The following is a 72,089-nucleotide window of genomic DNA, read 5'->3' on the forward strand; positions in this document are numbered from 1 at the left end:
AATTTTTTCAAATGTCTCGAACCATCCACACTTTTGCATTGCATGTCCTTTTCTCACACTTGACCAAATACAGCTGACTTCAATAGTTGATCAAGATTTACGCCAATCAACATCCCAAACACTTTTGACTGCAACAAATTGTGACCTAGGCACATCAGCTGTAAAAAAAAAATGGTTCAGTTAGAGGGGGGATTAGAAGGCAACCCACCCTGACTGTATAGTTGGTCATCAAACTGCCAAGATGAGAAGAAAACAACAGCAAATCAAATGGCCATTTTCAGAGCAACTCTCAAACTATTAAGATTGAAACTCAATTTTTCACACCTTGGCTGTCTGATTCTGATTCCATCTCTCCTTTCCAGTTCCTGCTCCAACTTCTGTAGCCCCAGCTTAGTTCTGTCTCCTGCAGCTCCAATTCACTCTTACAGTTCCAGCTCCAGCTAACTCCTGCAACTTCCAGCTGCTCTGACTCCAGTGCCTTTCAGCAGTTCCTGCCCATAGCCTCTGGTTCCTTGTACCAATGCTTGTTTATGCCTAGCTGTCGGTTTCAGTACCCAGCAGCATCCGGCACCTTGTTCCAGTTCTCATCAACATCTGACTCTTTGTTTCAGGAATGTGGATGCTTGGCTTCAGGATCCAGCCTTTACTTGCAACCTTTGTTCCTGTCAGTCAAGCCTTTGGCCACATGCACATGGACTGGACCTACCTGAGGTCAACTTCCATGTCATCATTTCATACTGTCCAGGATCTAGCTTCCTCACTTCCATTCCTGCAAACTCTTTTCCTGTCAGTCCAGCTCTTGGCCACGTTCACCTGGTCTAGACCTACTTGAGACATCTCATCACACCTCAGGGACATCTACATCAATCTCCATGTGACATTACTTCATGCTGTCCAGAATTCAGTTTCCACATCTCCAAGCTTTCCAGTTAACCAGTATCCCACATTCTTGTCCACCAAAGTACATTTCCTGTTCTCCAACTTGCATTCAGAAGCTTCATCGATTGATTTGCTCCAGTTTCCTGTACATTTTCCTTATGCATCTATCACAAAATAAATGCAACATTTCTTTTATAATTGTTCATTTGCATTTGTCCTCTTCCTTTTGCCAATTGCCATATATTTCTTGTCTACTTATTTAGTCGTACAGCCGATCGGCATTAAACCGATTCAGCCCCCTGCAACTATATATATAGTTGCAAAGGGCCGATTCAGTTGAGTGTCAATTGGTTGTTGCAGAGGGCTGATTTGGTTGTGTGCCAATTGACTGTACCACTAAGTAAGTAGACACAGGCAATATCTTTTATTTGATCCAGTTTTTTGAGTTCATGTTGTGCCTCATTGTGAATAAGAAATTGCCATATTTGCATTTTCGAGTCTCATGAATTGTCATGGGGTTACAAAATTTAAATTGATAAATTTATTATGAAAGTCGATAAAGAACATTATGGTGGATTTTGTGCTCAAGTATATATATATATATATATATATATATATATATATATATATATATATATATATATATATATATATAAGGCTCTAATCTTTGCTAAAAGAAATTCTGACTTAACTCATTTGGAAATTAAATTAATTCTCCTAGCCAGAAAATCCCTTATACAATTTAACAATAAGTTTTGGACTAGTAAAGAACCCCCAATAATTTTGACATCTTAATGGGTGCTTCTGACTCTGCTAAGGTTACAGATTTAGTGGGACTCTTCTTACTGAAAGAACTTAAATACCACTTTAAGCATATCCAAGGAGGCCTTTATAGAGACGATGCTCGATTTACAACAACAGCCAGGCTAAGAGAGTACAATAATACAATTAAAAAATTATAGAACTTTTTTAATAATTTTGGCCTTTCTATAATTATTGAACCAAATAAAAAAACTTCAGATTTTCTAGACATTACACTTAATTTTAATACTGAAACTTACAGCCCCTATCATAAACCCAATCTTACGCTTTTATATGTCGATAAATCTTCTAACCACCCCAATTCAATTATAAAATCTATAGTACCATCCGTCTCTAGAAGAATTTCTACGCTCTCAGCCGATAAAAAAATCTTTAATCAAAATGCTACTTTCTTCAATAATGCCTTAAGAAATTCAGGATACAATGAAAAGATTCAATATAACCATTATGCTCCACCTGTATGCCGTCTTAAATCTGTAATCACACACAATATGACTCGCAAGAAACCAGTTCAAATAACAAGATCTGCTGCTATCAATAGCAATGGTCCACTCCACAAATATAATCCGAACCAACATGCTAATCGTAATACTTCTAACCCACCCTGTCGCACTTGGAGAAAGAAAAATATTTGGTTTAATCCTCCATTTAGCGTAAATGTTAAAATCAATATACCTAAAGAATTCTTCAAAATTGTAGAAAACTCTTTCAAATACCCACACAGATATAGTTCAATTTTTAATAAAAACTCAATAAGAATTTCTTACTCTACTATGCCTAATTTAGCACAAAGAATCTTAGCATCTAATAACAAAAAAATTAAATCAGTCCAAAAAATCCCTTTCCCAATCCAACTAAAAAGCAACTGCAATTGTATTAACAAACATCTTTGTCCACTCAATAATGATTGCATCCATAAAGATGTAATATATTCATGCACAATTACAGAGCTCCCACGCAATTCTCCCATAATAGACAATAACATTTTGCCACCAAATTATCCTTCCTCCGACCCTCCCTCTGATATAATTATTAATCCAACAAACGAATCAACCAGCCCCTCTATTTTCAATCATACAACCAGCTATAATAATAATAATATTTTTCATAGCAGCCATCCTAACACTGACAACACTAATTATACCCTCCAAACCAATCCTGCTACAATCATTGTCCTACCCTCTGTTCATCAAAATGAACAAACTTTAAATTCTCTTCCCAGTATAAATCAACAAATCAATATTAATTCTCGACCCCGAGCTATTAATAAAACATATACATATATTGGTGCTACTTCAACTTTAATAAAGAAAAGAATTTCAAACCACACTTCTTCTTTCAATAACCAAAATTGAAATAATAACCAGGGAACTTCTCTAACTACACTGGTTAAAAAGCTTAATTCTGCCAATACCCACTTTTCAATTAAATGGACCATCCTAAAAAAAGTTAAGTCTTATACTCCAGGATCTAAGTCTTGTCACCTCTTATACTCCAGGATCTAAGTCTTGTACATCTGAAGCTATAACTATTATCACCTCCCCTCAAAGTAGTAATATAATAAACTCTAAAAACGAACTGATCTCCTATTGCAAACATATGTCCAAATTTAAATATGGTAAATTTGAAATTGCATAGCTATTAAGTTAACCCTTCAAATATATATCTTTTCCCATATTTTTTTTATTTTTTTATCTTACCTTCTAAGCTTTTTATATTTTTAATTTTATTTGTTTTTCTTTATTTCTTTGGCCGGTTTCCCATCTGCTGTCTCCGTTTTATGGTATAAGTATACCTATTAATTAAATATATACATCAGCCTACTCATTTTTATTCTATGTATTTGTTTAGTTATATTTTACTATATGCATTTACATACACATTTATTTGCCTTATTCCGGAGTTTGTAGATACCGGCCATTCCCTCCCCTTAAATTGTATGTAAGTATGTATGTATGTATGTATGTATGTATGTGTGTATGTTTTTGTTTAAGTTGTATATGTTTTAGGATATGTGTATATATTTATGCATGCGTGTGTGTGTGTTTGTATATATATGTATATATATGTGTGGGTGTTATTGTATATGTATACATATATGTATATATATGTATATGCGTGTATGTATGTACATGTATGTGTGCATTTGTGTGTCTGTATGTATGTATATGTATGTGTGTATATATGTATATATATATATGTATATGTATGTGTGTATATATGTATATATAGGTTTTTTTAAAATATTTTTAACCTTTTTAATGTGTAATTTATTTATTTTCATTTTAAAAAAAAAAATTTTTTTAATATAAAAGACGCTCCATTTCATAAACTTAGCCATTTATTTGTTCCTCTGACTCATGTTTCTTAATTTCATTCTGGGACTTTCACATGCATATTTAAGTTGACCTAATTATTAACGCTAGCTTTCGCGCTTTTTGTCTGGGTCAGTTTGACCTTGCTTTTCAAATTTAAACTTTCATCGTTTTTCCGTTTTTTTTTTTTTTTTTTTTTTAAACCTTAATTTACTTGATTCCTCTGGCTTGGCAGACGTGTTTTAAATATTCTCTCCAGTGCTTTTTCTGTGCACATTTGAACTTTTCTTTTAATGATTTGGAACTCATTCCATTTGTGCTTTTTTTTCCAAGGAATTCTGCCTTTTGGATCATTTTTGACCATTTGGAACTTACCTGTTGGACTGGAAATTTTTAATTCGACCGTATTTGGATTTTACCATTCTTGGATTTTTTACCCTTCACCGGACTATCCATTCATGTGAAATCTTTTTATCATTTTTATTTTACCTCCTATTCCCCTTACCTCACCCTTTTTTTAACCAAGATCTGTGACTTATTTGTAGTTCCATTAAATACTTTTACATGCAAAATCCGATCCCGCATTTTGCTAATTCCTGCCCTCTGATGAGGAGAGTATTTCTTCGAAACTCCGCGGATTAAGGACTATCCACTTATCTTGTGCTTCCTTTTTAAAATTAAATATTTTTTTAACTCTATTTCAAGATGTCTTTTAACATGTTTTATTAATCATTTGTTCATATATATATATATATATATATATATATATATATATATATATATAATTATTTTTTTACTATAATAATTAAATACCTACAGACACTAGTGTTTCATCCTTTCGGGATTCTTCAGTGCAGGGTGTCACGATTACTACCAGTCGAACGATTCGAACCCCGCGACACGAGACATCTCTGGCTCGATTAGCGGAGGCCGTATCCATTCGGCTACCATTAATCATGTGAAATAGCGTTGAATTTTAAACATTTTAATTTAAATGTTCATTACGTCAGACAGACAGTGATCAAATCGTTATACGATGATCTACGCATAAGAGCTAAATTGACCGACTTTTTAATTCAACAGAAAGTGCTCAACGATAAGAAACATATTTCTTAAAGGGGCTGTCATAATTATTTTTTTACTATAATAATTAAATACCTACAGACACTAGTGTTTCATCCTTTCGGGATTCTTCAGTGCAGGGTGTCACGATTACTACCAGTCGAACGATTCGAACCCCGCGACACGAGACATCTCTGGCTCGATTAGCGGAGGCCGTATCCATTCGGCTACCATTAATCATGTGAAATAGCGTTGAATTTTAAACATTTTAATTTAAATGTTCATTACGTCAGACAGACAGTGATCAAATCGTTATACGATGATCTACGCATAAGAGCTAAATTGACCGACTTTTTAATTCAACAGAAAGTGCTCAACGATAAGAAACGTATTTCTTAAAGGGGCTGTCATAATTATTTTTTTACTATAATAATTAAATACCTACAGACACTAGTGTTTCATCCTTTCGGGATTCTTCAGTGCAGGGTGTCACGATTACTACCAGTCGAACGATTCGAACCCCGCGACACGAGACATCTCTGGCTCGATTAGCGGAGGCCGTATCCATTCGGCTACCATTAATCATGTGAAATAGCTTTGAATTTTAAACATTTTAATTTAAATGTTCATTACGTCAGACAGACAGTGATCAAATCGTTATACGATGATCTACGCATAAGAGCTAAATTGACCGACTTTTTAATTCAACAGAAAGTGCTCAACGATATGAAACGTATTTCTTAAAGGGGCTGTCATAATTATTTTTTTACTATAATAATTAAATACCTACAGACACTAGTGTTTCATCCTTTCGGGATTCTTCAGTGCAGGGTGTCACGATTACTACCAGTCGAACGATTCGAACCCCGCGACACGAGACATCTCTGGCTCGATTAGCGGAGGCCGTATCCATTCGGCTACCATTAATCATGTGAAATAGCGTTGAATTTTAAACATTTTAATTTAAATGTTCATTACGTCAGACAGACAGTGATCAAATCGTTATACGATGATCTACGCATAAGAGCTAAATTGACCGACTTTTTAATTCAACAGAAAGTGCTACACGATAAGAAACGTATTTCTTAAAGAGGCTGTCATAATTATTTTTTTACTATAATAATTAAATACCTACAGACACTAGTGTTTCATCCTTTCGGGATTCTTCAGTGCAGGGTGTCACGATTACTACCAGTCGAACGATTCGAACCCCGCGACACGAGACATCTCTGGCTCGATTAGCGGAGGCCGTATCCATTCGGCTACCATTAATCATGTGAAATAGCGTTGAATTTTAAACATTTTAATTTAAATGTTCATTACGTCAGACAGACAGTGATCAAATCGTTATACGATGATCTACGCATAAGAGCTAAATTGACCGACTTTTTAATTCAACAGAAAGTGCTCAACGATAAGAAACATATTTCTTAAAGGGGCTGTCATAATTATTTTTTTACTATAATAATTAAATACCTACAGACACTAGTGTTTCATCCTTTCGGGATTCTTCAGTGCAGGGTGTCACGATTACTACCAGTCGAACGATTCGAACCCCGCGACACGAGACATCTCTGGCTCGATTAGCGGAGGCCGTATCCATTCGGCTACCATTAATCATGTGAAATAGCGTTGAATTTTAAACATTTTAATTTAAATGTTCATTACGTCAGACAGACAGTGATCAAATCGTTATACGATGATCTACGCATAAGAGCTAAATTGACCGACTTTTTAATTCAACAGAAAGTGCTCAACGATAAGAAACGTATTTCTTAAAGGGGCTGTCATAATTATTTTTTTACTATAATAATTAAATACCTACAGACACTAGTGTTTCATCCTTTCGGGATTCTTCAGTGCAGGGTGTCACGATTACTACCAGTCGAACGATTCGAACCCCGCGACACGAGACATCTCTGGCTCGATTAGCGGAGGCCGTATCCATTCGGCTACCATTAATCATGTGCAATAGCTTTGAATTTTAAACATTTTAATTTAAATGTTCATTACGTCAGACAGACAGTGATCAAATCGTTATACGATGATCTACGCATTAGAGCTAAATTGACCGACTTTTTAATTCAACAGAAAGTGCTCAACGATATGAAACGTATTTCTTAAAGGGGCTGTCATAATTATTTTTTTACTATAATAATTAAATACCTACAGACACTAGTGTTTCATCCTTTCGGGATTCTTCAGTGCAGGGTGTCACGATTACTACCAGTCGAACGATTCGAACCCCGCGACACGAGACATCTCTGGCTCGATTAGCGGAGGCCGTATCCATTCGGCTACCATTAATCATGTGAAATAGCGTTGAATTTTAAACATTTTAATTTAAATGTTCATTACGTCAGACAGACAGTGATCAAATCGTTATACGATGATCTACGCATAAGAGCTAAATTGACCGACTTTTTAATTCAACAGAAAGTGCTACACGATAAGAAACGTATTTCTTAAAGAGGCTGTCATAATTATTTTTTTACTATAATAATTAAATACCTACAGACACTAGTGTTTCATCCTTTCGGGATTCTTCAGTGCAGGGTGTCACGATTACTACCAGTCGAACGATTCGAACCCCGCGACACGAGACATCTCTGGCTCGATTAGCGGAGGCCGTATCCATTCGGCTACCATTAATCATGTGAAATAGCGTTGAATTTTAAACATTTTAATTTAAATGTTCATTACGTCAGACAGACAGTGATCAAATCGTTATACGATGATCTACGCATAAGAGCTAAATTGACCGACTTTTTAATTCAACAGAAAGTGCTCAACGATAAGAAACGTATTTCTTAAAGGGGCTGTCATAATTATTTTTTTACTATAATAATTAAATACCTACAGACACTAGTGTTTCATCCTTTCGGGATTCTTCAGTGCAGGGTGTCACGATTACTACCAGTCGAACGATTCGAACCCCGCGACACGAGACATCTCTGGCTCGATTAGCGGAGGCCGTATCCATTCGGCTACCATTAATCATGTGAAATAGCGTTGAATTTTAAACATTTTAATTTAAATGTTCATTACGTCAGACAGACAGTGATCAAATCGTTATACGATGATCTACGCATAAGAGCTAAATTGACCGACTTTTTAATTCAACAGAAAGTGCTCAACGATAAGAAACGTATTTCTTAAAGGGGCTGTCATAATTATTTTTTTACTATAATAATTAAATACCTACAGACACTAGTGTTTCATCCTTTCGGGATTCTTCAGTGCAGGGTGTCACGATTACTACCAGTCGAACGATTCGAACCCCGTGACACGAGACATCTCTGGCTCGATTAGCGGAGGCCGTATCCATTCGGCTACCATTAATCATGTGAAATAGCGTTGAATTTTAAACATTTTAATTTAAATGTTCATTACGTCAGACAGACAGTGATCAAATCGTTATACGATGATCTACGCATAAGAGCTAAATTGACTGACTTTTTAATTCAACAGAAAGTGCTCAACGATAAGAAACGTATTTCTTAAAGGGGCTGTCATAATTATTTTTTTACTATAATAATTAAATACCTACAGACACTAGTGTTTCATCCTTTCGGGATTCTTCAGTGCAGGGTGTCACGATTACTACCAGTCGAACGATTCGAACCCCGCGACACGAGACATCTCTGGCTCGATTAGCGGAGGCCGTATCCATTCGGCTACCATTAATCATGTGAAATAGCGTTGAATTTTAAACATTTTAATTTAAATGTTCATTACGTCAGACAGACAGTGATCAAATCGTTATACGATGATCTACGCATAAGAGCTAAATTGACCAACTTTTTAATTCAACAGAAAGTGCTCAACGATAAGAAACGTATTTCTTAAAGGGGCTGTCATAATTATTTTTTTACTATAATAATTAAATACCTACAGACACTAGTGTTTCATCCTTTCGGGATTCTTCAGTGCAGGGTGTCACGATTACTACCAGTCGAACGATTCGAACCCCGCGACACGAGACATCTCTGGCTCGATTAGCGGAGGCCGTATCCATTCGGCTACCATTAATCATGTGAAATAGCGTTGAATTTTAAACATTTTAATTTAAATGTTCATTACGTCAGACAGACAGTGATCAAATCGTTATACGATGATCTACGCATAAGAGCTAAATTGACCGACTTTTTAATTCAACAGAAAGTGCTACACGATAAGAAACGTATTTCTTAAAGGGGCTGTATCTTCATAATGCTTGAAATTGTCCAACTGGTCTTGAAACAATTGTAACTTACAATGAAATACACTTTTTATTGCTGCACTTCCTTTTTTGAAGTCTTGGTTTTGTTAATACAGTATATCTGTAGAAATATATTTTCTTATTATATATATATATATATATATATATATATATATATATATATATATATAAAATCAAGCTGAATTACTACTTATGTGAATATTGCCTCTTATGACAATTTTATTTCTGGACCTACTTGATCGCTACATATCCTTTTACCCTCATTTTTTATTTCTCTTCTGCATTTCATAAACTCTTTCCACTAACTTTTATACATATATGGTTAGTTTCATATTGTTTAGATTCAGTTTATACTATATCAGCAGAATCATAGCTTCGCTGTGACAATTATTTTGCTGAAATCTTTCCTCAGATGAAAAGCGCATTCTTTGAAACTCGATGGATTAAAGAGTTTTTAATGTTTCTTTCTGAGTTTCCTGTCGAATAATACATTCTTGTAAATTATAATTTACAGTCTTTAACTTTGTTTTTATAAGTCACAGTATCATAAGATAAAAGTAATAGCATACTGTGACATTAGTTTTTGAAGCAGACAGAAAGCTAACATTAATAATCTACATAGTTTTCCATGTTTTGCTTTGGTTTTGAATGCCCTAATAAAACGCTAACCGTTTAGTATTTGAATTATCTGCCCTTGTTTTTTTTTCTTCTGATTTTGAAAATTTTACCCAATGGAAAACTCTTTTCGGTTCTGAATGCCCCAAAATGTAAGTTTTTTTTTTTTTTTTTTAATATTTCTTCTCAGTCCCGCACAACTTGAACCGCTTTTGACATGCAGGTGAATTTCTTTCTGAACACACGAACGTGAAAACTACAAATTTGTTTAAATAGAAAATTATCACTTAATTATGGCCGTCAAATCTAAAATCAGAAATATTCACCGGTGTTAAATCTCCACCCCTTAAAAAAAACACAAAAAAATCTCTCCAATATATTTTTGATCTCTTCAACAATTTCTTTAGCAATATTTTGTATCGTATATGTTTAATTTGTAAGACTATATAAAACATATACATTTATAATATTATTTAACATTTGTGAAAATTTTCATTTATAAAACACAGTTAGTATCTATTATTTGTCCATAATTGTCTGCTGCTTCGTTATATATTTAGTTAATAATTAAACTGTTTAAAATATTTTTAAATAAAAATTTAAATTATAAAAACAGTTTGAATTTATTATTTGCTAATAATTGTTTGTTAATTATATTGGGTTAATGTTTAAACTATGTAAAAAATATTTTTCAAAATAATAATTCTTTTAAATTGCGGAATACAAAATGTTTTATTTGGCAGGTTAACCCACGGTACTCTCCTGTCATGGAGACTTAAATGTCGAACAACAACACGGTGATTGAGTGAAAATCGTCACCATGCGTAAAAGTTCCGATTGATTTCTTCAATTTTTCCGTTTATTTACTTCAAAATAAAATACAGTTTTTTATTTTTTTTAATATTGCAAATAATTTAAAATAGATATTCTTTTTAAATTAGGTACGTGCAAAATGAATGCCGATGCTCAAAATGTATAAGCATTGCGACCCCTCATTTTGCTTAAAAATTCACCAAAAACCAGGAAATTAACCAATTTTAATGAATTCTTCAGTATTTATCAAATAATGATCACGAAATATAATAAATGCATTATTTTTATTTAAATATTAGTGAAAATGTATTATTTTGTTTAAACAAAAATACCTTTACTAAAGTTATGGTTTTCAGTAGTAAAAAAAAAAATGTATGAATTTATTTTTGCCTTTTTTTTATGAAAATAAAGCATCGTAAATTATAACAATTAAAAAAAATTTTTTACCCGAACATTACGACCCCCCCCCCAAAGTCCGTATTAATAAATTTGATATAACTCGAAGAAAAATGAATTTCTCGAGCTCCCGATATTATTGAATGAAACATTGTTTATTGTCACACAAAAAAATTATAATTGCAAAAAATATTTTTCCTTTTTTTTTTTTTTTTTTTTTTTTTTTTTAAATTACAGGTTTCACATAATTTTTATATATAAGATTTTAACATTTTCCTTGTTTGTATGAATGTGAAACTCTCGGCGTAACATAATTTTTTAATATAATTTTGAACAATAATTGATAAAAAATTTAATCTAAAAACAGGAACATAGAAAAATAATTAAATTAACAAATGGTAAAAATTATACAAACGCTCAAGATAGGAATATACAGACGCACGTTTGGGGGACGGGGAAAGAAAACTAGCACCCCCTCCCTCATTTGAATTACATTACGTCATTTTCAGAAAGCCTTTCGACTTGCTGAAATTTTGGGGTTCCGTATATCCGTGTTTACAAAACTGCCGTTTGTTACAATTTTGTGAAAGACAGAATCCCTCGCTTTTGGAGCTAATTAAGCTATTTTTTGTACAAACAAGGTGTTGTTGTTATTATTATTATTATTATTATTAATATTATAATTATTATTATTATTATTATAATTATTATTATTATTATTATAATTATTATTATTATTAATGTTATAATTATTATTATTATTATTATTATAATTATTATTATTATAATTATTATTATTATTAATATTATAATTATTATTATTATTATTAATATTATCATTATTATTGTTATAATTATTATTATTATAATTATTATTATTATTAATATAATAATAATAATTATTATTATTATAATTATTATTATTATTATTATTATAATTATTATTATTATTAATATAATAATTATTATTATTATTATTATTATTATTTGATTCAATATCTTAGGACTTTGCTTTACTAATTATCTTTTAAATAAACCCAGAAGACTAATATTTATCTTTCAAGGGATTTTTACAATGAATTTATTTAATTTCAAAATTGAGCTGGATTGGTTAGCTCACCGTGAAAATATTTTTCATAACTTTTTTTTTTTTTTTTTTTCACATGTACAAATATTTTGTCCTTTTGGAAATTAACTTTAGTCTTTAATCTTTCAAATACAATCAAAAAGTACTTGGAAACCTCAAAAAAAAAAAAAAAAAATGATAAATCGGCTTTCAAAACTAGGTCCCTCTATCTTTATTTGTCCATTTTTGGCCGTACCTACTTTAAATAATTAAGGTGTTTATTTAGATTGGCACTAATGGTGGCAATTAAAAGTAAAGAAAATACAGAAAAGTCTGTATGATATACGCAAGAGTCACGAAACAGAAGATGAAATATTTAAAAAAATCACGTAATTTGATCAAGTAGTTTTTTTTATTCAATAAAATCAAATTTTATTCCATGTTAATGTGGGGGGTGGAGGGGAGAAGGAGCGCCCATGAAAGAATCAAGGGCAGAAAACCTACTTTACTTTTATTTCAATCTTTTTTTTTTTGGGGGGGGGGGGATAATATCGCAAAGACAACCGAAGTGTAAGATTTAAAACCAAACAATAATTTATTAACGTCGAGGGTGTGAGTTCCATTATAGAAACGTTTATTCAATTTCAAGTGCACTTGAAAGCCAAATGACAACGTAATATTAGGAAAATAAACAAATATGTTACTTGTTTGAAATTTATTATTTAAATATATTTCGGAGCCGAACTCCATCCTCAGTATGTTGTTTTCTTTCTTTTTTTTTCCTCTTCTTTCTTGCTTGATGTTGGAGAAAGAAAAGTCTGTTTGTAAAGAGCCACGCGTTGTATCTCAGCAGTTGTATTTTGAAATGTGAGATTAATGTCAAGGGTGTGAGTTCCATTATAGAAATGTTGATTTAATTTAAATAAAATAAAATATGTATCAAGTGCACTTGAAAGCCAAATCAGAACGTAATATTAGAAAAATAAACAAATATTTTACTTGTTTGAGGGATGTCTGCTGAGGGGGAGGCTTGAGTGGGCTAAAACTTCTGTGTTTGAACCAACAGAATTTTGTCACTTGATTTTTGGCATTAATGACAAATAAGACAATTATCTAGGGGAGATTACTAGTAATGCTGAAGTAAAAATAAGCATATTAAGGATGCTAAATAATCTAACGAAAACTCATGACTTTTATCACCAATAACCAATGATAAAAGTCAGGAGTTTTCACACAAAATTTGCGTTGTTTCGTTGCCACTAATATTCAGGACTAGGCAGCTTTTGGAAGAATGGTGTCCTTACTAGACAATACAATATGATCATTTATCATTTCAATGGTCAGTGCAAGGCTGACTATATGGGGCGTACCATCCAGCGCTTGGAGGTGAGAATTTCCCAAAATATCCCCCCCCTTTGATATGCAGGCACAGAAAATGGCCAACATCTGGGCGTTCACTAGCATGAGTCGGTTCTTGGTGAACATTTATTGCGGTGCGAAGTCTGCACTGAGGTGTATAAGGATAAGGCATTCTCTATTTTGCATAAGTCATTTTCAAAGACACATTTTGAAATTTGCATAACAGTTGTTATCAATTTATGATAATTGCCTTTCTGCAAACAAAATACACACACAGCTTATGTGTGTACATTTAGAAATATATATAAAATCTAAATGAAAGGATATGCAGTGGTTAGGTTGTTCCTAAAGAAGAATTGTTCATAAAATTCAGTGTTCTCATAAGAAGTAGTCCGAGTAATCCGAATTGGTTGTTGCAAAATGAATGTAATTTAATTGACCTGTAGAAAAAGTCAGTTTGCAAACAATCGGAAAGAAAAATTTTTTACAAGCGTTTTTTTTTTTAATTAGATACAGAGTAACTGGTATAAAAAACTTCCATTACCAGCAAAAAAATTTGACGACTTACTTCTTGATTAGTTGAGCATATTGAGAAGTGATACACGAATTACCATTAATGTATAAGCGATGCTCTTTGTGTAAACAAATCGAGCAGAGGTCGTTTGGATGATGTCAAAACATCGTTAAACTCATGACTCACGCAGCAGCCACTAATAGCATAGTGGTTAGGAGCCTTGACTGTCATACAAATGGTCGGGTTTCAATCCTGGCTTGAGGTAGTTGCCTGTCTAGCCGCACTGATGAGCTGCAAAACAGTACTGTATGTGGATGACTATATATATATATATATATATATATATATTTTGTGTACAGAAAGTTGTTAGTTGAGACAGATCATTGGTACCGTCGGTTTCAAGCCCGATAATAAGGCCCGTTTAAGGTATACTTATCAAGCTCTCTTCAGCCAATATTCGTCTCTGAAGAGAGCTTGATAAGGATACCTTAAACGGGCCTTATTATCGGGCTTGAAACCGACGGTACCAATGATCTGTCTCAACTAACAACTTTCTGTACACAAAATATAAATACGCTCTTAAAATTTGGATTTTCCTTTTAATTGAGCACTCTGCTGGAATTCTTTTTCCAGTGGAGAATAAATCCAGTTACAAAATTTCGGAACTATTTTTTATGATAATATTAAAATACATTTACTATTTTATTGTCATTATATGATAATTTAATGTGATTACTTATTTTTCAGAAACCAAAGATACAAATTTTTAACAATGTCTTGAATTGAAGAAATGATTAATCATAGACCAACATGAAAAGGGCTTGTGTCCACCAGAAATATTCAAGTTTTGGAAAAGCCTAAAAATCAACAAAATGTTCATTACCTATCTTGTACTAAATTCCAAATTCCGATACAATTACTAATTCTGATTCTTTGTAAAGTTCTTAATATTTAACTATTTTTTCCTGATTACCTTAGAAGCACATGATAAATGTCCAGATATTTTCTCACACATATACTTGTGGAGAGGGGGGATAATCTATAAATTTTAGTTTTACTGGTAGTTCAAAATCAATAAATATCTATTATTTTATCTTAGCAGTGGAAATTTTTCTTTAAACAAAATCAAAGAATCGTTTCTAGCATCTGAAAATACGGACACATTTTTCCCATACAGATCTCGATATCCTCAATTTTTCCAGTTCCCGATTCTGATTAATCGACCCAACACTAATATATATATATATATATAAAACAGCTGACTTTGCTCGTGAGATATTCATATGGCAACTTGAATTTGTTCAAGTATATTTTGAATTTTTTGAGAAACTTTCATGAATTTTCTTTGCTCCAAAATCAATTTCAAATCGTATGTTCTAACATCTGTTATTTGTTCATAGCTTCATTGCACGTTTTTAAAATAACCATTTAATTGTTTGAATATTGAATTTCATATTGCTTTGGAAATTAATTATTATGAATTGATTACTAGAACCTATATAAAGATTGTTTTTGTTATTATCCTTGATCTTCATCTTGTGTTAAAAATGCCAAGATTGGAGTCCAGATCAGCATCTCGAAAGTTTCCGTCCCATGTCCAGTCACCTTTGGTTGTTTCTTGTGTTAAACATTTCACAAGTCGATTCAATAGTATGTAATTTGGTTAGTTGAAAATAACTGGAAATGAAACTTAAATTGAGGTCACCTAGGTCATCTCGAAAGTTAGTTTTATTCAGTCATGGGAATTAATAGAAACAGATGTGACCTCTTGTTGTTCAAAGAGAGAGTGAGTCAGAGAAATATCCAGTTCTTTGGAAAAGTGTTAGCATTAATTATATTAAGATATTCTAATAAAGATAGTGATTATCGATCACTCTGTCTAATCCACTTGACTAGTCAGTAATTTAGAATGAAGATTAAGCAGGATAACATCCTCTGCCTTCTAACTGTTGGATATCTAGGCCATGTGTATCAAGAAATCATTTTGACAAAAGCATGCACCTGCAAGAAAAATAAAATAATTATCAAATATACCAAAAGGTCATTTGAATAAAAATTATAAACCTGATACAGGCTCCTACATAAAGAACTAACAAACTGGATCAATTGTCAAAAGATAAGTTAAAAGTATGTTTGAAAGGTCATTTTCACCAAAAGCTTGCACAGGTGTAATTAAAATGAGGTCAGTTCAGTGAAATGACAATGGCTAAATAAAATTCCATTATAATGTGGCTACAGTGACAATATAATCCCAGAGGGAGCATTTCATGTGGTCAGAAATGCTTATCTAATAACATCTGAAAAGAATATTGTTGATACGAGTAGAAATCAACTGGAAATTCTTGGTCTTTCTTTCTCATCAAATCTTTCTTGGAGCTAATATATTAGATGTATTTTTTTTGTTTTGTTTTTTTTTTGCTTCTCATAAAACCGATCCTCTATATTGCTTTAAACATTTTCTTACACCTGAGGCTATCTCCTATCTTTACAAACAACCTACTAACAAATCATGTATAAAGTATTGTTGTCATATTTGGGCTGATGAACCTTCTATCTCATTTGAGGATCTTTGATAAAGTGCAGAAACCTATCTGTAATTTGATTGCCCCCCCTTTTCGTTTCTGCACTCTCTCTCTCTCTCTTTATTTCTTTTACAGAATGGTGCTAGTCTCAATTTTTTTTCTAAAAATACTATTACATCATGTCTTCTATTCCTTGTTTCTTTTGTTTCATCTTGTTTGACTCATTGGTCTAGTGATCACCATGGATTCACTATTTTAATACCTCATTATAATACAATTTTGATACCTCATTATAATACAATTTTGATACCTCATTATAATACAATTTTGATACCTCATTATAATACAATTTTGATACCTCATTATAATACAATTTTGATACCTCATTATAATACAATTTTGATACCTCATTATAATACAATAATTTCGATACCTCATTATAATACAATAATTTCGATACCTCATTATAATACAATTTCAATACCTCATTATAATACAATTTTGATACCTCATTATAATACAGCTTCCTATTCCAGAGAACTCTCTTCCTACTGACTGTTTTCCTCAGCCTTTGTTTTTTTCAAAACTAATGTAACATTCGGGGGAGGGGATTTATTGTCTGTTGTAATATATATATCTTATTATTATTAATACGCGTGTCTCTTATTACGTATATGTATGCGATTGTGATACATCTACTGTGTGTGTATATATATACATATGCGAATAAAGTTCACCATACTTTTTTTTCCTATTTTCTTAGTCTTCTCTTTGGGATGCAATTCTTCCCATTACTGGTCAATGAGTTGCAGGGAATATCTCAGATGAAAACACAACGCTGATTTTCTGGCACGGACCACTTTATTTCATCTATGAGTGAACTGAGAGGAAGCCATCGCATTGTTGATTCAAGCTTTCTTGCATTTCTTTCTTCAACACATTTTTGCATCTAACTTGACATGTCTGTTTCGTCCAAAATCAGAAGCCAGACTGCACTTACATGCAAGCAAAAATATATCTTCCTCTTTTTATTTCGTGCTCTTTCTTTTCCATGTTTTCTTTCACACAAACCAAATGACATTTCAGGTGCTACTAATATCCTCAACTACCATGTTTGACATATGTCAACAGCCTTAACCCCTTCAACTCTTTCTGCACTAACTAACCTGCACAGCAAACTCACAATTTTCACCATTACCCGGAGTAAATTACATATCACTTAGGCCAATAAGCATCTCATGTCTTTGTGATAATAATTCTTCATTCATGCTAGTTCCTGACATCATGTGGCTTCATGCTTTGTCTGAAGCAATTTCCATAAAACAAAAACACTTGGAAGATTTAACTCTAATATCTTTTTTGTTTTTTTATTTGAGTCACCACTCAAATATATGACATTTTTTTAGCAAGATAAGGAGACAGATGCCAAAAAATAAAAAGATTAGTATAGTTCCTCTTGGTCACTAGAAATGGACGCAGCAATAGACCTCAATATACGAGACTTCCTTACCAGCCTTGCTCTTTAATGAAATGTCACGCTAGAGACCATTGTGAACTTATTTGACTATGAGTGTTTCTTTATGTTAAAATGAATGTGCTCACTCACTACTGCACAATGTGCACTTACCTGTGGTGATCGTCTCCCACATATTGTTGCAGGTTAAGGCTATCTGTCACCCAGCCAGAATTACAATGAAGAGTCCTCAAACCTAGCAAACCTAGCAAAACCAATTTACAAACAAATGTTTATTATTATTTTTTAGTCTACAAATCGCATTCATTTACTTAAGTGAATAACAGACTTGAAACATTTTGCTCTACATTAGTCCCATTAACAAAGTCTCTTGGCTGAGACCCTAAAGGGATCTAACCTGCCTCGAAAGGTCCTGTGGCTGAATTGTTCACTAACTCCCCCCAAAATCAACAACCTGCTATCCAAAAATTAAACTCTCCCATCTTCTGCCTCCTTTTTGGGGCATGGTGGGTGGGGGGGGGGGCATATATACCGTCCCTATTCTCATGGGATCTCTCTATCCTTGATACTTTCTTGTCCTTTGTTAGTGGTCACTGTTCATTTTTCTCGAGGTTAGCTGCTCCAGACATCTACTTAAGATAACATCTAAGATTGTCTCCATTCCTGGGGCTTACATGCAAATAACCCCGGATATTGTTTTTTCTCACAAAAGCGATTCCAGTAGGACCTTTCCTGTTCACTGAAGTACTTATTTGCATAAAAAGGAATTTCTTTAAAATTAAGTTTTCCTACAATAAAATGAAGTGAAAGAACCATATTTATTGTATTAGGATGCATTTTTTGTGTCCCCACCTTCTCTTACAAACTTAAAACTTAGTTTAGGGTTAGGTTAGGGTAAAACTAAAACAACATAGGTCACTTTTTTCTTTTTTTGTGTGTGTGTGCGAAGTGGTTGCTGTTTACATAATTTCCTCACCACTATGAAATGTTTTGAAAAATGAAGATTTTATGAAAGTAATTCCACCTATTTCTATTTAAAACAGAAAAAAAAGTGTTTGGATCAGTAAAAATATTTTAATTTCTTTGTGACAAAATTAAGAAACCATCTATATATAAAAAAGTGAAAATGTGTGTATGTATGTATGTCTGTTCGTTTTTTGTGTATGTCTGCAAAAGGCCTTTTCCGGCGGGTTCCCAAGGCCGTCGCTCATTCTTAAAACTTTTTATATCACATTGAAATCATAATATCTACGAATTAACAACGGGGGTCGCCTGTCTATTTAATTTGCCCGACTTTGAAAAGCTAAATATTCCACATTTTTGGATCGCCGCATATCGATTCGGCTTTTTCGTATAATAAAAGCGAAACTAATTCGGAGCTGGCATCATTGTTCTGTTCGCGATCGCCAGGAACATCCAAAAGCAATCAGCTTTGATCAATGCGGAGTTTCTCCTTATATCAGACAATTGCTATTCAATTTGGAAAATCCCCTTTAAGTGGAGAGCTGGTCCCCCCCCCATCATCATTGGGAAACCAAAACTGCCCCGCAATGAAACAAAGTAAACAAACCCCAAAAGACTGCCCGCAGTAAATAAAAAACTGCCGCATCATCGTAACGCTCCGGTGATGACCTCATTAAGCGGCCACCTGTCAATCAAACCTCTTTGACTTGACTCACTTAACTTAACATGCTTATCAATTCCTCTCCCCCTCGTGGCTAAGATGGTAAGGTGGCTGGCTTTTTTTCCCTTTTGTTTCCACCTTCGCGTCAAGGCTTCGCACTACCTTACTACTAAAACTTTTTTTTCTTTTATACCTCCAAACACCCAGCCAACGTTTTTGTTTTTAACACACACACCTTGAAACACCCGGGCAACGTCGGATATCCCCTTCGCCCGCTAGTCTATAATATAAATCTCACCAGTCTGTTTAAATGTATGTATGTATGTATGTATGTCTGCCTAAAACTTTCGACTGAGGCAACAAATTTTCACAAGATTAGTATCGTTTTGATGCTCAACCCTTCAGATGACAAATATTGAAAAATTGGCAAAAAACATTAATTCCTTTACCCTCAACTGGACACTTTTCTACAGGAAAGGGTCGTTTTTTTTCGCCAATATTTTCGGAAGTCATCCCCTCTAGCCTTAATTTAAACCTTTGCCACTTTCAGTTTGGCTGTGGACTCAACAGCAAAGACATCATGTTTTTTTCATGTTGTTCTACTTCTTCATGATACAGGGTTGAGCCTGCCTGCCTACTACCACTTTTTTTTTTTTTTTGCTAAACACACATCAAACACCTGGGCAATGCCGGGCATGCAGGCTAGTTTGCTTATATGTGTAGATTTACCATTAATTCAGCAGGAAGAGAGTTCTTATTACTTGTTAAGTATTTATAGAAAAGTAATCATCCACATTAAAATATAAAATATTCCATTGTATTTATGACTTTTTCTGTTTTTTTCCGGTTGTTTACATGAAACCTTCAAATTTTTTTAATAATCTAATTTATAAAACTCACTATGTCTGTCTGTCTGTTTGTCTCCATATTTTCAAACTCTATCTCTTCCAAAACTAAAAGTCGCAGAGCAGTGCTCAAATGATTGGATTTCTTTTATGGGTCTTTAGCTGGTTAAAATAGTTTTTAATGGGTCAAAATTGAAAAAAATTGTTATACATTTTGACATTCATCTTAGTTTATTTTTAATTGGTTCATATGCATGTCACGTTGGTACAGTGGTAACGTCACCAGCTTTGAATGCTACAGTTTTGCTTTTGGTTCCGATTCTAGCTGATGGCACCCAAATATACTTTTTTACTTTTGAAATTATAACTATAATAATATATATGAAATCTGGATAAATTAAAATATCATATTTAAGCATATTTTATGACCGGGCAAAGCCAGGTGCCCCCACTCGCACCCCCCATTAGTTTGGATTAATGTCATAATTGTTTGCCACATTTTTTTATGTAAACTCCTTGATTAATGGATAGATCTCATATAAATCAAACACTATCTTATACCTTTTGATAATTAATCTAAGCCATGCTTAGGTTCCTCTGTCTCTTCCTACAGTTTTCAAGAATGGTCTTATTAATAAACTGGTCCTTGCATTTCCACCTGCATCCTGCCTTTTCTTTTTTCAGACATACTCTGAAGAAGGTGTTCATAGATGCTGTCTGCAACCAGGCTAGTGAAGAGCTTGTAGGTCCTAGTGAGACAGCAGATGGGTCTTTACTTACTAGGGCATTGTGTTTCACTCGTTTTGGGTATGAGGGTTGAATCACCTTTTAACAGCCATGCTGGCATGGCCTCTTCACTCCTCAATAGTCTGGTGAAGCAACTACTATAATGATTATGAAGTGCTGTTAGTTGCTTAAGTTAGAAATTGGGTAGGTTGTTTATGTCAGGCTTTTTGTAATTTTGGAACCCGTTCTGTTTTATCATTCCAGCTGTTATCTCTGACTTTGGTATTCCTAGTTTGTTTTCCTTGCTTTTAGCAACATCTAGAATCCATTTGACCTCTTAATTTCATGTACTCTCATTCTTCAATTCTCCAGCTGTTGCTTTTCTGGCGGCTATTCTACTGTGATTAAATCCCTTATCAAATTTCAATAGAACACTCTTGCATTTTATTCAAACCGTTTATTTTCACTAGAATCGGAATGGTTTTTCTCCTATATGAGCCCTTGTGTTGGTAAGTTTATATCTTAAAACTTTTCCACAAACCTCTTTCTTTTTTAGATTTACTTCACTCAAAATTTTCCAAAATCAAAGAGCCCTTTACTGTGGCTAACACTTGATTTTTAGATGAGATGCATAGATATTTGTATATTCCATCACAGTTTTATCTCCTAAATGTTGAGTTAGTAAAAAAAATCAGAAATATTAATTTTCCTCTCATTTATTGACAAATTAACTATATTATAGTATAGTTCTCTTGGTCTCTTGATCTTATTGGATTCCAGGACAAGAATCCTTCTAGTCTGGTGGAGCATCCAGCTTCATGTTATTACCATTCATTTAGAGAAGGTGCATCGATCCTCACACAAGGAGATCTTAATTGGGATGCGAATACTATGTAATTTTTAAGAGGAGATTTTATTTGGGCTTCAAATACGATGTTTTGAATATTTAGTCAGGGTTTACTTGGAGGAAGTATTCTTATGCTAGGTTGTCCTGAAAAACCTATGTACAAAGAAACCTTGAACACTCGAAGACAGCGTATAGTAGGCATTCAATTTTTATTTTTATTTTTGCTTAATTTTACTTCAGTTGAAGTTATCAGATATTAAGGGCACCCCATTCTTGGAGTGAATACTTGATATCTATACGAGATACATAGATATTCAACTATTCGATTAAAGTTCTCCTTTTCATTTAAAACACTGAGTTATAAAGAAGTTGGAGCATAATTTTCCTCTCAGCAACTGATCATTTAATTATTTTATAGTCTACATCTTTTGCAGTCGGTTGGTCTTACTGGATTCCAGGACGAGAATTCCTCGTTTGGTAGAGTATCCAGTTTCATGCTGTTACTTGAAGTAACATCACTTGGAGAAGTGCATCACTCCTCATATAAGTTAGTGTTATTTGGGATGCGAATACGATGTAATTTTGAATATTTAGTCAGGGTTTACTTGTAGGGAAAAGTATCCTCATGCCAGGTTGTTGTGACAAACCCCTGTACAGAGAGATCTTAGACACTCGAGGATAGTGTCAAGTAGGCATTCAAGTTCTCTATGCATTCTCATGTGTCTACTCTAATCTACTCTTTTTGCAAGCTTCACATGTGAAAAGCAAATCTGTAATAGATTACTTGCATTTCAGATTTATTATAGAACAAATATTATTTGCAAGATTCTCTCCTTTGGTTTTGTGGTTTTCTAACTGATCAATAAATAGGGAGTAATCCAGAAAATCTGGTCATATTCATGGCTACAGTAATCCAGCTGCGTTGAATGAGAATCCAAAACTCCTTTTGTGGCAGACTTTAAGCAGAAAACAGATACCCAAGAAAAAAATCCCCAAACAGCAATCTGAAAATATAAAAATTAAAAGGACAAAAATATAATTTCTGTGTGCGTCAACCACGTACAAAATGACCACCCGTGATAACATATGGAATTACATGGTTTAATATTTGGAAAACTACTTGCTTTTTGTCTAATTTTTATTTTTTGCCAATACTACACTGTGACAAGGCAATTTGGTACGCGAGTGCACATTTAATAGCCTTTGTTTATGCTCGTGCATAGCATAAACGAAAGCTAGGCTGTAAAATGGAAAATAGTCCCAGAGTTCAGGGGTTAATATTATGCAAAAGAAATCAAACAAAAAACTTTTTAGCCAGTAAACACTCAAAAAAAATGCCCCCCCCCTCTCTCAGGTGGCCATAAAGTAGGTGCTCATTTTAAGTTAAATTTACATGGAAAAGTGATCACCCACTTTTCGAAAAAGTAATTTCTTCATATCATGAAAACTATTTTTTTGCGACGGAAACGATTTGCAGATTCGTTTTTAGCACATTGAAATCTACAATATATATATATATATATTGTTATATACGAACGTGAGACGGGCCTTAAAGTAAAATAATACCGGTAATCGTGAAGAAAGAGAGAGCCTGTTTCCTCCGTTTGACTATAGGTGGCGTTACTGTCTGTCCACCCAGTTACGGAAGCACAAAATGTATATAATGGCACCCTTGAAATAAAAATAAATGTTTTGTTATATTTTAATTTTAACATGTTTTTTGGGGTTTTTTTTGCAAACATATTTAAGTTTTATTTTTTTTTTGCAAACATATTTAAGTTTTATTTTTTTTTTTGCAAACATATTTAAGTTTTTTTGTTTTTTTTCAAACATATTTACGTTTTTTTTGTTTTTGCAAACATATTTAAGTTTTATTTTTCCAAACATTTACGTTTTGTTTGTTTATTTTCAAACATTTACGTTTTTTTTTTGTTTTTACGTTTTTTTTTTTTTTTTTTTTTTGTTTTGCTTTTTTGCAAGCATAAACTAAATGTTTTTGCTATATTTTTCTTTTAAACATATTTATGGGTACAACCGTTTTTCTGTGAGCATTTTTTACGCTCTTATAATAATAAAAAAAATCAACGTTTTTTTCTTTTATCTTTTTTTTATGGACCCCACCCCATGTTTCTTAATTTTTCTGCACTTATTTTACCTTTTCCTCGAGTATTTATATATATATTTGAAAAAGGATATTGTAAAACCTTAATCTTACTTGAAACTGCTATTAAAAAATAACGCAGTACAATAAGTGCATAAGCAAACTTTTCAAAAAGAAAAATATTTCTACAATATTTAGTTTATGCTTGCAAAAAAAAACAAAAAAAAACGTAAATGTTTGAAAATAAACAAGCAACATAACGTAAATGTTTGGAAAAATAAAACTTAAATATGTTTGCAAAAACAAAATAAAAACATGTTTAAAATTAAAATATAACAAAAACATTTATTTTTATTTCAAGTGTGCCATTATAAACATTCTGTGCTTCCGTAACTGGGTGGACAGACAGTAACGCCACCCACTGGCGTAGCTAGGGGGGGGGGCATTTTGAGAGGGTAAAAATAGAAAGTAGAAAAAATAAATAAAAATAAACAAAAGTTAACAAAAAATATGAAATTTTATACCAAAAAGGTTGTAAAAAAATCGGAATTTTGGGGGTATCGGAATCAGAAAAAATGTGTCCCTATTTTCTGAGTGTCAGGGGCGGGGGCGGCATTTTGAGATGGTAAAAGGGGAAAATCGAAAAAAATGCTAACAAAAAATCTGAAATTTTATATCGAAAAGGTTGTAAAAAATGGGAACTTTTGTAGTTATTGGAATCGCAAAAAGGTGTCCCTATTTTGCGAGCGGCATATGTCAGGGGGCGGCATTTTGAGAGAGTAAAAATAGAAAGTAGAATAAATAAATAAAAATAAACAAAAGCTAACAAAAAATATGAAATTTTATACCAAAAAGGTTGTAAAAAATCGGAATTTTGGGGATATCGGAATCAGAAAAAAATGTGTCCCTATTTTCTGAGCGTCGGGGGGCGGCATTTTGAGATGGTAAAAGGGGAAAATCGAAAAAAATGCTAACAAATTCATACTTAAAGGGGAACTTTCATATAAATTTTTATCGAATAGGTGCGAAAAGAAAGTTGGATATTTGGGTGTATATACACCGACATCAAAGAGGAAATAACATTAGATGCGAAAGTTTGAATTCATTAATTTTATTACGGTCCAATTCATGAGGCTAAGACTTTGAAAATATCAAACGTTTGTTTTTGTAGCATACTTTTTATAACTCCTTGTAAACTTTACAATTGCTAGCTGGGGGATCGGACAAAATCACCCCGGGCAACCCCCACCATCTACTTAAAACAAAAGGAAAACAGATAAAATCTCAAATGAATAAAAAATATTAAAAATCAGTTTTCATATTTTAATTTTAATTTAATTGAATTTAGGAAAATTAGATACCGTAGAACTAATTTTTAGCAACGTATGAAAATTAAGCAACTACAGAATAAATGTTAACTTAATAATAATGGACCAGTTTTCCTACCTAGCAAAAAATGTACGAATTTTCCGGGCACCCAAATGCCGGGGGGGGGGGGGCAATTTTACTACCGCCCCGGGCGGCAAAAGGTCTAGCTACGCCACTGACGCCACCTATAGTCAAACGGAGGAAACAGGCTCTCTCTTTCTTCACGATTACCACAATACCTAAATAAACACACAGTTTCGCGGTGATTGAATGACTATCGTCATCGTTTGTAAGAATTCCGACTTGCTTCTTTTCAGTATTGTATAAATAAATAAATATGTTTATTTACTTTTTTATGAATAGCATGCAATTTTATATGTTTAATAATTCCAGAAATATGAATATTTTAACATAAATTAATGAAATGTTTAATAGTTACAAAAAAATAAATGTTACCAAATTTCTTTTCAATTTTTCCGTAACTTACTTTTCAGAAGTATACCCACGCTTTTTGAACACTATATAAAAAAAAGTACTCAGTTCTTTCCTACATTTCCAGCCGCAATGGCGCTTTTTAAAAGATGAATTCGGTGTAAATCTAAAACTAGTTCCCCACAAAATTTTATACCATTATTATCCAACAATATCCGGTGACGGTGTTCCGTATGTTTCTCCCTTTTGTTATTTCTCAAGTTCCCTAGTTCCTCGTGGAGCATATAAGAATTCATGCGTTGCAATATTTTCTCACTACAGGAAAACAATCAGTGAGTTACAGAGTTTATTTTTTACGAAATAAATAAATAAAGAGCGGTTCAACAACAGTGCTATAGATATTGTAGAAATATCTCCCCCATTTTGCTCTTATTCGCCAAAATATCGAAGAACATCGACTCTTAGGATCTCCCTCTCAAATTGTATTTTTTTTTATTTTATTTTATTTTTTTTTTTTTGTGAAGTAAAGTTTACTCTTTAAAGTATATAAAATTTTACAATTATATCTTTCGTCTCCATAATTCTCAATTCTTCCTATTTGTTATTCTTATATTCTCGATTATAGTCTATAGTACTTCTTAAATTTTAGAGTTAAAATTTGTCGGTAAAATTGCAGTATAGTTAACAGTCGAGAAATCGTAATTTTCGGTGTGTGCTAACATTTAATGATACGGTAAACGTGTCCAGTAGCTGATCCTAATAGGGTTGCCATAGTATAATAAATATTTGGTGCCAAATCTTTCAGAAAAAAAAAAAAAGGCCAAAAAAAAAAGGCCAAATTGATAACTGTAGCCAAATTTTTACGGTATTATTATACAAACACCGTGACAGCGAATTAGTAAAATCTTTTACGTAGTATTCTGTTACGTTTCGGTGTGCTGAACACGAATCTGAAAACTGGGTTAGGGTTAGGGTTAGGGTACATTTTTTTCTACTAATTCGCTGTCACGGTATTTGTATAAATTTACCATTTTTACAAACAAACTTTTTATTTTATGAAAGATGGTGAGTATGTGCGTAAATATATAAAAATATTTTTTTCACGTCATTATTGTTATTGGTAAATATTACCTTATGCTATAACAGAATACCGACCACTCTAATTTGGTTTTGTAGGGGTATTCAAGGTCGCTGACAATGAATCTGATAATCAAATCCATTACAAATTTACTGTTTGCATGGTATAAAACCCTGGACCCAGGAACTACTTTGCGGCATTTCACTGTCTTCATTAATGCTACATTAGTGTTTTCTTACATGATGTGTTTGCACGCACGTAGTAAAGTGATTTATCACATCTCGGAGGGATCGTTAGCAGACATTTGAAATTACAAGAAAGTTTTTTTAAAAAAAAGTTCATTTTTTTGTGTTGTTACGTAGTTTTAATGCTTTTTAATTGATCTAAAAAATTAAGTTTTCACAAGCGGTTTACAAAAATGTTTTCATTTTTCTTAGGGGGGGTGTTCAGTTATAAAACTTGTGTAGTTTAACAGGTGCTTCTGCAGTTTAATTAACCGCTTTTCAGTAAGTAACGCGCTGAGATTTACCAAGTAGAATACCATTTAACATTTCACAGAAATTCTGCTAACATTTGATGCCAGACACCAGCCACCGCCACAAGACACCAGCCACCGCCCCTCCAAATGTAAACAAAATTTCTGTGAAATGTTAAATGGTATTTTACTCGGTAAATGTTGGCGTGTTATTTACGGAAAAACAATTAATTAAACTGCAGAAGCACTTGTTAAACTACACAAGTTCTATAATTGAATACCACCCCTCAAAAGAACGAAAAACATAAATGTTTTTGTAAATCACTTGTGAAAACTTACTGACAGCAGTTTTACAATTAAATGAGGTGAAAAGTTTTTATTTTATGAAAAATATTTCTTGTCATTTAAAATGTCCGCATGTATTCATGCGCTTTGTGAAATGTCAAGTGACTACGTGCGTGTGCACACATTTCAGTAAGAAACCGATCGCGTGTAGCGTAAACAAAGATGGTGAAATGGTGCAAAATAATCCCAGAGTCCAGGGTTTTATACCATGAAAATGGTAAATTTGCTTTGGGTTTAACTATCAGATTCGTTGTCAGCAACCTCGAATACTCCTAGAAAACCAAATTAGAGTGCTTGGTGTTCTGTTGTAGTGTAAGGTAATATTTACCTTGTTATTTTTCTGTGTGTGTGGATTGGTGATGTTTTAAACCGATGCATTTCATATATATATATATATATATATATATATATATATATATATATATATATATATTGAAGAGTTTAGTTCCCAAATATTTACGTTTCTTTATTATGATTTTTCATTGTCCAAAGGAGGTAATTTATCTTCTTGTATCTTATAATGCAATTGTTTTAGAAGTTAGAGAATGGATCGTTTTCACTTTTTTTTTTTATGGAAACCAATTCTGTAACCTGTCCAAGGAAAGAATTAATTTGCTTGTACCTTTATTAGGAAGATATTGGGTACTTCTGCTTTTTTAATAATTTTTGGTTTTAATTTTTCCTCTAAATTATATATGATTGAATTACATATGAAAATCTATGTATCCAATGGATCAAAAAGTAATTACTAAAATAATAACCAAAATAAACTACATATTAGTATATTGGTTCGGGTGCTATAAATGATATTGAATAGTGATTACTGTTCACCAAAAATGTCCGTTGAAAATCATTATGATCTTGGTGAGGGTTGATTCAGAAGGGTCTAAAATTTGCAAACAGTTTATTTTGTTTTGTGCATAGTTTTCGGATGAGTAAACATTTTTCCCAACAATCATCTTTGTTGGGAAATTTGTGCTGAAAAGTGTCCTTCTATCATGAAAGCCATGAATTGAAAGTGCATCCGTTGTTAGAGTCAAAGGTGAATTCTGATATATTGCATTTGAAAGATCAACACAAGCTAAATTACTGGTATCTTGAAGTTAAAATTTTTGTGTTAATGTTATTAAATTTAAATTTCAAATTGATCTTGTTGAGCGAGGATTTGTTTAAGAACGTCTGCAAAAATAGAAACTTTCTTTTAAGGTTGAAACTTGTCATTGCCAATTGTTATGAATTAGTTGCTATGAATTAAGTCTTCCTATTTATAAGCCGAAAAAAGGTTCTTTTAAGTCTATTTCTTGTAATTTAATTTTAATTCAAAAAGGTCCACACATGGTGTTGTTGATGTCTGCTGCTGCTGCTGCTTTGTTTCTAGATGTTCTAACTCAGGATGACATATTATTTTGTTCTTGCATGAAGATGCGATAAGTTATCTCAGAGTTATAGTAGGAGAGGCAACTCTGCCTTTACAGAAAAGAGTTATTTCTGTTTGACTATGTTATTGTTCTAACAGTGTCTCTTGCATTGCATTTTTTTAGGATTGTGCACACAAAAATGATAATTTTATAAAAATTTACAAAAATCTGATTATCTACAAATTTAAATTTATTTTCAATAGAAGCATATATATATATATATGGCAATTAAACTACACAAAATTCACCATGTTTCATTCTCGTGAGGCTAATGCATGGGATCTATGTTCCTTCATGTTTATATAAATTCCTGTGGTACAGCATTTGCTAGTAAGCCAGTCAGATTCTTTGTTATTCACACACCTATTTATTGTAGCCAATGACACACGTTTATCAAGCAATGGTTCACATAACCTAATTCACCCGTTTCTTTGTTCTTTTTCGTGAGGATCAGGCTTCTCTTTTCTTTGTATTGGAAAGTGACCTAGTTTTAATCTAGATGTTTTTCACTTCCATTTTATTTTATACGAGTGTATTTATTAATTATTAAAATAATGATTATCATTTTTGTTGTTGTTGTTATTTAATGTTCATGGTGTCTGTTGGTGTTATCCTAAGGTAAAGTTTATTTTGTGTATACATACATTTACTATTTCATTCCTGCTATTTAATAAATTTTGAGATTTTTTTAAACTTGGGATAGCTAATTTCTCATTAAAACATAGTCTACATGGGTCATCTAAGCTTCTACATGTGCTGGCCTGCTGAACTATTTTCCACACTACTATAGGCTATTATCTTTTTTCCTTGAGCTCCCTCTAGTGGTTCATTAGTGCTGTTTCTATTCATCGTTTTTTTTTTTTCATTTATTTAATGTATGAATTATCACTTTACATATGATTGTTTTGATTCTAATATTATAAGTAGCTCTGTTTTGCAATGTTGTTTCATTTCCTTATTTAGCATTTGTGTTTGAATGTTCCTGTCTTTAGAGCAATTGATTTGCTTTTAAACAAGTTGTAATTTATTTCTAAATTTTAAATGAACATGAAAATTGATTTCTTACTTTAGATTTCGTTTCAGACACATTTAAAACAACAAAATCTTAATGCTTATATGAATAAATGAGAAAGATTTTGTTCTGAGTTTACAGCAAACTTTATCAATGAAATGTTTATTATTTTAAATTAAGGATTTGAAGTATTTCAAACTTTGCAAAGTTATCTTCTATTGCAAATTACCTAAGTAAGATTATTATTATTATTATTATTATTATTATTATTATTATTATTAATATTATTATTATTGTGTAGTTGAATTAGATTTGTTTTAAAGAGAAAAATGCAATTCAAGGACAAATATGATTGAATGACATTTTAGGAATTTAACTTGATCAGATTCTATAAACAATAACAAGAAGAAATTTCAGATAAATAAAAACAAATTTTTTTAGAAAAAGGAATGTTAGTTTTCATAACTAGCACAAACAACAGTTTAAAAATAGGTCCGACGTCTTGAGTCTGATGTCACTTAAGATGACGTGGATCTTAGGAGAGAGCTTGGTTTTTACAGTAGCATTTAATTCTTGTATGACAACAGTAGAAAATCAATTATTATTGATAAAAATAAATTACTATTCCCTTGAGCAACGTTGGGTAGTCTTTCCAATAAAAACCCGTTTTCTAACATGTTTTTGTTTTGTTATAATTATCTTATAATGTTGATTAATAACTTTCTCAACTGAAAGTTTTGTAATTGAATTAATATGGTAGAAAAGAAATCATTTATTTTTTACAGAAGGCAAAACAGGAAATAATTATGAATTCTCTTCTACCTTGTATGTCTTAGAAGAATGCGGTAATTTTATTTTAAATGCTTTCTTTAAACACATTTTCTAACATGCTTTTTGTTTTGTTATAATAATCTTCTTTTTTTTTTTCAGCCTGCAAAAGGTACAAATATTCTATCCGGAATTATAAGGAATTCTCATTAGCTGTAAACATGACATTTCCCTGTGAGATTTGCAAAGAGTCTTTTACAGAAAGCAAACTACTGAAAGCGCATCTACGGAAGCACATAAATCAAGTTCTACATCACTGTAAACATTGTGGGAAAGGTTTTGCTGAGAAGAAATACTTGCGAGAGCATCTGAAATCACATGTAGATGATAACCAGTATCATTGTGGAGTGTGTGGGAAATCCTTTTCAGTATACCGTTATTTAAAAATGCATATGCCTGTCCACCTCGAAGAGTCACCTTTTATGTGCGAAGTGTGTGGAAAATATTTCACGCGTAAGGACAATTTAACGGTACATATGAGGACACACACAGGAGATACTCCTTACTATTGCGAGGTATGTGGGAAAGCGTTTCATAAAAGCACGATACAGGATCTCAGCTTAAGAGTGAAGAGACATATGCAAATTCATAAGATTGAAACAAAGAATGAGAAACCTGCGTCTACAAACAGTCACTTAGAAATAAATAGACCCAACCACGCCGAAGAGGCATGCTTTAAGTGTAAAGCATGCAACAAAACTTTTTCTCGTGAAGGGGATTTAACTGCTCACATGCAAGCGCATACCCAGAAAACTCCATACTCTTGTAAGATATGTGGCAAGGAGTTTTCCGAGAGCAAGAAACTGAAACGACATATGCATATTCATGCCAAAAAAGCTGCCACTGTTAAACGCTGCTCAGAAATGCGCACATCCAACCACAATGAAGAGACATCTTTAACATGTGAAGTGTGCAGCAAAACTTTTTCTTGTGAAGGAGATTTAGCTTCACATATCGAAACAACACATAGTAACGAAACCACGTACAGTTGCGAGATATGCAGGAAAGTGTTCTATAAAAGTTTGTCGTTGAGTATACACATGAAAAATCATGCTAATCAAGTTCTAAACCACTGTAAGCACTGTGGGAAAGGGTTCACTGAAAAGGAATACTTACATGAACACCTCAACTCCCACCTGTATGATAGTCTATATCACTGCGGAATTTGTGGGAAATCTTTCTCAGTACACAATCACTTAAAAATGCATATGACTGTCCACCTTGAAGAGTCATCTTTTGTATGTGAAGTGTGTGGCCATTCTTTTTCTCGTAAAGCTAATTTAGTTAGACACACGAGAAAGCAGCACCAGACCAGTGAAGCCTTGTCCTCAAATCAAGCACAACCAAACCAAGATTACAAGAAAGATAGGTTATAGTCAGCTAACATACTTATCCGTATTCCAACCAAAGTGACGCCATTTTGTCAACAACAAATTTAGTTATAGTCAACTAACATACTTCCTAACTTCCGGTGTGACTGCTACCGGAAGCGGTGACAAGGCAAATCTGTTCCTTCACTTTTAGTGTTCTTTAGTATTTCTATTGTAAACCGATTTATTGAAATAGTATAGAAGAAAAGGACATTATTGAAAAATATGCAATAAAAATAAACTAAATTATACAGATAAAAATAACATAATTAGTCTTTATTTGCACTTTTAATAACAAAATTAAAAAACACAAGTTATTTCATTTGAAATTTTATAACCATGTATATATGCCTATGCACTTATGTTACTGTGCTATTTTTTAAATCGTATTTTCAAGTTAAATTCAAGTTTTACGATATCTTTTTTATTAAATTGTTAGGTAAAAGTACAGAAGTCACAAAACTCTCTCCCTCCCCATGTTAAGAATGGCTTTCTAAATAATGTTATTATTTTAGCATGGTAACATAAGTGTATAAGTACCAAACATGTTTATGAAATTGTAAAAATGTTTTTTTTTAATTTTAACAATAAGTGTTTTATTTGAATTTATATAATAAATATGTTTGCGAAAAATAAAAAAATAAAATTATTGAAATCAAAATAACAAAGGAAATTATTAAAATTTCAAACATCATAAAAAAACGTATCCAATAGATAATATTCCCAAAATAGTTTTAAAAAATTTTAAAAAGTGTTTTCAATAATTCTCAAAAAAAAACAAGTGAGGCATGCATGGTCCCTCGTTAGTGCACAGTGAACGAGGCATAAAAAAATTACTCCATTTGCCCTAAAAGTCCCCAAGGCCTTAACATATTTAAATTTAAGTTCAGCACCATGCAAAACTGCTAAATAGACATACACAGAAATTTTTCGACCAATATAATAAAATAGTCCCAAAAATGGAGTGTTTTTATTAGCCCTAAAAGAACCCCTGGAGCACACCCAAGAGTTATCGTGAAGTATAGACAAACAAAGTTATACAGAAATCAGTAAGTTACAACTTTTCACAACGTTTTATAAAAATCCAAGGCATCAATTTTTTTAATAAGCACAAAAGTGTCAATTTTAGCCATTTTAACCCAAAAGGCACCCCTAGGGGGCAACAGGAGTTTTCCCAGAAAATCCGTTCTGTTACTTTTTTACTCATATCATGTTTAATGCTTGTGCAAAATTTCAAAAAATTCCAAGGTGTAGCTATTGAGAAAAGTGCGGACAGACGAACAGACAAGGGTGAATTTACAGGCCCACCCTTCTTTTGCCAGGGACCAAAAATAAAACTGATGTTAATAATTAGTAATTAAAATAAGACACAAAAACTTTTCAATGATTATTAAATAAAAAAGAACAATCAGAAAAACCTACAAAAAGGGAGATATAGGCATGAGAGATAAAAAGCGAAGATAGCAGTCATACTGGAAGTTAGAAAGTGTGTTAGTTGACTATAACTAAAAGAAAGACTATGGCATACTTACCTGGTCGATTGGGGAGAGTAAATATATAATATCCTATTGTTATATAACCTCCAGTTTTAAAAATTAGAAGAAAACCTTAACTAAATACCTGGGTATCTATGTATTTCAAGTAATGTATAAAGAAATTAAATGCTAGCTCCAGGAAGGGGCCCGTTGATATTTGATTGCAAATTCAACTAAAATAAAAAGGGTAAAGAAAGCTTGAATGTCTGTAAGACTATATGTTAGTCCCTTGATAACCATCAACCTCAATGTTTTGTTTGCCATAATTTTTTTTCTACATCTTCATATTCTCTGCCCAGTTTTAGCAGTGTCATCTGTTATATCGGCAATTGCTGATGTGTAAGCACTGGTTTACAAGTTGCATTCAAATCAGAAGCGACACAGACTTACATGAAAAAAAACCCACAAACTCTAATATATACATTGCATATATAACTTGTTGGTAATGGATGTGTGTGTGTCGTTAGGCTGGTTGGTTGTTTTGTTTTACGGCATATCAACCCTTTTCAGGTTATTTAATGCCGAATCTGGTGATTTTGAAGAACGATTTTTTAATATAGTGTATTTGTTTTTTAAGTCGTATTCTATTTAACCCATAGTTGGAACCCTAACAGGTACTACCACTCTGAGTCAGAGTGGACCTGGGAGCAATGCCAATTAAAGGGTGGCTCCACACTCCCTAAGGCCTGCTAGCTGGGGCCTCACCATCGGATATAGTTTAAGGTCATATCCAGGACTGTGTCGTTAGACCCCACCATAAGTATCTACATTTGAGTTAGGTTTCATTTTTTCAAATACAGAATCTCAGCTTAAGATTAGCTGAGATCATTGTCCACCGAAGTTTTCTACTCATCAGATTTCATTGTCTGATCGACCTGATCTAAATCTCGTCTGAGATTTCACTCTTTTGGTCTTCTCTAAACCAAAATCATAAAGGTAGTCTTTTTCCTCAATCATCTCTAACTGGTCACCAAAAATAATGAAATCTGCTTGTCCTCTCAACCACTCTCAGTCGATAACCCAGAAACTATCAAACAAGCTGTTAAGTGACTGGGCTACTTTATTATTGCTTATCTTATTTCCTGATCAGTTCAACTTTTTGCACATCCTGTCCTTAGCATTTTCTGAGGTCTTGACAATTCATAGTACTACTATCCCAAAGTATCTTTGGTCTCTCTGTTCAGAATTTTTAGCAAAACCTGACACAATTATGCTTCAGTCAACAAGTAAACTCTGACCAAGTATTCAAAATAAAGTATTTGAAGCCTAAATAATATCTCTTTGGCATGGCTACACATTGGCTCAAGTGATCTGTCTACTTGATTTCAAGTGTGACCACCCTTCAGAGATTTTCCAGGTTTTGTGCTCTCGTGTCGAAGACAGAATGCACAAATAAAAATATGGAAATTTTTAAAGGTACCTGTACATGACTTTCTTTACAGTGGAGTTGGGGTGGCACAGAACGCCATCCACTTTTTGAGTGAGGTACAGAGGGTTCAAAAGCACATTGAATGAGATGATTGGTCCTTACCACTCAAATTTTTAGTTAAAATTTACCTTCTTTTAGATAGTATTATGTGTCTGTCCAGGGATATGAATAAGCAACAAATTAAAAGAAAAAAATAAAACTCAATTAAAATAAATAAATATTTCTTAGTGCTACTGCTACTAGCTTTGAAAGTGATTGTAAGGTCTATCATGTTGATGATAGAGGGGAGATAAGAACTAATAACTGTTTTATGTATGGGTAAATCTAATATTAAAAATATTAAAATATAGTTCTTTGGTCAAGTGAGAAAAAATACAAAAATATTTCCTGTTTCCTCAAACAATGTGATGGTTCGCTTTTAAGGAGTTTCTTTCAGCTGGCTTTTCATCCTAGAACGATTACCGGAGTTCTTAACAGCAAGTCAGCAACTTAATTTAACAACTGATGCAGCTACTAGTGCAGTCCTTATCTAGGTTTCTGCATGATTATTCCAGATTGTTCTGAAATCTTCTAAATAGAATGCTTTAATGTTCTATAGAATGTCATAACTAGGGCTATGATGAGAGAATATTCTTACCATTGTTTTGACTCTCGAGTATATATATCCGACATAGTTAGACACAGTTAATCAATCAAGAACCACATTACTCTATCTAAAAATATATAAGATATTAACTGATATATTCTTGAGAGTGAAAATATTTAAAAGAATATACTGTTGTCATAGCCCTAGTCATAACAAAAAAATTTTTTATCATTTCAGATTGTTCCGAAAATATTTTAATATTCTATTAATTTTTATAAGGAAAATTGAATTTTATGACACTTTGTATAAGGAAAATGCCCTTTCATAACAATAGAATGTTTTCACACTGTCCAGAAGCCCTATCTGCTCTGTTAGCTCTGATCTGATGAAAATAACAGCTCAGTTATGGGAACTATCATCAGAGAGAATGTTTTTTTTGTTTTTTTTTTTAGTTTTTCTTCTCTTAGATGCACTGCTTTTACCATGGCTAAGGAGCTCCATCTTCCCCATAACTGGCTCATACAAGAAAAGTGATACTGCATTTTCTCTTAGTGATACTATTTCAAATAACAACATTAAGTTGGATAATGCACCAGACCAGATGAATTCTGCTTTTGGAATCCAACAAAGACAACAAGAAAAATAAAATAGTCAAGTGGTTCACTGGGGAGAGAAACGGTTTTATAAGTAGAGAAGATCCATAAATGTACATTCTGATATTTGTGTACCTCATGAAGAAATCAAAAGAACAGGCAAATCAAAGCCTGCACGTCTTGTATTGATATAAAAATGTTCCTCTTAATAAACCAAATAACAGTTAGAAAAACATTGTAATAAAAAGAGTGCATGCACAGGAGAGATATAAGCATGAGAGCAAAAAAGTAAAGGAACTGATTTGCCTTGTCACCATTTCTGGTAGCAGCCACACTGGAAGTTAGGAAGTTAGTACGTTAGCTGACTATCATCGAAAGATAAACTATAACATACTTACCTGGTCGATTGGAGAAAGTAAATATATAATATCCTTCCGTTATATTAACTCCAGTTTTGAAAATTAGAAAAAAACCTTAAATAAATACCCGGGTATCTATATATCTCAAGTAATGCATAAAGAATTCAAGTGCTAGCTCCTGTTGTAGTTAAAAATAAGTTGGCATGAAAGAAAATAGGTAAAAGTTTTGTGCACATTTTTATTTTTAAAAAACATCTTTTACAAAAATAGATGATTTTTTGCGTAAAATATGAATAAATTTGCTTTTTCTATTTTTAATTAAAACAGGGAGTCTTATTTAGTAAGCAGAACATGTTGAAATAACTTCAGTTGCCGATTTTTCCTTTCCCCCCCCCAAAAAAATAAATAAAATAAATTTGTTCTTGCAACAGTTGTTTCCTAGTAGTGGTCAAACAAAATGCCTGTTGAATTCATTTCCTTCCTTTTTCTCCTCTTCCACTTCTTACACCATTTTTATCCAGCTTTCTTTCCCATCACATGACCTGTAGACATGTAACTCGGGTTTGGTATAAAAGCTCAGTCAATCTTCATGGCACCTCTCTTTCAGATCCTACTTGAAGGTAAGTTCATTATTGTTGTCGTTTTTATGTACAGTCACACAAGGCACAAACATGTGAATGCTCGCTTCTTTGATGACTATCATAAACATTTTTTATATAAATGTAAAGTTTTTATCTGACATCACTTCTTGTAGACTTCAAGTCGCCTGTTCTTTTGATTCTTGATCAAGTGTTATCGCCAGGAAGGGGACCTTTTGATATCTGAGGACTAACTGAATAAAAGCAGAAAAGAGAAAAACTCCATAACTTTTATTTTTTTTACTGCTGTTCACTCCAAACAAGGTACATTGCTACTGAGATGTAAGGGATTACTGTGAGTTAGGGGCATTCTTAGCAGAGAGTTGTGCAGCAAGATGCTTGTTAACATTACATTTAAACTTCTGCGTGTTGCTACATTCTGGGTAGCAGGAAGAGAATTCCAAAAGCTCGCATTTTGGAGAAAGAAACTGTAAGAGCATAAAGCCCTTCAGTACCTGGGAACCTCTACACTTAAGAGGTGGGATTTTGCTGACTGATGGGTTAGTCAGGAATATTTATGTTAAAGAAGCACCAGTACAGAAAGTTCATTAAAGTACTTGTAAAAAAAAAAAGCATAAAGATTCACTATCATGAAGATGGGACACAGCTGGAGCTTGTTAGATAGTATATAAACTATTAAAGGCTTTTTTTTTGGACCCTGTCTAAGTGAGAGAGGCTAGTGATTGATGCACAATCCCAGATTTTTTTTTTTTTTACATGGAGGTCACCACTTATCAAGGCCCGAAGGCCACTCAGGGATAAGGGTTATTGCAATGAGATAGTATTATAGTAATCATTAGTATTGGGGGTTTTGGTAGAGTGTCTTACTTAAGGGGGCAGTTTGTCAGGAGTTTGTTTATGTTGGACTTGAAGATGTCCAAGTTGTAGTCAGGTGGGAAACAGGCAAGCGGCAGAGAGTTCCACTGGCGTGCAGTTCTAAGAAAGAAGCTTTGTTCATGGAATCTACGTTTGGATTTAGGCACAGATAAAGAGTGGGGAAAATTATTGACAGTAGTTTCTCGTGAAAGATTGGCGAGGGGGGACCAGAGATTGGAGCTCAGACGAGCACCTGCCATGGAAATAGCGATAAAACAAAGACAGGCTTGCAACGTCTCTTCTGTGGGAGAGAGGTTGCAGGGAAGAGAAAAGAGCATAGCCCCACTAAATCACGAAGTCTATTTTGTACTCTGTCAAGGTAGGATAGGCTGTTTTTAGCAGCTCCTGCCCAGATGTGGCAGCAGTACTCCATCCTTGGACGTACTTGGCTTTTATACAGATAGAGAATTGCATCAGTAGTGAGATATCTTCTGGAGTGGTAGAAGGATCTCACCATTTTCCCAGCGTCCCTGGCAACAGATTTGATGTACGTGTTCCATTTCAGATCAGGAGTAAAGGTCAAACCCAGAAGCTTGTCAAAACATGGAGCCTCTCCAAGACGAGAGCCATCCATTTCAATTGATACCAGATGGGGAACAGAGCGTTGATGATGTAAAGATAGAAGCTTGGTTTTGGATGCATTAAAAGTGACCAGCCACCTCTTCCCCCGTTGTACCACGTGCTCAAGATCAGAGGAGAGAGAATTAGAGAGAACTTTGTCATTTACGGCCTTTGATGTGTTGCCATAGATGGTCGTGTCATCAGCATAGATGTCAACAAATGATTTAAGTATTTGTTTTGGGAGATCATTGATGTAGATCAGGAAGAGAGTTGGGCCCAGGATGGACCCTTGAAGGACTCCAGCATTAATACTGTGGGCCTCTGATTTCTACCCATCAACCACTACTCTTATGAGCCTATCGGAGAGAAATGATTTAATAATTGAGAAAACATTTCCAGTAATACCGTAGCTGGAAATCTTGTGAAGTAGGCTCTTATGACATACCTTATCGAAGGCCTTCAATATGTCAAGAGCAATTGCCCTGGAAAGGAAACCTTTGTCAAGAGATTCACTAATCCTTAGATCTGTTAGCACATCTGCTGTAGATCTTACAGAACAGAAACCATATTGCATGTCACTAAGAAGGTTGTTTCTGTTGAGGTGGTTGACTACTTCTTTATTTAATATGGATTCCAACAACTTACTCATGACACACAGGAGACTTATAGGTCTGTACTGAGAAGGAAATGACTTTTCACCTGAATTCTTAAATACAGGGCATACTGATGAGGTTTTCCAGGGTGTTGGAAAGCACTTCTCCTTAAGGCAACGCTTAAACAGTTTTGTAAGTATGGGGGGCAAGTTCTGGTTGGAGCTTTTTCAGTACTATAACTGGAATGCCATTAAGGTTCTTGATTAGCTTGGCGACCTCACACACAGATATTTGTATGTTGCATAGCATGTTGTCTGTTATAGGAGGAAATACAGGGAGTTGATGGTCATTGTCGCATAGGGTAGAATTAGCTGCAAAGTTCTTGGCAAATAGTCTGGCCTTGTCTGATGCTGACGAGATAACCTCAGGTCCATTGATGATAGTTGGGATAGAACGCACACTTCTGTTCAAGATCCTGTTTGCTATTTGTTAGAACTTGTGGGAACCAAGCCGCTGCTCAGCTACTTTGGATTTAACAGACTGAGCATATAGCTCTCTTGCATGTTTTATTACTCTTTTACAGTGGTTGCTGGCAGTCCTGAAAGCAGCTTTAGTCTCAGTACATCTATTACGTTGGTAGCTATGGAAAAAGTGATTTCTGTGCGCGATGGCAGCAGCACATTTAGGGGAGAACCATGGCTGGCTGTTAGGTTTTTGTTGGAATTTTTTAGATGGTATGAATCGGTCTATGCCTATAATTAACCATTTGGTCAGGTCTGATACTATAGAGGACATATCCTTTTTAAACATGGAATGCAGAGGTAGGTCAGATATGAATGTACAGAAGCTATCTCAGTCAGCCATAGAGTATTGATATACAGTACGGTGGAGAGGTACGTCTGAAGACTTATTACATTCAATGTTAAATCTGGCTATCTGAACTCAAAAACATGCGGCTTTTTTGTATATTTTTATTCATTTATTTATTTATTTTCTTAAGTATGTATTACTTCTAGCTAAAGTTAATACAAAACTCTAAAGGTATTACTTCTTAACCAGCTTTTTAAACGAGTTAAAAATAACCAGACTTTTTTCAATTTGATAAAAGTTCCATTATAGCATACTTATTATGGGGTGGTCGAACATTCTGGCATTAGATGTGACAACAATACTCCATGCATGGTCAAATGGTGGCTTTGTAGAGATATGGGATATTGGCAGGTGTGAGAAGTTTTCTAGCATTTCAGCAGCCTAGGCAATGTCTTTTATGTATTTGTTCCAATTCATATTACCTGTGAATGTTAGGTCAAGGAGTTTAAATGATCAACATTCAGATAAGATGCTATTAGCCATTGCAATTGGTGGTTGGAAAGGTTTTTTTATAATTGTTAAAGGAAAAGAGCTTTGTGTTAGCATTAAATGCTACCATCTATTTATTTCCTCATTTTACTACAGATTGAAGGTAATTTTCTAAAGATTCGGTCATTGCTTTGAATATGTGTGTGCTCATTTTTTTTTTTTCACACACTTAGAATCGATCATGATGTTGTCAGCAAATATACTTATCTCAAACACAGGTGAATAGTGAAGGTCGTTAATACAAATAAGAAATAATAACGGTGCAAGGATCAACCTCTAAAGCAGGGTTTCCTGAACTCCAGGACACCATGGAGCCCATGAACAGAACAGAGGTTTTTCACGGAGCGCTAACAAAATAATTTCTAAAATAAATATGAAAAATATGAATTTCAAATTTAACTTATACTTGTCCATTAGCTGTTCCTGTTTGTGATTTTACTATATTTTCGTATTTAAAATCATTTTTTTTGTTTTTGATTAATCAAAAATTCTTGCATTTTTGTTCATTTATTTTTTATTTTATTTTTCATGAACCATCCTGAAACTCTTTGCACCTGTAGTTATGTATCATATCTATTTTCAGTAAAAAGACTAATAATTAAATGTCTGTAGCTATTTAATTTTTCCTATGAAGCATTTGGTTCTCTTTAAGAAAAGGGCTTGCGGAGCTTCTCAGCCTAACTCACGAAGTCCCTGGGAAGCTCTGCTTTAGTGCACACTCACATGCCATGTTTAGATGCATGGTCATTAAGAACAACCTGAATCTTTCTTTTGGCTAAGAAAGATCTGATTATATTAAATATTCGTCCAGTAATATCCAAATTTATTTTCATTAAAAGACCTTCATGCCAGACTTTGTCAAAAGCTAGCACTTTGTCCAGTGTATTGTAAATACATTTCAAGGTGACCATTAAGATATTTGAAGAAAAACAGGCTTGCCTAAATCCATATTGTTGGTCAGAAAGAAATTTAGCATTTTTCATAGTGGTGGACTATCACTAAGTTAAATAAAGATTCAAAGATTTTAACAAAGAGTAGGGGGGAGCAACTGATAGAGCAATAATTTTGCAAGCAAGTTCTGGTATCACATAGGAAATTTTTCAGCTATTAGGGAAGCAAAATTCAGCAAGACATCTGTTGTAGTGTTTAGAGATGACAGAGGCTAGCTCAGAAGAGCATTTCTTTAAGTCTATAGCAGGGATAAGATCAGGCTCATATGATTTGGAGTTATCAAGGGTTTTATGTCGCAGACTTATGAAGGAGTGATGATCAGGTCATTCATTGTGATGTCAATTCACAATGGTAAGTTTCTGAAGGAGTGATTTGTAGAGTCCAAGTTGGAATTCAAAGCGAATTGCTCTGCAAGTAGTTCGACCTTATAATTTTTCCTGCAGGTGGCACCATTGTTATTGAATAGCAAAGGAATTGTTGATTTCCTATTATTAGTGTATATATTCCACAAATCACGAGTTGCTAATTTCTGTATATCTGCATTTTCTGGTTATCTCAGTGACTATCTATTTCATCCTTATAAAAATTAGCACCGTAAGATATGGGAAAGAGGATTCTCTAAAAGGAGTAACGGGAAACAGTGTACGCATTTGGAGGAACATCTTTTAAATATAAGGTGTGTGGCAAAGCCTTTTCTCACGTGACATCATTGAGTAGATTTCACCTGAAATTAACCTTTTTATATGTATAGCAAAGTATTCATTATGAATTCTATTGAATAGGCCAAAACGACTGCTATTATATAATGAGAATATATAAAAGGTTGTTTAATAATCAATGTTACAACTTCATTTGTCTATATTTATTAAATAAAAGCATACAAATTAAACCCAAATAAACAAATAGACACATCGTTCTTATTTCAAAATATTCCAAGGTTATTTAGAATAACCTCCATTGACGTCAATAACCTACTGATAATGTTTAAGGAAAGCTTTGCAAAAGTCATGAATGATATCCTGTTAGCTTTTGGCCCATTCTGTCCTCAATTTTATCTTTGAAGCATCCAAAAATTGATATGGGAAGTTGAAACCTTGTTCTCTAGAATGGACTAAATATGGAAATTCAAAAGATTATAGTCTGGATTTGATGAAGGCCATTCATTTTTGGTAATGAACTTTGCAACATTCTTGGCTTACCATTCTTAAGAACATTTTTGCTGTATAGAGGAGCTAAAACCTATTGGAATGAGAAACAACGTTTGCGGAAGTGCCTTTTTGGTCTGGGTCAAAGGACTTCTTCCAATTTTAGTTATGCCAGCTCAGACCATCATTGATTTTATATCTTTTTTTAACAACTTGTGATTCAACATCACCTGTACGAGACCAAATCCGATCATTTCTAATGTACACATGCCACTTGACGTCAAATTTCTAAAAACCAGATAAGACAGCATGCCAGCTCTAATATGTGAAAGGAGAATTTCAGCCTTTTTCTTCCATTTTATCAACAGAACTTGGAGATGGCAACTGTTTATTTTTGTGTTCGTGAGAAGTTTTGGGATCAGTGGTGGACATTGTTTCAATGGATGCTTTAGTCTTCTTTACTAGATTTCTGGGGGATATCCTTGGGTTTCTCCCTGGTGGATTTGATCACTTTTGATGTCTGAGCAGTATGAGGGCGACCTTGTCCTGATATATGTCTGAGCAGTATGGAGACAGCCTTTCCCTGTTTTATGAGTAAACTCTCCAATCTTATTGAAACATTCAAGCATTTTCAAAACCAACAATCAATTGATGCTTAGTGATTGACTCGGGTCAACAATGATGACTCAAGAATGCTTATATGATAACTCTCTTCATTCAATTTTACACTTTCATCCAAAAAAATCAAGAGACTTCTTGAAATTTTGGTTATGGCGGCTCAGGCCGACATTGGCACTGTACACTGCTTCCAAGTAAAAACTTGCAACTCAGCATCACTTGATTAAGACCTAAGTTAATTATTTTGTATGTTAACATGCTGCTTGACATCAATTTCTTTTCTATTACTAAAAATCAAATAAGGCAGTATGCCAGTTCTAATATGTGAAGGGAGAATTTCAGCCTTTTGCTTCCATTTTATCGACAGAACTTGGAGATGACAATTGTTTCTTTTTGTATTTGTGAGATGATGTTTTGAGATCAGTGTGGAGAATAGTGGACATTGTTTCAATGGAGGTTTTAGTCTTCTTTACTAAATTTCTGGGAGATCTCCTTGGGTTTCTCCTCAGCTTCACCCTGGCGAATTTGATCTCTTTTGATGTCCGAGCAGTACAGAGGCAGCCTTTCCCTGTTTTATGAGTAAACTCTTCAATCTATTTTGATCGTTTGAGCATTCTTCAAATAAATATTCTGTTTTAACCTTTTTGTGATTTCACAATATCCCTTAATATCTTTCCTGACTTGTACAACTCAGTGATCACAAATCTATTATTCAAATCCTGTGCCATTTTGCCAGAAGTGGTATATATATATATATATATATATATATATATATATATATATATATATATATATATATATATATACCATAAGCATAAATAAAAACTGCAAACCAGAAATTTACATATAAAAATTTATTTTTCAACAGAATACCTCCATTAAAGAAAGGCGGTAAAATTCCGCTGGGTTTCAAAGAATGTAAGATTCTTCTATTCAAAGGAAAGAAACTAGTAAGCAAATCATATAGAGAGTGAAGCTAAACATTTGCTGGTTTAAGCATTTTATGAAACTGCAGTCCATGATGTTGGTCATAGAATGTAAAATAATGTTTTTATAAAATAATGTTTTTATAAAATAATGTTTGTATAAAATAATGTTTGTATAAAATAATGTTTGTATAAAATAATGTTTGTATAAAATAATGTTTGTATAAAATAATGTTTTTATAAAATAATGTTTGTATAAAATAATGTTTTTATAAAATAATGTTTGTATAAAATAATGTTTGTATAAAATAATGTTTTTATAAAATAATGTTTGTATAAAATAATGTTTTTATAAAATAATGTTTGTATAAAATAATGTTTGTATAAAATAATGTTTGTATAAAATAATGTTTTTATAAAATAATGTTTTTATAAAATAATGTTTTTATAAAATAATGTTTGTATAAAATAATGTTTGTATAAAATAATGTTTTTATAAAATAATGTTTTTATAAAATAATGTTTTTATAAAATAATGTTTGTATAAAATAATGTTTGTATAAAATAATGTTTGTATAAAATAATGTTTTTATAAAATAATGTTTTTATAAAATAATGTTTGTATAAAATAATGTTTGTATAAAATAATGTTTGTATAAAATAATGTTTGTATAAAATAATGTTTTTATAAAATAATGTTTGTATAAAATAATGTTTGTATAAAATAATGTTTGTATAAAATAATGTTTGTATAAAATAATGTTTGTATAAAATAATGTTTGTATAAAATAATGTTTGTATAAAATAATGTTTTTATAAAATAATGTTTGTATAAAATAATGTTTGTATAAAATAATGTTTGTATAAAATAATGTTTGTATAAAATAATGTTTGTATAAAATAAGGTTTGTATAAAATAAGGTTTGTATAAAATAATGTTTGTATAAAATAATGTTTGTATAAAATAATGTTTGTATAAAATAATGTTTTTATAAAATAATGTTTGTATAAAATAATGTTTGTATAAAATAATGTTTTTATAAAATAATGTTTTTATAAAATAATGTTTGTATAAAATAATGTTTTTATAAAATAATGTTTTTATAAAATAATGTTTGTATAAAATAATGTTTGTATAAAATAATGTTTGTATAAAATAATGTTTTTATAAAATAATGTTTTTATAAAATAATGTTTGTATAAAATAATGTTTGTATAAAATAATGTTTGTATAAAATAATGTTTTTATAAAATAATGTTTGTATAAAATAATGTTTGTATAAAATAATGTTTTTATAAAATAATGTTTGTAAAATAAGGTTTTTATAAGGTTTCTTAAAAGGGATAAAGAAAAAAGGAAAATAAGAAAACAGGAAAATCAAACCAGATTGGTTAAATCTAAAGTGTGATATAGTCTTTTGTAAATGTTCTGAAGTGAAGGAAGTATATATTCGGTTTGGGAGTTTTAAAATAGTTATAAAAGATGATAGTAAACACTTGAGGAAATTTAATCGTGTGCGGTTGTGATGTAAACATACTCACTCTTCTTATAGAGCAATTAATTTTTCTCTTTACAAAAGAAAAATTTATTGTTCAGACATTTGAGGATTAACATATTATATATAATGAATGATTGAGTACCCATAAGTATTATAATTAAGGTTTTAATTGAGATCAGTGGTCTATGTTTGAAACAGAATATTCCACCGATCGACAGGAGAAAGAGACAGCATTATTAATGGAAAGTACCTTTTATTTTGGCAGAAACAGACAATCTATACTCCTATAAATTTTTTATTTTGTGTGTATTGATATTCATATTAAACCCCCTTTTTTCTATTTATTTAAAAAGAAAATACAACTTTGTTATATGTGGGTCATGGAATTGCATTCATCTGCAAAAGATCTAGCTAATTTGCATATTCTTTTAAACATTCATTTTAATTAATTTCCTATTTTTTCGGTTTTCTTATGGGAGTGATTATCTTTAGTTAACTATTACGTGTAATTATATTCATACAAATATTCTACATGGTTTATACTTGTGTATAAAGGTCATAACAAACACAAACCTCTTTCTATATATACTTATTTATGCATATATATATATATATATATATATATATATATATATATATATATGTATGTATATGTGTGTGTAAAAAATTTTGCTTACCAAACTCCTCTGTCAGTTTTTGGTCTGTAGACATGAAACTTAATATATAGGATATTTGAACCCATGTGAAACTTTATATTTGGGTTTTAGCCTGGGAAAATCGGTACAAAAGTGGGAAAATTAAAAAAAAAAAAAATGGAATTTGCCAGGTGAAGATCAAACAACAGCATTACGAATATGCATGCATGACGTAATAGCTATTGGTTTATGTTTTAATTTTTAGCCTTGCAGCAAACATGTCTTCATAGATCAGGCATTAATGTCAAAGGAAACAGTAAATCGTAAGCTAAACGTTTTGGTTTTGATTCTCAGTGGTGGTGCACGAGTGATTTTTTTTTAAAACTTTTTAAATCATTACTATACATTGGATCCAATATAATATAATAATAAATACGAAATCTGCATTAATCAAAATATCATATTTAAGTGTATTTTACGACCGGACAATGCCGGGCAGCCTGCTAGTTATTTTTACAAAAAGAGAGGTGCCAAATTTTATTTTAGGATGTTGTATTTGATGAGACCAGTCTTAACACCATGATACCTGTTACTGTTTGGCTCTTAACTATGTGAAAGCATGAGGGGTACAGTCTCTATAGGCGCTACAAGAAAGCAACACTTTTCTATGCTATAACATCTGATTCAGCTATAAATTTTGTCTATTTACTGTGAGAAAAAAAATAGTACATGGATAAAACGTGACTGTTATCAACAGTTGTTGAAGTTGCTGTTGAGGATAAGGCAATATCAAATATCCATGCATAAATATATTCATTTTATTGACAACTTGTTGACACAACCAACAAGAAAAAGTTGATAATGAATGATAGTTCTAAGTATCCAAGGTTGTTTTGTCGGTAAAGTTTGCTTCAACTCTCATTTTTTGTTTTATTTTATTTCAGTCGAAATTCTCAGAAAACAAGGAGCCCACTACCTGGGGCTAACACTTGAACTCTATATGAGATACATAGATATTCGAATGTTCTATTAAAGTTCTTTATCTCTCAAACACTGAGTTATAATTTTCCTCTCCTCAATTAACTATTTTCATATGTTGCAGCATATCTTTCGTTTTGGTCTGTTGGTCTGACTGGATTCCAGGACAAGAATTTATCTAGTCTGGTGGAGTATTCAGCTGCTTTCTTTTTTTTTTTTTTTACATGGTGGTCACCACTTATCAAGGTCCGGAAGCCACTCAGGGATAATGGTTATTGCAAGTACAGTACGTTAGTGTGGAGATTTGATGAAGTGTTTACTTAAGAGGGCGGTTCATTAGGAATTTGTTAACGTTGGACTTGAAGACATCCAAGTTGTAGTCAGGTGGGAAGCAGGCAAACGGAACAGAGTTCCACAGGCGTGCAGTTCTAAGAAAGAAGCTTTGTTCATGGAATCTGCGTTTTGATTTAGGCACAGATAAAGAGTGGGGGAAATTTTTCACAGTGAATTCAGCTAGACGGGTATTTTTCGTGAAAGATTGGCGAGGGGGGACCAGAGATTGGAGTTCAGACGAGCACCTGCCATGGAAATAACGATAAAACAAGGATAGGCTTGCAATGTCTCTTCTGTGGGAGAGAGGTTGCAGGGTAGAGAAAAGGGCATCCCCCACTAAGCCACGAAGTCTATTTTGTACTCTGTCAAGGTAGAATAGGCTGTTTTTAGCAGCTCCTGCCCAGATATGGCAGCAGTATCCCATCCTTAGACGTACTTGGCTTTTATATAGATAGAGAATTGCATCAGTAGTGAGATATCTTCTGGAGCGGTAGAAGAATCCCACCATCTTTCCAGCGATCTTAGCAACAGACTTGATGTACGTGTTCCATTTCAGATCAGGAGTAAAGGACAAACCCAGAAGCTTGTCAAAACACGGGGCTTCTCCCAGACGAGAGCCATCCATTTCAATTGATGCCAGATGAGGATCAGAGCGTTGATGATGTAAAGATAGGAGTTTGGTTTTAGATGCATTAAAGGTAACCAGCCACGACTTCCCCCACTGAACCACGCGCTCGAGACCAGAAGAGAGAGAATCAGAGAGAACTTTGTCATTTACAGCCTTTGATGTGTTGCTGTAGATGGTCGTGTCATCAGCATAGATGTCAACGAATGATTTAAGTATGTGTTTAGGGAGATCATTGATGTAGATCAGGAAGAGAGTTGGGCCCAGGATTGACCCTTGAGGGACTCCAGCATTAATACTGCAGGCCTCTGATTTTTGTCCATCGATCACTACTCTTATGAGCCTATTGGAGAGAAATGATTTAATGATTGAGAAAACATTTCCAGTTATACTGTTGCTGGAAATCTTGTGAAGTAGGCCCTTATGCCATACCTTATCAAAGGCCTTTGATATGTCAAGAGCAATTGCCTTAGAAAGGAGGCCTTTGTCAAGAGATTCACTAATCCTGCGAGATATAACCGTTAGCACATCTGCGGTAGATCTTGCAGAATGGAAACCATATTGTTTGTCACTAAGAAAATTGTTTCTGCTGAGGTGGTTTACTATTTCTCTATTTAATATGGATTCCAGCAACATACTCATAACACACAGGAGGCTTGGAGAAGGTGCACCATCCCTCGTAAAAGCTAATGTGGGTCAGCCATAGAAAGGGCTGTGAATACTATGTGATTTTGAATATTTGGTCAGAGTTAATTGTAGGGAAAAATATCCTCATGCTGGTTATTCTGACAATTCCCTGTACAGAGAGACTTTAGATACTTGAGAATAGTGTCTAGTAGGATTTCAAGTTCTCTCCAGTGGGCATTCAAGTTCTCTCCCTATGTACGTTTGCATGTGGAAGTGGAAGTTGTGTAGACATTGCAGATGTGTGTGTATATCATCTTGCATCTGTTTTGTTAGTATGTATTAACTTGCGTGTGCATGTGTTCAGTGAGCAGTGTGTATGTGCTATTGTTTATGTATTGTAGTTCATGAATGTCTCTTCTTATACATATGCTACTTTCTCTAAGACCAATGCTAACTATGCTTTGCTATCAATGTTAATGCACTCTTTTCTCAAACATCCAGTATCAGCTAAACCGCCATCTTGTCAAAGGAAACTACAACAACAACAGCCAACAGGAAATCACTCCAAACAGACTTTCATTTATCTAGAGACAAGGAGAGATAACTCAACAATCTTAACTCAGATTAACACTATAGACCAAGTCTATTTTGAAGGACCTTCTCATGTTACCCTAATTCGACTGGATCTTCCTGCTCCCCTCCCACCTCATCACCATCAGACTTTGAAATTAGAACAGTCACAGATTTTAAATATGATAAACTTAAAAAAAAATGTTATTTCTTCTTGGTTAATTTTTGCCCATACATTTTCCTCTTTTCAGCAAAAGAACTTACATTTTTCATCTTGCAGTAGATTGTAGACATGTAACAAAATAAGAAATTAAATGAGAACTAAGATTAATTTAAATATAATCTTTATGTAACACACACAAAAAATATTTAACATAAATGAAAAACAAAAAAATATATTTTTACTTTTACAAAGTCAGAAAACCTAGGTGGATGAGGGTATTAGAGGAAGGAGATCAGAGTACGCCAAGTAGTTTAATTATTCACATAAAGATAATCCCAAAATTTCTAATTTATGGTATCTTTAGTCAGAGAAATATTTCCAAAGAAGTTACCTTTTGTTAATAGAAGATTTTAAAAAGGATTCTTTTGGTTGAATTTATAAACCTAGAATCACGCTGGAGCTGGGTTTTAACTCATAACGTTGACAAACCAACAACTGCCAATTTAGCGAAAAAATCTCTTATATAGAGAGTGTCACCGAATATTAGAAAATTCTAGAACCCACTCGATTTTTCTAGAAATTCTGGGACCTTGTGGATTTTTCTAAATTTTTCTGTTTCTGCTTTTGTAGATTTTTATGAAAGAAAATCTTTTTGAAATGGCAGATAAGATTATTCCCTATATTTACTCCCTCGTAACATGTGTCATTTAAATTTGTTCTCATATGCTGTTCCAACCAATAAATGTTTTAATCAGCTAAAAGCCTTAGCAATAGGTAATGTAGCAGTTACGTTACTAAGGTTTACTTTCTTTTGTGTTTACATGCAATCTATTGCGCAGTGATTATTCAATGAAATAAGCACATTAAAAGCCATGTAAAAATATCTCCCACTTTGTTGGCATGACAATATAATTAACTTCCTAATTTCTAAACATGCACTGTGGAGACGAGATGCAAAAATCATCCTCTTGTTCCTTGGCTGGAAACGGCAAGATGAGATAGAACTCCATGATTCAATTTTCTGTTTTTAGCTAAAACCTATCGAACCAATTTGCTTTGTATTTTTATATTTCTATATAAATGAAATGTCAAAGTTTATATGTCGGTATATTTAGATGGAACTCTGATGTCTGTTTTCCCCATTGCGTTTTTCAAGCCAGCTCAGTCAGATAGATCCAGACATGGTCACTTTTCCAAAATAACTATTTTCTGTTTCCAGCTAGCAACTGTTCAACTAGGATCAGCAACCCACAAAAAAATGGTGAGCCCTGACGTCATACAGCCATACAACCAACGACCTGTGGAAGGAATGCACACAAATGCAAGTTCACACACATATAATATTTAAAAGTCGATCCAGACACGGCTACATCTACAAAAATGGATATCTCCAGTTGTTGACAAGTGACATACAATTCATGTGAACCTTCACAATAAAATATTGAAGTAACGTTACATTCTCACCGTTTTAAAAAGTAAATCAAAATTTTTATTTTAGAACAATTTACATACAATTAAGACCATAAGTATTCTCCACGATTTGGAGAAGAAAATCTAATGGCCCCTATGACAATTGGACCCTTGTAATAAATAAGCACCATATTCATAAAAAAAACTTTTCTGCATATACTACCAGCAAATTTAGTTTGCTAAGAACAAGAACAATTGTTAGAAATTATGGCATATTTTTCATAAACGACACTCTACATCTTAATAATAATTCTATATAATATTCTGCAAGTTCCTTCCCTTAGGCTATACGTTATGCTTTAAAAAATGCCAAATACAATTTTTGAAGGCCAAACTGCTTCAGAAAAAGGGCAAATTTGCTAAAATTGGCTCTAAAAAGGTCAATCTAGCAATCATGGCCAAGAATATGAGAGTGATCTCCCTTAAATATAAACTCATTTTCAAATATCATTATAATAATAATATATCATCATTGTTGTAATGGTTTGAGGAAGGAACTCCAAGTAATATCAATATGCAGCGGTTCTTTGCTGAAGAAAGAAGTCAACAAAACATTACATAAAAAAGGGAACATTAGACAAAAACACAGCAAAAAAAAAAAAATTCACCCGACTCCCTCCGCAGAACATTTTCTACGAAGAGGTGCTGGACTGAAGGAATTTTATTATTTGTATTGAACTATGTAGCACAATATTACTTTCTGAGTGTTTATTAGTACTTATTAATTTATCACATTTGGATCAGTTCCATATTTTAAAATACAATGGACACTATTTTCATGGAAATGTTAATAAACTCGTATATGCTGCCTGTTATTAGGTTTTGTATGAAAAAAAAAAAAAAAACTAATTTTTGTGCTATCCAGAAAAAATATCAGCTTCATCAAAGTATATTTAGTGATTAAATATATTTCTCATTCCATGGAATTTCCACAAGTCCTGCTAGTAATTATAATAATGCCGTAATACATCTTCAATATAAAACACTAATATTAAAATAAATATCGAACTTGACTGTTCGAACATGTGGAAATAATAATTTTATTGTCCCCCCCCCCAAAAAAAAAATTCTCATTGACAAACAAAAAGTTTTTAATTTATAAAAAAGTTGTCTTGAAGTATCTGAAAAACTTCAAGAGACATGTAGGATTTAATACAAAGCACATTTCGAGTAAAGGGGTTAATGTTAGATGTTCGAGAATTAAACGTATCCAACGTATAGCATAAGAGACAACGAAAAAGAGTTTCATTCTATATTCAAAAGCAACTTTATTAGTCATCTTCGTTAGTGGCGTATACAATAGAGAAACAGGTTAGTAGGAGAGTTCAGTGTTCATGCACACTTGTGTTTGTAGTAGTTGTGAAAAGAGTTCCTGATGTAGAGACGAAGATTAGATATCCGACAAGCTTGTTGAGAGAGAGAGAGAGAGAGAGAGAGAGAGAGAGAGAGAGAGAGAGAGAGAGAGAGGGGTGCTTTCTTTACTGGAATCGAGGTTTTTGATTAGCTTGGCAGTATTCAGAGTAAAATACTTTTTATGTGTGAGCAAACAATATGGACCAAAATAAGATAGTATGAGTGTACCTATTTAATGCCTCCCCACGGGACAGAGTTAGACACCAGGGTCGTTTTTTAACGTGGAGAAAAGGTACAAAAATAAAAATTGTCTCAGTCGTGAAGGATTTCTCCTCCACCGAAAGAGAACAAGAAATGGAAGTGCAGCATCTGAAGAACAGATACTACACTTTGATCTTGACCAAAAGGCCAAGGTAGTATGAGTGTAAGTCAGAGAGATTAAGATCAAGGGAAGGTAATCCTTTTTTTTATTTTTATTTCAGGCAGAGTTGCCTCCCACCTTTAATTCTGTTATACGAGTTTTCATGTAGAAACGTGAGAATGGGACGAGACAGACGCTGGTGGGCACCATTAAGGTACAACTTTAAACCAGTACAAATAAAGGAGGAGACATATTACTTCTGTCTATGATAGTTGTGACACACAAACTCAAGTAATATCGGACTAAAACTGATAGATTTAATTTGTATTCTCATTGTTTCCAACACTTTTTGTCATACACACATATGCACACATCTTTGGGCATAATCTTTTGCAAGGCTTAATAGTTATATTATTGCAAACTGACCTTTTACTGGTTTTTATATGGATTGGTGCTCATTTGTGACTACTTCTACAAAAATAGGGCTTATTAAGACATTAGTATATAGAGCCCTTAGAATTTGTTCTTCCAACAAACTCGAACACGAATTAACTTTTTTTTTTTACATAGGAGTCACCACTTATCAAGGCCCAGAGACCACTCGAGGATAAGGGTTATTGAGTGTGCAGTAATCAATGGTATAATATAGTAGTAATCGTTAGTAATGGAAATATTAATCTGAATTTTTTTTTTTTTTTTAAGTTGGCTCAACCCATTTGAATTCGGTAGAGAAGAAACTCATGGATTTATATACAGATTCGGAGAATTTGATTAATTATGCTATTAATAATCAAGTGAAAAAATACAATTCTCCTATAGCCTTGGGTTTGTCCAAGTGTCTTGTTTATTTAAAACTACTTTAGATTGGAGTTGCTGGTCAGTGTTTGGGCAGACCTGTTATTAAATCTGTAACAAATTGTTTCCTGTCTGTCGTATTATGGTTGTTTTTCTGTGTAAGATATGCATTCCTACTGGTCACAAAGGATGGTTTGCCCCACATCATGCCAATTAATGTTATTTATGAATTTAATTGCCAGTGCGCTGCTGGCTATGTAGGTTGAACCTCTTTGAACTTGCAGACACGCATCAACCAAAATATATTGGCAGAAATTAGACTAAGCAAGCCACGTCATTTTTGTCCTTCTTTTGCTTTGGAATTTGCCATTGACCAACATTTAGCTGAAGATACAGCTTGTGCTAATGCATATAAAATGGATTGTTTCAGAATATTGCATGGGGCTGACTCTCAAAATCATTTAAAGATTTTAGAGTCAGTCTCAATTCTTTTACGCAAGCTGTCGCTTTGCCGATAAAAAGAATTTGTTAAATCATTAGACTTGCTTGGAGATCTTAATCGTTCTCATACCCCCTTTCACCTCAATTGTACATATATTTTATATTATTGTATATACATATTTTATATTATTGTATATATATTTTATATTATTATACATATATTTTATATTATTGTATATATATTTTATATTATTGTATATATATTTTATATTATTCTATATATATTTTATATTATTGTATATACATATTTTACATTATTGTATATATATTTTATATTATTGTATATATATTTTATATTATTGTATATATATTTTATATTATTGTATATACATATTTTACATTATTGTATATATATTTTATATTATTCTATATATATTTTATATTATTGTATATACATATTTTACATTATTGTATATATATTTTATATTATTGTATATATATTTTATATTATTCTATATATATTTTATATTATTGTATATACATATTTTACATTATTGTATATATATTTTATATTATTGTATATATATTTTATATTATTGTATATATATTTTATATTATTATACATATATTTTATATTATTATACATATATTTTATATTATTGTATATATATTTTATATTATTATACATATATTTTATATTATTGTATATATATTTTATATTATTGTACATATATTTTATATTATTGTATATATATTTTATATTATTGTACATATATTTTATATTATTGTATATATATTTTATATTATTATACATATATTTTATATTATTGTATATATATTTTATATTATTGTACATATATTTTATATTATTGTATATATATTTTATATTATTGTACATATATTTTATATTATTGTATATATATTTTATATTATTATACATATATTTTATATTATTGTATATATATTTTATATTATTATACATATATTTTATATTATTGTATATATATTTTATATTATTGTACATATATTTTATATTATTATACATATATTTTATATTATTGTATATATATTTTATATTATTATACATATATTTTATATTATTGTATATATATTTTATATTATTGTATATACATATTTTATATTATTGTATATACATATTTTATATTATTGTATATATATTTTATATTATTGTATATACATATTTTATATTATTGTATATACATATTTTATATTATTGTATATACATATTTTATATTTTTGTATATATATTTTATATTATTGTATATACATATTTTATATTATTGTATATATATATTTTATATTATTGTACATATATCTTATATTATTGTATATACATATTTTATATTATTGTATATATATTTTATATTATTGTACATATATTTTATACAAATTCACATTCGCCTTTTCTTCCCTTTTTTTTTATATATATTTGAGTATTTGCTCTTTTATGACAATTTAATTTTTCTTTTTGCATCTATTGATATCCAACGATTAGCTCCTGATGAGTTTGTTGGTTAAAGAGACCTCTAGGGTTTGTTCGTATATTATTTTCAAAGTGCTGTATAGTTTTTGTACTGTTCAAAAGTTATATATATATGTATGTATATATATATGTTTATTGCTTTTAGCAAATAAGGTGCAAACCAATAAAAACGTTTGCTAATATTTTTCCTCTGAGGAGATGAATAACATTGAAAACTCATGGGTTAAGGAAATAGATTAATTCAATTTTATTCTTTGTTTTCAAACAATAAAAAATTCTATATTTGAAGATTAACCTTTTCAAATCATAAAATTGAAATACCTAAATTTTGATATATCTTTATGATTATAAAACTCAAATGACCTTGTAACGAGTGTTGTAACTCAACATCCGGTTTATGACTTCCGGTTGAGCATAAACTCATAACAGCATAAACAAATAAACACAAATTGATGGACAGGTTTCGTTCGAACAAACAGACGTCCTTAGAAAAGCGAATATCTTAAATTTATTGAATAAAAAAAAACTCCAAGATATGGGAAGCAGACGCAAAACGTGATTACAAATAATACGTATAACCACTGATCTGTTTCATATATACGATATATATATATTATACTAAATAATCAATGCAACAATAAAACGTATTGTTTTACTGTGTACATTTTCATCGTCTAAATTTTGAGATATATATATATATGAAATATGGGTTGGCTATAAGGACGAGTTACCAAAAATTTTGATATGTGCTTAATATATTTATTGTCTGTCTGTGTGAAGAACGGTCTCTACCAAAATACTGTCAATTTTTGGTCTACAGACTTGAAACTTGATATAATAGGGATTTGGACCTGTGAAACAAATTCGGATTGGTATTTAGCTGATAAAAATAGCAGTTAAGGGGTAAAAATTGAAAAAAAAAAAAAACAATGGAACTTGGCAGGCATAAGTCAACTTAAAGAGCTTCTCTACACATGCACCAAATATGCATTTATGTTGGTTAATGTTTAGTTTTGATTAATAAGATTAGAGTGCTAAATATTTTGGTTTCGATTCTAGCTGATGGCACTCAAGCCATTTTTTTTAACTCTTGAAATCACTACTATATATCTGGTGCAGTATAATAATCAATATGAAGTCTACATGAATTAAAATAACATATTTAAGCATATTTTATGACCGGGCAATGCTGGGCAGCCTGCTAGTATATATACATAAAAATGTGAGTTGATTATAAAGACAACTTACCAAAAATTTGAATTGAATAACATTCATGGGCAATATGAACTGAAATAAATAAATTGAGGACATTGTGAAGGCTGCTGCAAAGAAGGTGGGTTCCCTCTATCGTGCTAGAAGACTACTCACACCTGAGAGTATCCTGTACCTCTACAAAGTCACCATTCGCCCATGCATGGAGTCTTGTTGCCACATTTACCACTAGTCTGTCCCTCTTGGATAGGGTCTAAAAAAAAGAGTCTTCAATCTAATATATCCCACTTTGTCAACTAAGCTCTAACCCCTGTCCCATCGATGCCTGTTTTACAAGTATTTTAATGGAATGTGTTCTGATGAACTCGTTGCACTTGTGTCCCCTCGATGTACATATACATAACAAACCTGCTTAGCAACAAAATCACACCCCTTCACTGTTGAGGTCCCTAAATGCCAGAAAGCTTTCTACTCTAAAATTTTTTCCCTATCGGACAGCTAGATTTTGGAATTTCCTTCCTGCTACTTGCTTCCCCGACTGTACTGATATTCAGATGTTTGAATGTAACATAAACCAACATCTTGTTAATATTTCCTAGGCATGGTCCCAAATAGTAGCCCCTTACATCCAAGTAGCAATATGCTTTGTTAAAGGTGAACGTGAGTAAAAAAAAAAATTAAAAAAGAAAAAATAAGAGATGAAACTGTTTGTATCTTTTCACTCTGGATTTTATAAGTATACTGAAAACTGAGACATCAATGTCACCAATAATACATAAGACAATAGGTATGAACTGTATTGTTTGGACTATTGTTCGCATCTTGAATATTATCCCGCGACCTTCTTCAGGTGTATCTTGTTAAATTTAGAAATCTGTATCGAATTTCAAATAGAACTATTTATTTAGTCCACACGGATATAATCTTCTCATCCCATCAGCCATGATTGAGTAGAAGTTTTATGAAATTTGCAATTGTATTCTTAGAATTGCCTGGACTGATGATTGAACCATCAACCGCCCGATTATTACATCTAGTTGGTTGTAAGGATGGCTTACCAAAAACTTTAATTAAATAATGTCCTGACAGTGTGGAGAGACTGAGAGATAAGTGGCCACAATTAACATGTGCCAGCTGCAAGGAAACAGTGGTTGTACATGGGAGCAAACTTGGAACTATCTAGTGGGAAGGCAGCAGTCATGATTATGCAAATTAGGTACATTTGGCAGCAAAAAAGAGCTGCGTAAAAGGAGTTTCATTTTTGCTTGAGGAAGAGATCTTTCTTAGATGGCAACTAATGTTGTTTGTGTGTATTATCGGCAACATTATCTCAGTTTAGGTTGCCACTAAGTTGAACTGGAGAGAGTACCCTGCTCTTCTCTTCACCTTCCCTTAAACAAAGGATGCGATAGGCTAACGCGAGCTTAGATATAAACAATTATCCGGGTTCAGTGAATACATTCACCTTCCCTTTCTTTTTGTCTTCAACTTTGCTACACACGTCTGAATTCAAATATATCAAACAAAACACTAATAATTCAGGCAACTGACTTTTTACTTTTTAGACAAAATTAATTTAAATGGAATCAACAAACTCCCAAGCTACTTTTGATTGCATAAATTTCGTTCTGGAATTAATTAGAGTCGTTTGTTTGTCTTATTGGGAGTGACATCATGCTGGCCAAATGAATACAGCCGGTTTCGGCCCAACCAGACAGTTCTGGGCACCAGTCCCGGCTGGGAACAGGAGGAGGCTCCCGAAGCAATGTCTGACGCTACCAGTCACGTCGACTGAACCCACCAGCCGAAGGATTCCCAGCAACATTTCAAATAGCCCTTATCAGGGCTAAACAACCAGCCCTTGTCAGTGCTAATAAGTTTTTCTACTAATGCAATTCACTACTGCTTGCCTCCTGAGACCTACCAGCAGTGAACTTCACTCCCAGTCTCTAGTGTTTCCAGCTCACTCCAGCGGCTTTCTGCTCATTCCCGCAGCCTTTCCAGCCCTTGGTGCCTCCAGCTCACTCCAGTGCCTCCAGCTCACTCCTGCAGCCTTCCAACCCTTGGTGTGTTCAAGCTCCTCCTGCAGCTTTCCTGCAACCTCGCCTGCACCTCGCTCCTCCGACCTCGCATGCATCTTGCTCCTTCGGTCTGCAACCTCACCTGCACCTGGCTCCTTACAGACCGTCCGTTCTTTAACACTGACCCCTACACTCTCAGTGTCATCCATTCCTTAGCACTGACCCTACGTTCTCAGTGTCGTCTGTTCCTTAACACTGACCTCTGTGTTCTCAGTGTCCATTGTCCGTTCCGGATTGCCCTGACGTCCAGATCCAGCAAGCAACCCTAAACCACGCTACGTCTAGAATACTTGTTCCAGCCCTCCAGACCTTAGCCTCCAGTGACGTGTGGCCTTCCAGACAACCAGCGTCTTTAACCAAACAACCTGTGTCTGCTATTCTTCTTTGCCTTTTTGCTGTTTATTTTTTGCCCATGTCTACCTTGTTAGTTGTGGGGTCGATTGTCTCCGGACGATCGGCCCTGCAACATATCCTTCCATATAAGATTTTCACAAAATACTCAAAACTGGTTTGGCTGGTTTGTTTTACGGTACATCAACCCTTTTTGGGTTATTTAATGCCAAAAATAGTATTCATGTTGCATCCAGTTATTTTGTAGAAGGTTTTTATTCTTCAAGCTCTTTTCAATCGCTAGCTTGTAGTGTTTGGTTTTATTGTTTTATAGTGAATTTTATCGTTTTTGTTTCCTGACCTGCAGAACATGAATGAGCTTTGCAATGGGAGAGGGAAAAGGGTTACAGTATTAATGTTTGGTACATTTTAAGTTAGGAAACCAGTCAGGAAGTGGGGGAGATAGAAAGAGAAAGGGGAAATGGGAAGAAGGAAGACGGGGGAAAAGGTGGGTTGTTGTTTTTGGTTTTGGTTTTGCAGAACAAAAGTAAGTTTTGCAAAATGAAGTAGAAAAACAAAAAACATCAATGTTAGGTGCATTTCGCCTCAGGAAGCCAATATCTTCTGACAGCCTGATCTGGTAACACCATACTCAAAACTGAAACTTCAGCGTTGTTAATATATTCAAATAACTAATTAATACTGCGTTTCTCTGAAAATGTGACCTAACCCGAAAATATGACTTAGCGTGATATTTGAAAAAAAATTTAATACAAGGCCCCTGATAAATATGCATTTATGTTAGTTAATTTTTAATTTTGATATCCATCCGTTAGCTCAGATGGTAATAAATAAAAATAGAGCACTAAATGTTTTGGTTTCAATTCTAGCTGATGGCACCAAGTCATTTGTTTTTTAACTTTTGAAATTACTACTATATATTCAGTTTAGCATAATAATCAATGAAGAATTGGCTTTAAAATAATAAATATGAAATTTAAAATGTCATATTTAAGCATATTTTATAACAGAGCAATGCTGGGTGGCCTGTTAGTACTATGTATAAAAATTTGAGTTGATTATAAAAACAACTTACCAAAGACCTATCTAAGAAGACTGTCAGGCACATAAAGTATGTTTGTGTGAAATTTAAAAAAAAAAAAAATCAGGCCATCCGTTAAGGAATCCATAGGGAACGAACTCACACACACAGTGTTCCTTTCATATTTTTCATATTTCATATATTGTTCCTGTTTTCTTGTATTTATCTTTTGTAAATCCTGATAAAAATTACATTCAAAGATTTACTTGACTTTATAGGATACTTGGAGCATTCATTTATACTATACGAGCAGGGAGACTCAACGTTGTCCGGGATTGAATGATGATCAATGAATGTTTCACACTCCCATATTTTATTGTCATTGAAATCAATGAAATCGTCCATCTTTTCATTCAAATTGATTGTTTGTTTTAGTTGGGGACCCACTGCGATGTGTTACATATAGGGGTTTCATTAAAAGAGTCTTAGAGAGAGATGCTTAGAAAGAGAGTTCTATTAAAAGAGAGAGATGCTTATCTTAGAGAGAGTGTTTAAGAGGAATGTTGAAAGACTCACAGAGAGAGATGTATGTTGTTGTAATGTTATATAGTTATTATTATTAGATATATATTTCTTAGTGAGAAGAGTAAGAGTCTTATTAGAGTGTTTGTCTTGGGAGAGTTTTATTACATATGATGTTGTAAGAGAGATTGTTCGTTTATACCGATTTCTATATATTAAATGTTCATTCCTTAATTGTGTTTATGGAAGAAAAAGAAGGGGAAGCTCTTTGAGTGAAGGGGATAGTGTTCAGACAGTCTTAGTGTAGATATGAGATGTGTATGTCACGACATTTTATAACACAGACGTATAATAACAATTCAATTTACCTTTTTGTAGAATCATAAGACAAGACGACGTTTTACAAAAAACACATGATGGTTTTATTTCTTTTCACACGACCGGCCATGATCTCCATCATCAAGAATTCAAAGCTTCACATATTAAGTTTAAAAGTGATCGTCTCGCTTCTAGACGTTCGAATTCCAAACTCCAGACTCTCTGAGTTTCTCCCAGTTTCTGTCTTCTTTTACTCTAAAGTTTTTCTCTATCCCTAGAACTTTCTATTTTCCGTGACGTCATACACATGTTAAAACATGTGCCTTCTTTCACGTGTTCTGGACATGCGTGTCAAAAACTTTTCCTTTTTCTACAAAAGGAATTTTAACCTATACTCAGTAACCTATTTTTCCAATATGTTAAAAACATTATCTTATAGCTGCATTCTTTCAATTAAAATTTCATAACAAACTTGACAGTGTACATTCTTTTCTTGAAATATTTTATCTCTATTCTAAACAAGCGTTTGTTTTACATTCCTTCTTTTTAATTCTAACACGTAATCTATTTCTAAACCTAAATTACGAGGTTCGAATTTCGTCTATTGCTATTTCATTTTCATTTTAACTAAACTCTCTATTTTTATACTTACATGAAAAGGGGACAGCCCTTATCATGTAACACGATGCACCAGGAGGGAGCTTCACATGCCTCTCCACAGTGACTTAGTCTACAGTACGTTGTAGTCAACATTGCACTGTAGAGAACCTACTGTTGATGTATAAAATTATTTTTATATAAGAGCTTGAATTAAAGTTTAAAATTCAAAAGTCAAGTATTATGGTGCAATTGTGCTCTAAGCAGAAACATTAATTTCAAACACACCCCTGTCATATCAAAGAACCAATTGTTGATTTTATAGTCTGGGCGTTTCTAGTTGTGCGGTAATAAAACTTCTCAAATGCACTTGTGATGCTAGGCTGTACAACACGTTAACATTAGTTAAAATCGCCTATTCCTTCTTTCATTCGATTGTTTTGATTATCGATTATCAATACTTATCAAAGACATTCCGATAAAAAACCTATCTAAGAATACTGCCACTCACATGAAGTACATGTGTGTGAAATTTTTTAAAAAATCGCCCCTACTGTTTAGAAGTCAATAGGGAATGAACCTACATCACTTCCAGTTTGGCGATGGACGCAACAGCAAACATGTCACTTTTTTTTTTTTTTAACATTCTTTTCCTCCTTTGCAGTACGGGTTCGAGCCTGCCTGCCTACTACCATTTTTTTTTGTATTTTGCTCAACACACACCTCCAAATACCCGGGCAACGCTGGGCACCCAGCCTAGTTTTTAATAAACACCAATTTAATTTTTTGTATCTTACATAATAAAACATATTCTCTCTAACTCTACCACTATCCCTAAGTTCTGATGGAAACGGAACTCCCCTTAAAAAAAAAAAAAATACTCACACCACTCAAAACAAACCGAGAAAGATAGTGAGCAGTTGTCATCTGGACATCAGGTTGTTTTAAGTTGCTGAAAAACACCAGTCTTCAATTATAAACTAGGATAGTTGAAAAACAAAAACAAAAAAAAAGTCTGAAAAAACAATCAGAAAACAAATTGTCTCTCTGAAAGGTGACATCTCTCTTCCTATAAATTTTTGATTCAAGATAATTTCACACAACACACGTAATTTATTCAAACAATTTTCAAAGTTTATCTTGCCGATTTTTCAAAGTCTGGCCCAAATAGCAATCCAGCCAACATATTCATTTTTATTACATTTCTGAATGTTTAAAATGAGGCTTGATTATTCATATTATTTGGATTCTTCAGACTACTGCTGTCATCTTGAGCATCGTTTTCACAATGTTTCGACTGATGTAACCTTTGTCCCTCTTCAGGTGTATCTTGTCGAACTTTGAGAGGTTTTTGTCAACTCAGAACTCTGCACTGAATTTCAAAAAGAACCCTTTATTTAATTCACGGGAGGTAGCATGCTCTCATTCCATCACCCAAGTCTCGTAATTTGCAATTGTATTTTTCAGTCGCCACACTAAGGATTGAACCTTCAACCTTCGAGAATATCATTTTATAATTGAGTTTTTCCATGTACTCTAACCATTGCACTACAGGTCTTTGCGGGGGACTGAAAAATACAATTGCAAATTACTTAGAACCTCTAGCCAGTCATGGTTGACAGAACAAGAGCATGCTTCCCTGTGAAGTAAATAAAGGATTCCATTCAAAATTCCATGTAGATCCCCGAGTTTGATAAAAACATTACCAAGTTTGACAGGATACACCTGAAGAAGGTTGGAAGTTACATCGGCTGAAATGTGAAAATGACACTAAATATGAAAACAGTAGTCTGAAGAATCCAAATAATATGAATATTCATATTTGGTTCAAACTAGCCCGTTTCTTTATTCATCTTTTATGTTACTGGCAGGAAAATATTTAATGTTAGTTCCTTTCTGAAAATACTTAATCCAAGTAAAAAAACATTTAAATGGGATAATTTTTTTTCCTTTTATTCAACTATATAAAAAGGACAGCTGTGCAAGCGAATTCAGCTAAAAGAAAAAAAAACTACATAAAACACAACCACAAAGCCGATATATTTGTTTTCACTATTACCTGGTACAAACTATAGGCACTTTAAAAAAATAAAAGATATTCATTCTTTTTTTTGGTGGTGGTAGTGGGGGGTAGTCAACTCGAACAAAATTAATCAGTGGGTGGGAGTAAACATTGAGTGTTTTTTAAAATGTTATCCTGTATTAATTGGATACAAAATTGCCTTGAAAAATGCCAATACCAGATGGGTGAACATTTGGGAAGCAAGACGCTGTATGTAGCGTGAGGTAAAGTATCAGGTTGAGAAACTGGCGCTGTCTATCCTCTCGAGGGTAGATGGGCCTCTCTTAAGCCGTGGCAGGCAACTCATCTAGTGATGTTGTCACAATAAAAAATACCCTTGATAGCCCTGGCAAAGCATCAAGTATTCAGCTACTGATAAGATTTGAATTACACTACAAACTCGTGTAGTGAGTTCAATCTCAGCTGCAGCCGCATGTTATGTTGGAGTCTAATTTGGAAAATTTGACAAAATAAGGGATAGAGAAAGAGGAAGAAAGAAATATAAAATAAAATGAGAGACAAAGAATGACAACGAAAAAGAAAGGGAAATAAAATATAGTGAAATAGCAAAAAAAAAAAAAAAAAAAAAACTAGGATGTAAGGTTCTAGCAATTTGGCAAAAATCAACCTTTACTTTAAAAAAAAGAAAAAAAAGCCAATTTGATCAAAAAGTGGATAAGAAAAATGAGGAATTCTGCTAAAAAGTGGGGAACTTGCATGCCCGGTTCAATCTCTAGCAAAGGAACTAAAAAGATAATTGTACGTGAAATATTTATTAAAAAAAAAAATGACAAAATAAGGAATGAGGACAATCTATATTATAAATCTCAGCTGTCTGTTTAAATGTATGTATGTATGTATGTATGTATGCCTGCCTAAAACTTGCAACAGAGGAGGCGGATTTTCATGAGATCGGTATCATTTTGAAACCTGACCCTTTGGACGACAAATATCGAAAAATTGGCTAAAAACATTAATTTCTTTACCCTCAACTGGGCAATTTCCTACAGGGAGGGGTTGCTTTTTTCGACGATATTTTCGAAAGTCATTCCCTCTTTTTGATTGTCTAGCCTTAATTTAAATCTACGTCACTTCTGCTTTGGTGATGGACACAACAGCACACACATCACTTGTTTTTAAAAAAAAAAAACAAAAAAAAATTTTTTTTCCTCCTTCGCAGTATGGGTTTTAGCCTGTCTGCCTACTACCACTTTTTTTATTGTTTTGCTCAACACACACCTCCAAATACCAGAGCAATGCTAGGCACTCAGGCTAGTATACAATAAAAGATTCAGTTTGAAATTTCTGAATGGTGACTGAGCATGATAAAAGTCACTAAGAAGGCCAAAGAATATAATAATTGGAGTGTGTATATATATATATTCGACCGTTTTGGATTTTACCATTTTTGGATTTTTACCCTTCACCGGACTATCCATTCATGTGAAATCTTTTTATTATTTTTCTTTTGCCTCTTGTTCCCCTTACCTCACCCTTTTTTTTAACCAAGTAAGATCTTTGACTTACTTGTAGTTTCATTAAATACTTTTATATGCAAAATCCGATCCTGCATTTTGATGAGAAGGAGAGTATTTCTTCGAAACTCCGCGGATTAAGGACTATCCACTTATCTTGTGCTTCCTTTTTTTTAAAATTAAATATGTTTTTAACTCTTTTTCAAGATGTCTTTTAACATGTTTTATTAATCATTTGTTCATATATATATATATATATATATATATATGTATATATATAATGAACAACAAGAATGAGGATGACAATCTGAATCATATGAATAACAACAGCAACTCATTTCAGAAATATCAAATAATAATAATTTTGAAATAGTTGTTATACGTGTGTATGTGAAATTAGCTTTGTTGTAAATTTCTGTAAAAAAAAACAAAAAAACTTTTGATACACAATGATGATTGTGATGATATTGCCATTGTTGTGTCATACACTCTGCAGTCAAGCGAGAGATTTCATATCTAAGCCATTTCCTCAGCTCCTCTACATTGTTGGAAAAAAAAAAAAAAATGTGATGAATAATGAAAAGCCTGGTTGAGGATGGTTAAAGCTAACCTGGGAACCCTTACCCCTAACCCCTGTCTATGGAGTTGGCCGTTCGAACGGGTTGGCTAAAAAATCACCCAATGATTAACTTAAAATCATCAAACCCATTTGGCCCTTGTAGTGGGGGCAGGTTATCTGAATATTCCATAAGAATCTTTCACTTAATGATATAAGCATTAAGCGGAAGATTGTTTCAGCAATCTGCCCCACTATTGTGAGGTGAATATATTTGGAGCTTCAATCAGCCTTGCATGAATGTTGTTTCTAGTACAAGTTTTATGTTTGAAAGGAAAGACTGATAAAAACAGCATGCGTTGAAATGTTCTTGCATGCATAATAATTAGGGCTATGACAAGAGAATATTCTTTTTATTATTTTGACTCTCGAGTATATATCAGTTAATATCTTATATGTTTTTAGATAGAGTGATGTGCTTCTCGATTGATTAACTGTCGGATATAAACTCGAGTGAAAACAATGAAAAAAATATTCTCTTATCATAGCCCTAGTAATAAGCAACAATGATTTTTTTTTTAAAGACATGATGACTTCGGCAATAAATAAATAAATATATAATTTATAAAAAAGCAAAAAAAAAAAAAAAAAACGAAAAAAATAACAGCTAACGAAGAGAAGACAGCAATATTAATCTGTCTTCTGAATAATTTCATAGCATAAAAATAGCGTTACTGTAGCACAAGTCTTACACTATCAGAATAAAAAGTTCCCCAATTGTCAGTGTATACAGTTAGACATTTAAGATTATGCTTTAAATGTTGACCAATGATCAAGTCAACTGACTTGAACTTAGGAATTCCCATAAAAAGTTTGTTTTTAGTTTTAAAATCTATTTGTGAAACAGTGTACTCTTCTTTTTTTTTGTAGATATTAACCAAATTGTGAACAGACAGACAAGAATACGACTTTTATTATAATAGATGACTCATTCTTTAACATTTAGCTGCATAAGAAGGTTTTTGGAATCCTGATTTTAATGGTGAGCTAATGTTCCACAGAATTTCTTCAATTAAAATAGACTATAAGTTAACTCCATATTTTAGAAATTTGGAGATGAAAATTGATAATTTGTTATATTTAGATTACAGTTCTTATCTTGGATGTTTAATTTCACTACATTTCGACCGATATAACTGTAAGGAATGCGTGTTTGTATCCCTATCATCATCATCATCATCATCATCAAGTGGTGTTCTGCCTGGTACAGGCATTGACGGCTATGACTCTCCATCTATCTCTCTCGAGGCATTCATGAATTCATTATTGCTCATCATAAATTTATTGTTGCCCATATATTCAGACTGTCAACATATGTTTTTCACTGTTGTCCTCTGCTTCTTCCACCCATGATCTTTCCTGTCAAGCTAATCTGTTCTATTCCGCTTTTTCTGTAGACATGACCCATGAATCCCATTTGTTTTTTTCGTGCTGTTCTTATTAGAGACCTTTCTGTGTTTACCATTTCTAATACCCCTTGGTTTGTTTTCTTTTCTGTCCAGGATATCTTCAAAATTCTCCTCAGGAACCAAATTTCAGTTGCTTCCAGTCTTTTCCGCGTGGTGTTGGTGATTGTCCAGCACTCACAACTGTATAATAGAACAGACCATACATACGTTCGGAGCATCCTTATAAAATAATTAGTCAAACATGTAGCAGGAAATAAAGAACAAAACCTCTTTTAAAACAAAACAACGAAAGGTTTATTTCGACGGTCAAAGAGTTTATTTGTACAGCAGGAAGTTAACCTGTGTCTGATTGCAAAAGGAAGAACAGAAAGTTTTTTGGGTGCGTACATTGGCCAGCAGTTGTCTTCAGCAAAGGTCGTCTAAATTGGAATGCTCAGTGGATAAACAGGGACAGGAGAAAAAGGAGTGAGGTCTGTCTTCGCTGCTTGTTGGGTTCTCTCCGCTGATTGACCGCGGTTCTCAAAGGGGCGACAAAAAGTTCCTTAGGGGGCAGATGGGTACTTGTACAATTTAATCAAGACATTAAAAAAAATGAAAATATTGAAAAAAAGATTATATTGTACGTATCCGTTTTGGACCTGAAGATCTCTGAAAAAAAAAAAAAAAAAATTTCACTTAATTTGATCAAGTAGTTTTTTTTTTGTTTTTTTTACAGCGGAAACACACATTTTTATGACAGCACCTTGAAGGTAGCCATCTTGGAATTTTGGGACCATACCACGGAGAGATAACTCCGTTTAAAGCACCGACACTCCCTCCCCATCTTTAATACTAGCTTTCCTTCCTAAAAATCGAACCTTTTGCTTGGTATCATAACAAATTGTTTTTTCGCTGTATAAAAAAAAAACACTACTTGATCAAATTAAGTGAAATTTTTTTTTTTTTTTTTTTTTTTTTGAGAACTTCATTCCATAACGGATACATACAATATAAACTTTTTTTTCAATATTTTGATTTTTTAATGTCTTGATTAAACTATACAAGTATCGACAGATGGAATCACTGCACCCCTGATTGATCAATGTGTCACCGAATCACATTGATCTGTGACAAAAAATATTAATTTTATTTCTGACTGCTACATAACCTCTGACATTTTTCAGTCTGCAGTGATCTTTAGTGTAACAGATAAAAACGATAAGAGTTCTATGCGAGTCATCTGAAGATTAAAGGCTCGATTCTCAGTACAGTCGATACGACTACAATTACAAATTATTTAAAACTTTTACCTGATCATGGTTGATGGAACAAAAGCAAGATATTCTTGTAGATTAAATAAAGGGCATCATCCGAAATACCATACAAATTCTAGAGTTTGACATAAAGATTTCTGAACACACCTGGAAATTGGAGGTTACATCAGTCAAAACTTTGTTCCAAAAGTAAAGCCTCCTATTTTTTTTTTAACTCAAAAAGTTGAAAAGCTATGAAGACAGGCGTGATAGGAGTGACCTTTTGTGCTCCAAAATTTATTTTTTCACATAGTCACCACCATTCTCAAAGCCAACGTTGAATGATGATTGTGCATGGGCATCCGCAGTTCACTTTGTCATACCCGGGTCATTCCAAAAGTAAAGCCTCCTATCTTTTTTTTTTTTTTAACTGAAAAAGCTGATGAGTCGCAAAGACGGGAGTGGTACCATTAAAAAGAGCAACCTTTTGTGCCGCAGAATTTATTTCTCTACATAGTCACAACCATTCTCAATGCACATTTGTCAGGAATTCAATGATGCATCTCATCATGTACTTCTGATGCACATCCATGACAGGAACTGCATTCTTAGAGTCGCACACTGTCAATATCTGTAACAGAGAAATGAAACTTTCAGGTCATAAATGCATAAGTTTAGTCATCATAATAATTTACAATCCAGTGTGATCCATTTGGGTGGAGTAAAAAATAGGAGGCAGTATTTTTGGAACGCCCCTTGTCCATTTTTGGAACGCCCCTAAGTCCATTTCATCAATGATCTCTATTTAAGCTATTCTCTATTTAAGCTATTCTCTATTTAAGCTATTAAGGCAATAGGATTTGGAAAGTGCAGTGGGTTATTAGGTATGATATTTAAAATTGTAGTTTTAGTAAAATAATTAGTCATATTTTCTTTGAGCTTCTCATTTTTCCCTAGATAAAAAGAATGTGAAATTAAAAAAAAAAAAGATAACAGACAAAATTAATATTGACATTATCATCATCATCATCATCATCATATTTGGTTTCACATCCGTTTTAGATGCTGGCATGTGTTGGACAGTTTTTAGAGATTGCTTCCAAAACTAACATATCACTAACTCTGTATTCTCCTTTCTCTAAAACGCATCCTCATCACTTACTCCCATGTTTTCTTTGGTTTTTCCCTGCCAACTGAACCTGCTACCTCAACTGCTCTACATCCAACCAAAGAACACACATTTCTTCCAATATCATAATTCCAACAAAGTTTCCTGTTTAACACACACATCTTCATATGCTGTACAGATTTGATTCTCCTCTGAGGTCATCAAATCTAAACCTGTTTCATATCATTTCTCACCATGCAATGCATATCTGCAACCTTCACTGGCCAGGTTTCACTTCCACGCAACATCTCACTATATACGCACGTCTGATAGACTTGTCCTTTGCTTGACACTATTAACATTGTTCATTAGTAATGGTAAAAAAGCCCTGAACATGCTCCATCCTTTGTTAACTCTTGTAATCACATTAGCACCTGCTCCACCTTGTGCAGTAGCAAAATAATATTGGATTGCATGGACAAGGATGTCTTGTGTTTATCTCCTCAATAGGTAGTTAGAATTTATTACAATAGAGGAGGTTTGGAAAAAGAAAGCACACTAGGACAAGTGTGATTTGGCCTACAAAAAATGCCTGAGCAGCTCTGTCGACATTCGCTGATAGGTGGCACCTTAAGCGATTAGCATTAAACTAACCCTTTCTTAAAGGGAGAAAGTAAAGCCTGGGAAGGTAGACCTCCTAGGACTGAATAGAACCAGACCTCAGCCCGACAGAAGCGGATTTTTTGAGGATGTCTCTTTGACTAATATGAGAAACCCCTCCTCAGCATGCGAACGAGCTAAGAATGGATGGAATATGTTCAGCGAAATTCTATCCTTACTAACCAGCAGAACTGGTAGATTCTAAAAGATAAATAAATAAATAATTTTGTTTGTTTTTTTTTCTTAATGGAAATTGCTTCAGACAAGCCATAAAGCCACTTGCTGTAAGAAGCTAAAAAGAATGAAAGATGAATAAATTACATAAGATAAATGGAGTGAAAGGTCGAATAACTTCAAAACAAAAGTCTTTTAACTGAAAATGATAAATCCAGAGGCAAGATAATCAAACTGGAATATTAGCATGGCAGTAACAGACCCAGTTATCCATGCCAGAAATACATCAAGAGACACACATCCATGAACGAACATGGAATCAATGCGACCCTCGATGCTAATTAATCAATGTCTCACTGAATCACATTGATTCGCAAGAGAAAATAAATCTTAATTTTATTTGTGACTGCTACATAATCTTCGACCTTTTTCAGTCTGCAAGGATACATGGTGTAGCAGATAAAAGTGACGAAAAATCTATGCAAGCCGCCTGAAGACTAGCCCGACATTTAGTGTGAATTGATGGAGAAGTTTCTCAAATTCGGTCTCTTACAATGCGGGAAAGCTTCAACTAAAAAATCATTATGATCTTATTCTTTACCATTATTGGTCAGTTATCAGACAAAGAGAATCTGAAAGAGACCCCACCATCAGTGTTCAATAGGAAAGCCCTTCAAAAACCCAATAGGGAAGGAAGGGATGACAAGGCTGACTGACAAAAAAGCTATTCTAAAAAACATTTTTAAACAATCCATAACTTTACATATTTATGTATTCATCTATTTTAACACAGAAAAATGTTTTCATGTTTGAATTCTTGTACTTATTAAAAAGTTCTGTAGCTCATCAGCATGTACCTTTCCTGGGACAGGTAGTTTGAATTTTTTCACTTGACAAAATGTTATTCCTACCTCTTAAATAATCATATATAGTGTTTTGTTTTAAAGCAGAGCTCAACACGCTAAAACTAGCCGCAAAGTTCAAAATCATAAATCGTCACGCCAGGGTGGGTTCGTACGTGTTTTTTCAGATGGTCTTTCCGTGAGAAACTCTTTTCACACATGTGACAAACGAAGCGAGTTTCCTCGGTGTGAGTCTTGATGTGTCGTTTTAAGTGCGACTTGTTGGAATAAGTTTTTTCACAGACTTGACACTGGAAGGGGTTTACGCTTGCGTGTACTCTCATATGAGCTTTTAACG

The 72,089-nt window shown here is 33.0% G+C and overlaps 2 protein-coding genes across 2 annotated transcripts in view; one reads left to right on the forward strand and one right to left on the reverse strand.

Moving 5' to 3' along the window:
- The first annotated feature begins 10,006 nt into the window (after positions 1 to 10,006).
- On the forward strand, positions 10,007 to 44,504 carry LOC145242211 (uncharacterized). Its single transcript, XM_080105208.1, has 2 exons — positions 10,007 to 10,067; positions 31,261 to 44,504. Exon 2 carries the CDS (start codon positions 31,320 to 31,322, stop codon positions 32,532 to 32,534), a length of 1,215 nt encoding a protein of 404 aa, XP_079961334.1. The 5' UTR covers positions 10,007 to 10,067; positions 31,261 to 31,319; the 3' UTR covers positions 32,535 to 44,504.
- A 24,751-nt stretch (positions 44,505 to 69,255) lies between these two features.
- The window catches only part of LOC145242216 (uncharacterized), an 18,219-nt gene continuing 15,385 nt past the window's right edge, over positions 69,256 to 72,089 (reverse strand). Inside the window, exon 2 of the mRNA XM_080105215.1 lies at positions 69,256 to 72,089. This exon is cut by the window's right edge and continues 694 nt beyond it. Within this exon, the coding sequence (XP_079961341.1) occupies positions 71,857 to 72,089 (233 nt within the window). The 3' untranslated portion in view covers positions 69,256 to 71,856.

This window comes from Euprymna scolopes, chromosome 21 (assembly GCF_053919585.1).
Source record: "Euprymna scolopes isolate OS-2025 chromosome 21, ASM5391958v1, whole genome shotgun sequence".
Lineage (NCBI taxonomy): Eukaryota > Metazoa > Mollusca > Cephalopoda > Sepiida > Sepiolidae > Euprymna > Euprymna scolopes.

Excerpts from the sequence above, each read along its gene's own strand:
- LOC145242211 (XM_080105208.1), top strand. The coding sequence starts at position 31,320 with ATGACATTTCCCTGTGAGATTTGCAAAGAGTCTTTTACAGAAAGCAAA.